This window comes from Ctenopharyngodon idella, chromosome 3 (assembly GCF_019924925.1).
Source record: "Ctenopharyngodon idella isolate HZGC_01 chromosome 3, HZGC01, whole genome shotgun sequence".
In the NCBI taxonomy this organism is placed as follows: domain Eukaryota; kingdom Metazoa; phylum Chordata; class Actinopteri; order Cypriniformes; family Xenocyprididae; genus Ctenopharyngodon; species Ctenopharyngodon idella.
In genome coordinates this window covers 32,374,615-32,429,703 of record NC_067222.1, presented here as the reverse complement: position 1 = coordinate 32,429,703, position 55,089 = coordinate 32,374,615, and the positions used below count along the sequence as shown (strand labels likewise).

Below are 55,089 nucleotides of genomic sequence, written 5' to 3'. Positions count from 1 at the left end.
GCAGCCTCAGTCCAAACAGATTGTTTCTTTTAATGTTTCTGGCTGGGATTCGGTTAACCTCATCGGACTCTACAGGGGGTCTTACCCCAGGTGCTTTGGAGAGTGAACTGTGCTTCAGTGAAGAGGCGAGAGATAAAGACTGATGACAAATCCACCCCTTGAGTATTGGCTCAGAGGAGTGTCTACCCTCACTATTGACGTACACAGAGCTACAACACTGCCATTGACGCATGTACACTATGACCACCACTGGCGTGCACTCGGTACAGCTCGGGAGTGATGCAAGAGGAGAAAGTATCATTCCCTTAGAGTTTATGCACACACACACACACACACACACAGCCACAGATGTACAAGTCAACGTCATCTGGCGATTCCCCCACTCTCACTCAGCTGGACTTGGTCTGGTGCCTTGTGAAGTTCTGAGGACCTAAATTACTTCCACATTTGATTCACATTAGTAAGGAGAGGCTTGTTTTCCACCCTTAATTGGTTTGCTCTGTTTATAAAGCAGATTAAGTTAGAGGGACAGAAAACACAGAGTTTATTTAGCAGTTCAGGACACTTACATTTCTTAAAATTGGAGCTCCAAAAGACAAAATCTCAGGACTTCCTGATACAGTAATGTATTTTACACACAAGAATAGTTGATAGGCTAGTGCTGACCTTGTTACACTGATATTGTAATTCACGCAAATAAAGTTTAATGAAGTCAAAGAATATTTTTTTTCCCCCATAGAAACACACATGAAAATGCTCTTCAAGTTTAAACAATGCTCTTTATTGTCCATGAATGCAATGTGTAAAAAGTTAGTTGTTTTCAAACTATGGATCATGACCCATGTAGTCTGATTCATGAAACAAATGACTCTTATGAATTATTTTAATGAATCGTTCAAAAAGACTCACAATCTCTGGAGTTTAGTTTGAATTCTTTACTGAATGAACTCTGAATCAACATATGACAGTTTCCATGTCAGTGACTATTTAAAGATTATTTTCCTCAATTAAGTTTTTTTTTTTCTCTGTTAAAAAATATATATATTTTTTTGTTCTTAAATTAATTTAATCTTTTAATTAATTAATTCAATTAATTTTTTTCTTTGTTAAAAGTTTAGGTGGGACCTGATTTGGGAAACTTTATCTTTATCCATCACTGAAAAGACAAAAAACATGGGGGATTTAGTGGTAATAATGGCACATTAATAAAATATAAAATATGTGAAAGTCATTCCTTTTGTATTTGTCATACAGAAAGCTTGTATACACTTTTGCATTTACATGCTTTAAAGGGATAGTTCACCCAAAAATGAATATTATGTGATCATTTACTCACCCTCAAGTTGTTCCAAACCTGAATGAATTTCTTTCTTCTGCTGAACACAAAAGAAGATATTTTGAAGAATATGGGTAACCAAACAGTTGATGGACCCCAGTGACTTCCATAGTATGGAAAAAAATTACTATGGAAGTCACTGGGTCCATTAACTGTTTGCTTACCAACATTTTTCCAAATATCTTATTTTGTGTTCAGCAGAAGAAAGAAATTCATTCAGGTTTGGAACAACTTGAGCCTCAAGTTGATCCAAACCTGAATGAATTTCTTTCTTCTGCTTTCTTCTGTTAAATGAAAATTCTGTCATCATTTACTCACCCTGAGGGTGAGTAAATGATGACAGAATTTTCATTTTTGGGTGAACTGTCCCTTTAAAGACTCAGTATCTGGAGCTGTTCAACACCCTTTCAAATGTCATAGTTCCTATTATATTTCAGTTCATCCTCTAAACTCCTTCCTCAGAGCAAAGAGCTCATCTCTCAGTACCCCACACACCGACTGATACTAATCTTCATTTAACGAGCCAAAACCAACATCCAGGGATTACACTGCACATAATTAAAAACTTTCCTATGTCTAAACTTTCTCTTATGTCTATCTTTCTGCCTGTGTTTGCTTCTGTTGTGAGGTCCAAGATAAACACCGGGCTGGCCTAAAAAAACCCTTTTAGGATGGGCCCATTACTGGGATAAGGGTGTGAGGAAAAATTGTGTTACCACTCTATCTATCACATTCTGAAGTGATGAGCAATTCCACCTCAACCCTACATTGACAGAAGAAGCTAAAACACCTGTACATTGCCAGTCTCACACACAATGTCAGTATTAGAAAAAAGTTTTAATTGTAAAAGAAAAAAAAAACTCTTATTGAAAGTTTGATACTGTAAACAGAATATCAACATCTGACAAACTAAATGTTCATTACAAATGTTTTCACATGTTAGAATTTATCCTTGTTACTCAAAGGGATATTTCACCCCAAAATGAAAATGTACTCACATTCATATAGTTCCAAACCTGTATGAATTTCTTCTGTGGAACACAAAATAAGCTATTCTGAAGGAACAGTTTTGGCATTGACTTCCATTTTAAGGACAAAAAACATTTCTCAAAATAAAATCTCAAAATCTCTTATGTTTCACAGAAGAAAGAAAGTTTGGAATGACTCAAGGGTGAGTAAATGATGACAGAATTTCTTTCTTTCTTTCTTTCTTTTAGTTTTTGGTGAATTAGTCTACATATGTTTTTTTTCCCCTACATGTAAGTGTTAAAGTATCACGTGCACTAAGCATGCAAAAAAAGTGCATGCTCCACTACTGTCAATTTAAAAAGTTTTTTTCCCTAAACTATTAGCCTAATCTGTGAAACCAAACCAAATATCATTTCCATGTTCCTGCAACACAACAAAATGTTTGTTCTTTCATTTGTAACTTAATGATATATAGGCAGGGAACTTATAGAGTCAATGGGACATTAAGACAAAAATACTGAAAATAAAAATCCCTATGTTGTTCCAAACTTGACTTTCTTCTGTGAAACACAAAAGAAGTCCCCGTTCACTTTCATTGCATATTTTTCCATACAATGAATGGTGAATGAAACCGTCGGTCTGATAATATGCGTTTTGTGCGTTTCACGAACGAAAGAAAGCCAAACAGGTTTGGAACAGCTTGATCTTGAGTAAGACTTTTTATTTTTGGGAAAACTACCTCTTTTAAAAATAGGACCGAGATTAACAATAAATTGCTATATGGCGACATCTAGCGGAATTATAAATATCACAACACAATGTCGAAAAGATTAATTCATAAATTATAAATTTATTAATTTATAAATTTTATATATATATATATATATATATATATATATATATATATATATATATATATATATATATATATATATATATATATAAAATCCATTATTATCATTTTTATTAGTTGCATGTGTATTAGCAATATCAAACTGTGATGCTATCTCTCGAGCGCGTCCATTCAGGCGCGTTCTCGTTGGGTCACGTGTGACGTGCAGAGAAGGGCAGAGCTTTCTGCGTCGCGCGGCGGGTGGACCTCACGCTGTATGGCAGGCGGAGTTGGCATATAAAACTATGGTTTAACAATCCATAAATATAGTTTAGATAGATACAATTGTATTTTGCCGAGTCAGACTAGTCAGAATGATAATTATAGATATCTGCAATTATAATTGCACTAGTCTAATTTGCTGTTGTTTGACATGAGACTGAATTTATTCAGAATTACTTCATGGATTATTAAATAATATCTGGATCAACTGGAATGTTCAATAAAGACAGAGAACAGCAAACTGCTAGTCTTATTTTATTTATAGGCTACACTTTGAAAAGACAAGAGTGAAGAACAATTTATAAACCAAAAACGTGAAATATAGTGCAAATAAATGTGTGATGGACAAGTAAAATACTTCAGAATCAAGGCAGACTTAATCAAAAAAGGTGAAGGCTGATTTTAAAAAGATTACAAGTTCATACAAGTTTAACTGGTATTAAAGGCTGATTTATACTTCTGCGTCGAGTGTACGCCGTAGCTGTGTGTAGCACGCGTAGCCTACGGCAAGCCTGATGTGCACCTCTTTAAAAATGTAACAACGTGTCAATTCTATGCGGACTGCAAGCGCTGTGATTGGTCCCCTCCCTCAGGTCAAAAAACTGGCATGGAGAAGAGCGAGCATTTTCAACTTCCATAGGAATGAAAAGTATAAGTATAAGTATAAATGAAAACAGACGCATAGCCTACGGCGCAAAGGCTCCAGCGTAGGTCCGACAAAGAAGTATAAATCAGCCTTTATATGTACTGATGACATTGATTAGTAGGCCTACATTAAATTGTGTATGGATTGTCTTCTGTGTCGACGCAGGTTTACTCATGTCATTAGGGTAATAGCAAGGTGGGAGTATTGTATTATAGCAAGAGATCCGTAATGGCGATATTCTGCTGTTTTCAATTATGAGTGCCAGTCCATTGAATAGTTCTTTTAAAATTATAGTAAATGTTGCACATGAGGTGTATACAAATGCTTACTGATTTTATATTTATTTGTTTGGTAATGAAGGCTAACAATTTAATCCACAGCATGCACATCTCAACATTATCCTACTTTACGATTTAGAATAATTTGGACCAGTAAGAATTTTAAAGGGTTAGTTCACCCAAAAATGAAAATTCTGTCATTTATTATTCACCCTCATGTTGTTTCACAGCCGTAAGACCTTCGTTCATCTTCGGAACACAAATTAAGATATTTTTGATTAAATCCGATGGCTCAGTGAGGCCTTCATTCCCAGCAAGTTAATTTAGACTTTCAAATGCCCAGAAAGCTACTAAAGACATATTTAAAACAATTCATGTGACTACAGTGGTTCAACCTTAATGTTATGAAGCGACGAGAATACTTTTTGTGCGCCAAAAAACAAAATAACGACTTTATTCAACAATATCTAGTGATGGCCGATTTCAAAACGCTGCTTCATGAAGCTTCGAATCTTTTGTTTCGAATCAGTGGTTCGGAGCGCTGCCAAAGTCACGTGAACCATTGAAATTTCGAAACACTTATGAGGTAACGAAGCCTCGTTTACTGAAATCACGTGAATTTGGCAGTTTGAGATTGTTTGATACACGCTCCGAACCACTGAGTCAGAATCATGTTGTAGATATCTTACAACAAGTCAAAATTGAATATGTCGTCTGGAATTGGAATTTTGAGTAAATTACTACTAAAAGAGCCAGGAATACTTAAAGAGATAGCTCATAAAAGGATATATTTTGAAGAATGTCGATCACCAAACAGTTGATGGACACCATTGACATCCATAGTATGGAGAAAAAAAAGTAAATGGGAGTGTTTAATTACCGACATTCTTCAAAATATCTTCTTTTGTGTTCAGCAGAAGAAAGAAATTCATACAGGTTCGGAACAACTTGAGGTTGAGTAAATAATGACAGAATTCATTTTTGGGTGAACTATCCCTTTAATGCAACACCAGCTTGCCATACTCGCTACCCTCGCTCGCTCTCTGGAGAAAAACAGCACATGCTATGCGCTGCGGATCTCAAGGGAGCCGTGCAAAAACAACAAGCATTGGATCCTCAAGCCAAGCCCCTTTGCGCGGAAACTTCTGTCTCTGCATATATTAACATCCACGTGTACATATCACGACTGTACATGATTAGGTATATTGCTATAAAGTACATAACTTAAATGGTTTATATGGCAGCCGGTTTTATGATATCAGCACTTTCAAATTTGAAATCATATACATATATATTTTTTAAATGTGTATTGTAATAATGCACACTATTAGACAATTTTAAAATTACTAATACTAATGCTACTATTACTACTACTACTACTACCTAATAGATATAATAGTTATTATCATTCGGTTAATTATAATTTTTAAATTCTGCCTATTAAATGTCAGAGCTCATGCATATGTTTGTATTTAGTCTTTTAATTATTCAGAAAATAAGTTGCATTATTATTTTCCTCCTCAGTGCACTCAGCCTGTGGTCCAGCCAAAGAGCGCTGGAGTATGTTCATAATAAAGACGTCACCCTGTGCTTTGACCGTGCCAACCAAGTGCGCAGCTCTTAACTGTACAACTACAATCTCGACATGCTTACGAACGACCGAGGAATCCTCACATCCCCTGCGCTCGTCAACACAAACATTCTGGCACCGACATCTGCAGTGGGTCGGTAGCCAGGACACCGTTTTTCACTACAGGACGTTTTTGGGCACGCGGACTTCTTTGCTGCGCACTTGAAGCTGAAGCTGATTCGCGAGGATTTAAAGGAAGGAGCAGGGACTCTTAAGGTATTTCAAACTGCGACAGCGCCTATGAGCATCGTTATCCAGCATGTGCGAGAGAGAAAGAGCATGTGTGCACGACATGTTTAAATCGTCTTAGCGTGTATCGTTTGCTTCACAGCTTCTCGTGCAAATATTTTCAACGTGTGGCGTTGTTGACGCTTAGCGTCCTTCATTATGAACGCTTTCGTTCGTGGCCCGTGTAGCCTTGCACTATCCCTTTCCAAACCTTTTATATTTGATTTTAGTTTCTCGAAAGTTCGAGAAAACATTATTGAGGGGTTAAGAAATGGTGAAAAGTGTACTACGCACTTATCCGCACCGTGGTGATATGAGCTCGCGAGAGAGACACGCCCACTTCCAGTGTGTACGCGTGAGGAGCGCGTGTTTTTCCGTGCACAGTGTCACTTTGATGCTATTTGCATAAGCAGTTTTCTTCCTGACAGCCAATACGTTTTTATCATTTTCCATCAAATTATTATCGAGTTTCGTTAATCTTAAGTACTAATCTGAATTGGAGACCTTTAAATGGTGTGTAATGCGGAATGTTGGTTGTGTTTTGTGAACTGCAGGGGGCAGTGAGTGAGTCCTATATGAAGTCAGTATTGAATGATAAAGTTTGAGTCATGCGATTTATAGGTCCCTTGAGTGTGTGTGTGTCTCCGTGAAAGAGAATGAGTCACATCTGACGGGAACCCTTCTGGAAGGTGCTGTTTATCACATCCCAAACAATATGTTTTGCATGAAGATGAGGCTATGGAATCATGCAAATAAATATTAATACATAGGATTTTATGTACCATATCTCCATTTTATTTTACACCCTAACTTGTGTTTGTTGTACATTTTATAAAATCCTTAAACATTCTGTTTATTTCCAGCTTTAGAAAAAAAGTCAATGCTTTCTGAATGTGTGCTCAACTATATGTATATTTATTCCATACACAAGTATTGCTCCTGTCATGGAGGAGGTGTCAGGTCCCCGGTCCTGCACTGCAAAGCCCCCTCGCAGTCTGCTGGAATGGAAGAAGAGAGTCAAGTCTGAGTACATGAGGTTGAGACAGTTGAAACGCTTCCGCAAAGCTGAGGAGGTCAAGGTAGAAAGTCTTTTGCAGTTGCACTTTTTTTTTTTTACTCTGTCAGACCTTTCACTATGTCTTATTCTGTATTTTTCATTTCTCTCTTCTTTAAAAGTTTTTATATACACTAATGTTCACTGTATTTTAAAAAAAATTAATACTTTTATTCATCAAGGATGCTTTAAATTGATTGAAAGTGACAGTTAAGACATTTATAATGTTACTAAAGATTTCTATTTCAATAAATGGCATTTAAAAAAAAAAAATTCTATTAATCAGAGAATCCTGAAAAAAATGCATCACAGTTTTCAAAAAACAACAACAAAAAAAACATACAACCGTTTTCAACATTGATAATAATAAGAAATGTTTCTTTAGCATCAAATCATCATATAAGAATGATTTCTGAAGGATCATGTGACACTGAAGACTAGAGTAATGATGCTGAAAATTCAGCTTTGCATCACAGGAATGAATTACATTTTAAAATAGTTCACAATATTACTGTTTTTACTGTATTTTTGATCAAATAAATGCAGCTTTGGTGAGCATAACTGAATTCTTTCAAAAACATAAAAACAATCTTACTGACCCCAAACTTTTAAATGGTAGTGCATTTATTTATTTATTTTGTTAATCATTCTACTTTCTTTTATTTTTCTTGATATTTTTCCATGCTGTTCTAATTTCTTAAATTTAGCTTTCAGTAGAGTTGGTACTGAAATTTAAGAAATGTGACGCTTTGAGTGCTGTTGAGTGGATTCATAAACACCTCTGATTGGCCATTGTGTTGACGTGCTCATCCGATATGTCTGTGATTGGCTTCAATGATCAACGCTTCAAAAACGTTGTAAATAGTTATCAATTACGCTCTTCAACGAGCGCTTACACAGATACACACGGGAGCATTTGAAAGCAGGCGTCTATCACGGACCAGACACATGCTTTCAAACACTTTCAAATTCAAACACTTCTGTGTGCTTTCAATCACTCCTGTGCGTTGATCGTTGTAGCCAATCACAGACATATCCGATACAGTCTTCGTGTGTGTGTGTGTATGTATGTGTTTTTCACAGGCTCTATTCCAGTCGAATCGCCGTAAGATTGAAGAAAGAACTGAGCTGCTGAATGAGGAATGGTCCAAGCTCCGAATCCAGTCCATTCCTCTGTCCACAACCGGTGGCTCTCTGCCCAACAAAAAGGCAAGAATGACACAGTTGGGGACCTTGACTACCACTAACCGCTGTCAGTCATCCTGCATCTGCTCTATGACACTAGATCGCTTTACTGTGAATTGAACCTGCTGCTAATTCAGCACAAGACTGTCCCCTCTAGCTGATTTATGAGCTGAATCAATACATAGTCAGCTTTGCCTTGGCATTTTCCAAACCTAATTTATTCTAACAAAATGCCAGTAATGACTCAAGATCAGGTGCCACAGTTCGCCTTCCATTTCCTGCAGTACCCACTTTATCATACAGTACCTGACAAGCGTTTAGATCATTCTAATGATGTTATTAATGGACTGACTGTGGCACAGTTAACCTCTAATTAATTAGTCCGGGCAAATATTACCAGTAGACTGGTAAAAATGCAGCAAGGTGTGATTTTTTTTTTTTTTTTTCACTTTATAAAATTGCTCTGTTGCCAAAAATGTATTTGTATGTTTGCCAAGTCAGCGCTCAATATCTAAAACTCCTGTGATATCCACAATAAAAGCAGCCGGCGGGCACAGCAGAGCTTAGTTCTCTGTGGAAGACAGAGAGACTGCTCCACATACCAGCACAGCTGGATCCTGCATGCAACAGCACTGCAAAACAATACCACACTTGAAGTTCTTCAGATACACCAAACCAAATATTTTTGATTAGTGGATTATGATTTTGTCACAAATGTAAATGTGTATTCACGAGCACACACTTGTACCCAGTTTGATTTTTCTGTCTAGTAGTTTCTATCACTGATTTGGTGTGATATTTTAAAGGGATAGTTCACCCCTAAAATTTAAATCCTTTCACTATTTACTCACCTTCATGTTGTTAAGCGGGACTGAAACTTTCATGCTTCAAAAAGGACACAAGAACATCAAGTATCATAAATGGTCTGTATGATTAGTGCACTATATTCCTTCTGAAGCTTTGAGTGATGAACAGACAAAAATATAAGTCTCTAACACTTTTGGCATCCACCCTTGATCTCAATACCATGCTTATGAGCAGAATTGAAGAGTTCATTTGCAAAAACAGATAACTCCATTTTTATTAATTCTCACAAATCATGTTTTTTTTATTGTGCATTCCAAGTATTATCAATCAAAGTGCAGTTGGGTTGTTTTAATTAAGTAATAGTAACTCCAAAAAATACAGGTAACTTACAAAATTAAAGTTCATTGAAAGTATGTGTTTTGTATATATTAAAAGTTTGTTTTTTAGCAAAAGCAGATAACTCCACATTTCATGTTTCAGAGTTAAACAAAACCATTGCTTTGAAATTGCATTTAAAACACACAAACACACACTAACAGATCGGCACACACATTTACGCACACAATACCGGCTTTTCTGATTAAACGTATTTAGGGTTCTGAACGTGCTGTATGTGGAGAATAACGCACAGCAGTCAGTTCATTTTTATTTTTATTTTTTTTAAATGTGCCACTTATTGGTTTTTGCAAATGAACTCTTCAACTGATGACTGATATGTGAAACTTTTCAATGAATCAGTTGATCTAGTACACACAACTGGTCTAAATACATAGTTCAGTCGTGAAACTCTAACTGAGCATCAGCCAACCAGATGTACTTCCTAATCCACATAAACACATACATTTGTACCCTAGCCTGGAATCTCCCTGCTGCGTGGGGATGCATTGTATGAACTACTTTTACAATGCTTGTGCATCCTTATTGAAAGCCTTCAACCATGTTTATTGTAAAATGCATGGAAATGAGTGACAAGTTTAATTCTTGAAAATGTCTTCTTTTATTCTGCCCTATAAGAAAAGTCATTTCGGTTTGCATTAGCATGATGATTACAGAATTTTCATTTTTGGGTAAACATTTTCTTTATTAATAGATAATTATTTATTTTTATTCAGTGATCTGTTTGTAAACTAGGAAAAATGTATTCAAATGCAACTAATATAAAATTAATATATATTTAAATTACATTGGCTAATTAATATATGTAAGGCTAAAGCAATTTAACAGTTGTCTAATAGTTCTGAGTGACACTTTGACTTATCCTTTGTTTTCCTGTGTTCCTTTTCTTGTCCAATCACAGTTGTGCATGGTAGAGTTTGGCTTTCCGTCCTTTCCGAACCAGGCCGTTGCCATGCGTCCCTTGACAACTGTTGCTGGGATACCATTCATGTACTCCTGGTCCCCTTTGCAGCAGAACTTCATGGTACTGGATGTGGACAATAAGCGCACGCACATTAACACATAAAAAGCACTCTATCATGATCACCATTAGCAGCCTGCGTCTGCAGAAAAAGAAGGAGAGAGAAAAGCATCATTTTATGACACTGGTCATTTTAAAAGTAGGTCACCCTGCAGCAGCGCATTCACATGTTGAGACAGCCCTAAGCATGTGTTTTTGAAATCATCTCTCAGGTAGAGGAGGATGTGCGTCTTTAAACACCTACACTCACTTACAGGCACAAATATAGGCATATACAAAAACACCCACCTGCAACGCACATTTACAGTATCGTTCTGCATTTCTCTCTCATTTAAAAAAGCCTCACTAATGCAGTGAAAAATCACAGCCCTCTTCCTACCATCTTTTTTCCCTCTCTTTGTCTCCGAGGTGGAAGATGAGACGTTTCTGCATAATATCCCTTACATGGGAGACGAGGTGTTGGAACAGGATGAGGCTTTCCTGGAAGAGCTTATTGATAATTATGATGGGGTGCATGGTGACAGAGGTGAGCATTACAATACATATTTTACACACATTACCACTACCACCAGGCATCACAAGACCTGGACTGAATCTCTTCTGGATGTTTTAAAGACACAGGAGTAAAGAAAGTAAATAAAATTTACTACAGTAAAAATTGGTTATTATTACCATGTTTTATTCAACCACTCAATCCTAACATACACTAACTACCGTTAAAAGTTTGGGCTGCATTTTTTGATGGAAAATATAAAAATAAAAAATAAAAATAAAACATAAAAAAGTAATATTGTGAAATATTATTATAATTTAAATTAGTTGTTTTAAGATAAAATTTAATTTATTCCTGTGATGCAAAGCTGAATTTTCAGCATCATTACTCCAGTCTTCAATGTCACATGATCCTTCAGAAATAATTCTAATATGATGATTTGATGCTCAAGAAACATTTCTGATTATTATCAATGTTGAAAACAGTTGTGTCGCTTAACATTTTTTTCAGGATTCTTTGATGAATAAAAGGTTCAAAAGAACAGCATTTTTTGAAATAGAAATCTTTTGTAAGATTATAAATGTCTTTTCTGTCACTTTTGATCAATTTAAAGCATCCTTGCTGAAAGAAAAAAAATCGTACTTACCCTAAACTTTTGAATGGTAATGTAGATGCTGTTCTTCATCTTGTTGTGGTATCAATTTATCGTATGTTTGTGAGTGTTAGCAGTGTGATGTACATAAGTATCTTGTACCTTGATAACAGAGGGAGGATTCATAAATGATGAGATCTTTAAGGAGCTGGTGGAGGCATTGAGCCAATACTCAGACCCAGAGGAAGAAGAGGAGGAAGAGCCTACAGAGAGGGCAGAGAATAAGGAGGAGGAGGAGGAGGAGGAGGAGGAGAAAGGGATTCAGAAAAGTGTAGCAGAAGGACCTGAGGAGTCAAAAGGGGGCTTCTTCAAGAGAAAGAGGAGGAGCACTGCTGAAGGTGAGCAGAAACAAAATAATGAATAATTCTGATAGTAAAAAATACACATAAATATATATTATATAATACATTTTAAAAAAGTATATTAATTATTTGTATAATTAAATAATTTAATTTAATTGGATTAATTTTTTAAATGAAAAATACAATTAAATGCTTTTGTATTATAAAAATAATAATATCTTTTTATTTTATTATCTTTTAAGTTTGACGGCCATATGTTGTGTCAAATTACCAAAGAATTAGGGCTTTTAATAGACAGTTTGCAGTATAGCACTGTACGACCAGAGACACTAGAGTTGAATTTCACTGGTTGAACATCAAATTGACTAGAACTCACATGTGTTGCCCATCAGATCAGCCTCTGTGTGTCTGTCTCTACGTGTAATTGTTTGCTCTGAGTGCCGCCTCTATTCCCAGGGAGAGCTGGGTAAACCTGTTTGTTCATTCAGTTTGTTTTAGGCCAGTATCCCGTTACAGTACACACTGACCCCTACGCCACAGCAAAGGAAACATGCACACACACACATAAGCACTAGTATACTTTTACTTTATAAGTCAAATTTTGGAAATGCTGATTTTGCTCTTGCTTTCCCATCACCAGGAAGAGAGCTCTCCACTAATAAGAAGATTCCTCATGACAAGATTTTCACAGCTATTGCGTCCATGTTTCCATACAAAGGCACCATGGAGGAGCTGAAGAACAAGTAGGGCACACTATTGAAAAACTTTTTTTTTTAGTTTTTAGACTTCCTTTTTTTAGAAAGAAATGGGATCAGGACATGAAGCAGGCTGGATTCAAACCTGCCTCTTTCAAATGTGTAACGTGTAGAGTGCGTGGGCTGATCCTGTCAACATCTGATCCTTTTAATAGTGAAACTTTGTATGCAAATGTGAATTGTGTATTTTAATAACTTTTCAATTTTTTTTCCTGAACACTCCCCCGTCTGCCATTGTTTGGACAACCAGATGTGCTTGTTTTAGATGGATTTTCAGTTCAGTCCTGTTAAATCCAATTAATTTCTATTTAACTTATTTTGATTTCATTTCAAAGTTGCACACCCTGTCGCATAATGCTGTCCCAAACAAAAAACTTTATTCAACAAGCTTATGCAACCATAATGGCAAACCTAACATGCATGCACATTCTTCACTTGAATAGGAAAGAATATGTCATGCCAATTTAAAGCCGTGGTAAATGAAGGTTCATGGGAAGCTCCTCGGGCTCTGCTGTCAGCTGGCTGTGCAGCCCCCGCAGCAGCAGTGGAAACAAAAACCCGTCACACTTTGCATTATCATCCAACTGTTTACTGTTTCATGTCATTATTGTTCATTCCACCAGCTGTGCTCATTTTATTTCTTTCCACTGGCTGGGGAAATCTGTGGGTGAGAGTTGTATTTAATGCCCTGTTATGTTTGTAAAACAAATTCAGCACGTTAAAGGGATAGTTAATCCAAAACAGAAGATTCTGTCAACATTGTATTCACCCCAAACTTGTATGACTTTATTTCCTTTTTTTTTGGAGCAAAAAATACATAAAATACACATACAGTATAAATTACACACAAAACTACAGTTGATACTAGTGACCACAGCTGATAATAATGGTTTTGGAACAGCATGAGCGTCAGTAAGTAGGCTTTAAGTAAAGTGTTACCTTTCATTTTTTAAGTGAACGAATGCTAAAAGCATCTACTGATCTTTGACACCATAAAAATACAACACTAAGACACAATGATTCCCAAACTCTAAATCCTCATATAATGCACTGTTCTCCCACATACACTACCATTCAAAGATTAGGGGTTGGGTTTTTTTTAATTAATCCTTTTATTCACAAATTAAAATGATCAAAAGTGACAGTAAAGACATTTATAATGATAAAAATTTATCAGCAAAACCATTTTCAACATTGATAATCATAATAAATGTTTCTTGATCATCAAATCAGCATATCAGAATGATTTCTGAAGGATCATGTGACACTGAAGACTGGAGTAATGATGCTGAAAATTCAGCTTTGATCACAGGAGTTAATTACATTTTAAAATATATTAAAACAGATATCTTAAAACAGTTATCTTAAATTGTAATAATATTTTACAATACTATTTACTGCATTTTTCAAATAAAATAAATGCAGCCTTGGTGAACATGAGACTTCTTCCAGCCCCCAAACTTTTGAATGGTCATTTCAGTTTTAGTTTTTTTTTTTTTTTTTTTTTTGCTTCAACAATAATGTTTTTACAGTGACATGCTTTAGTTTTTACCCCTTACCATAGCTTAAACATCCAGCCCTCCCCCACCAAATAAATAAATTACACAATATAAAATGAAATAGCTAAAACAGCACAGATAAAAAGAAAATTAACAATTAATAAATACACAAATCAATAAAGAGTTGGGTCAAAAAAAATAGTTTTGACTTTACAGAAAATGTAGGCAACAGCACACACATATAGGTGAAATTTGATGAGAAAAGTAGATTAATATTTCTCTTTTCATGATACATTGAAAACAGAAAATGATACAGAAAATGACCCCACGTTTTCATATACAGCTCATGACGTCCTGAGGCTTTGAATATCACACGTTCATACAGTTTTAGATTTTCAATTTTGTTTTGCTGCTGTTACAAGTAATAATGTAATACTGTATTTTTCTCTCTTTCTTGCAGATATAAGGATCTCCTGGAGCCGTCCAGCCCTGTGAAGTTGCCTCCTCTCTGCACGCCCAGCATGGATGGCCCCTTTGCCAAATCTGTTCAGAGAGAGCAAAGTCTGCACTCTTTTCATACGCTTTTCTGTCGCCGCTGCTTTAAATACGACTGCTTCTTGCACCGTAAGACATTATAATGTCCTTCTCTAGTCTGCAATGCAATTATATGTTTGGTATTAATTTTTATATCATGTACAGTTTTCATCAGTACATCAAACATACAAATAGCCTCTGTTTAAACCTGCCATTAAAGTTAGTCTCAAATGATCTGATCAAGCTGTCCGCCAAGATTAATGCTACAGATGTGATGTAATGTTTGTGCTCAGCTTTCCATGCGTCTCCTAATGTATATAAGAGGAAGAATAAAGAGATCCGTATGGAGACAGAGCCCTGTGGACTGGACTGCTTCCTGCTGCAGGTACTGTTTACTGTCAATTTATAATTGAATTAGATCCTGTTTATTTTTTAATAATCTTTATCTTTCTCCCTTCTTTGGTCACAGAAAGGAGCAAAAGAGTTTGCTGATCAAAACATGCTGAGGTCTCAAAGGCCCCGGCGTCGACGCCGACAGCCCCGCCCCTCAAGTTCATGTGGCCCCTCAGGCTCCGGTGAGGAGGGAAAAGAAGGAGACAGCGACCATGAGACCACCAGTTCCTCAGGTACACACACCAATGTGCATAAACATAAACATACAAAACAAAATATGCATATCCTCACCTTAATGTACAGTGGATAAATGGTTAATAAAGACCAAAATAACAGAAATGAAACACACAGGAAAACCTTCCATTGCTAAAAATAGCATTGCCATAATAAAAAAAAAAAACCTCTTGTCCTGTGGACATGAGTTGTTTGACTCTATTGCACCAGAGACTGAAAATAGTTTTAGGAACACAAGAACATTATTAGGAAGGCAATAATTATTATTTTCGCCTGTTGGATGCTAAAATTCTAGATGATAAAGATTAGTAAAGACAAAATACTATAATTCCACAGACCTACATTTAAGGGAGGGATCCAAGCTTTATTTAGAGAGTATGATAGAGATTTTGGGGGTGGGTTTGATTTTGACTTTCATCAGTAAGTAAACATCCAAAATCAACATATCCTAGCAATCACCAGTACACCCTAGTAACCACATAGAAATGCACTAACAACAACTTAAACCTCATTGCAAATTTTCTTTAGGGATGCACAATGTATCAGTACCATTTTTTAAAATGAAAATTCTGTCATTACCCTAATGTCCTTCCAAACCCGTAAGACTTTCGTTCATCTTCGGAAGACAAATTAAGATCTTTTTGATGACAGAATGCTGTCAGATTTCCTTCCATTGACTGCATTTGTAACTACCACTTTGATGCTTTAAAAAATTCATAAAGAGATCGGAAAACGAATCCATATTAGGGCTGCATGATTTATCTTGATTAAACCGCATGCAATTTGGCAAAGTCTGCGATTGTTTTATGCGCAGCTTGTCAGAGCTTTACGGCTCTGTGATCAGTAGTAAATGCTTTTCCATCTGAAAGCCAGAGGGCTCTCTTGCGCAGAAACTCCAAATATGCCCTGCCGCAGAAGTAGATAACACGCGTCATATCGCTGTAGCTAAATAAACTGAAGATTGAAACACTTTGATTGATTAAACATGACTAATAAACACATGACTGCCTTATTCTGTGTAAGAAGCCACATCATCTCACAGAAGGATGCTCAACTGTCTTTACGAAGTGAGTTTGGAGTAAAAACATGTTATTAAATGTTGTCTTTTGTTGGACAAGATGTTAATAAATGCTTCTCATGTCTGGAAAGATGTTTGACGCATGTTGCTTTTTCAAATGTACATTATAAGCGACTCAAACTCGCAGTGCTATCAGATGGATTAGCATTTGGAGCCATATTTCATTTACAAGCTGTGCATAAAAAAATAATTTTAGCATAAAAAAAGCCTTTGCGATTTTATAATCACACTAAAAATCGAGTTTTAAATGTTATTTTTCGTATCGTGCAATAAAACGTGCAGCCCTAATCCATAAGAATCGATCACTTGTTATGATGAAAAAATTTAATTTAACCTTTAATCACATGTAAACATTGATCAGCGAACATAAGCAGAAGCTCAACCTAACTTGAATAACGCACAAGAACAAACCTCTTCCGGAAGCTCAAATATGCTGCATAACACACGAGAATGAACCTCACTGGTTACGCAGCACGTTTGAGCTTCCGGAAGAGGTTTGCTCTTGTTATGTGCTACATAAACATTGAACAACTATTTAAATGTTGATCAGCAAGCTCATTGGCTACAGATGCAACAGGAACCAATTAGCTTGTGCCATGTAGTTAATGATGTGATTGTCAGCAGGTTGCATTAAGAAGATCAGTTTGCACCATCTAGTATTTCATGAGAGAACTTGGTATTTATTTGAAATAGAAATCTTTTGTAAAATGATAAATGTCTTTACTGTTACTTTTGATCAATTCAATGCATCCTTGCTAAATAAAAGTATTAATATCTTAAAAATAGACACCTAACTTTTCTATTCAGTTCTGATTTACTTCAGTAAAGAGTCAGACCGACACAATGTTTTGGATGAAAACCTGTCATTTACCTGTGTGAATGTTTGTGTGTCAGAGGGTAACTCTCGGTGTCCCAGTCCCACCAAACTGAGACCAGGGGAGGAAGGAGCAGAGGAGTCTGAGTTGCCTCCTCAGTGGAGTGGAGCAGAGGAGTCTCTGTTTAGAGTCCTGCACGGCACATATTACAACAACTTCTGCTCTATTGCACGACTCATTGGCACAAAGACGTGTAGAGAGGTGTGTACAAAAATGACATAGAACAGGAGGTCAAATATGTATCTTTTGCTTGTTTGATAATGTCCATTTGTAGATAATTACTGCAGATTTAAAGTAAATGCAATTATGTTGAATGTGCAAAAAAGTTCTACAATATTTACTCAAAAGTAAAGTCAACAAAAAATATGTCCGTTTAAAAGAACGACTGTGTGCATGTGTGCCTGTGTTTTTCCCAGAAAGACTGTGGTTTGGCTAACTGGAAATGTGATTACCTCAAATCATGTGTTTTTCTTTCATTTAGGGAATGGTCCAAATCTTTTTCTAGAAGAGTGTTGTTTTGATTGTGTGTTTATGTGTGTATGTGTGTGTTAGTGTGTGCGAGCTCATATGGCAAAGATCAACATGATAATGAGCGGTTACGTCTCAGTTGGGTTTCAAAGTACTGACTAACGCCCATTAAGTGTTGCGGTATGTGTGGGGGAATGTACATGTTGCAATGCTCTGTCTGTGTTTATGTCTGTGTGTGTCTGTGTCAGGTATACGAGTTTGCAGTGAAGGAGGTGCTGATTCACCGTGTTCCACTGGAGGATGGTGGGATCTCACCTCAGAAGAAAAAACGAAAGCACAGGCAAGATGTTCACACACCATCCACCTTCACCTGCTTCATATTCATGCTTTAATAAGCTAGATGTTACACAGGCAGCAAAATACGGACACTAGAGATCAACAGTGTTTCTGTTTGTTTAATAGGTTATGGGCTAAGATACAGCTGAAGAAAGGTAAGAATCTCAACTGAAATACCAGACTGAGACGTGGTTTCAGTGGCTTGGCAGGTTCAGGAATAGACAAACGGAAGGAAAAGTCATGGAGATTTCTATAGTTAGGGCGATTCGACATTCTGACTGGCGATTGGTAGTCAGATAGATAATGGCAATTATTAAATTAACTCTTTCCCTGCCAGCGTTCTTTAAAAAAAAGTTGCCAGCCACCGCCAGCATTTTTGATCATTTTCACATTTTTTTTCATGGCCCCCAGAATATTTTTATATGAATATCTGAACATGAAACATGAAATATAAAATAATTTTAGCTTCATGCATACTTTTTTATCAACACTTGAATGTGGGTATGTTTCAAAACAAAAAAGCTGAGAAAATCATGTTTTTGTCAAAGGCTATGTCTGGATCGGATGCAGAATGATGAACAAAAAACATAGATCGAGTCCATAAACACCCCCAAAGCATTCACCGGCCTATACCTCTTCCTGGGTCGATCTTTCATTCAGTACCGCTAGGCAGTTTTGATTTATATACTGTTTAATGATCGCTTTATTTTATTGCAGTGCTTTTTAAAGCAATGCTTTTATCACTTGTTTCTGCTTCTTTTTTGCCTGTGTTTTGATCCGGAGATTCTGTACTCTTTCAGAAGATGCATAATAGCGCCCTCAAGCCATATAACAGTGAAAACATGGATTGCTGGAAATTTACATTAATGGCGGGAAAGCGTTGTCATGACGGAAATTTCTGTCAATGACGGGGAAATATTGGTTAATGGTCTGTTTTGTTCATGTGCATTACATTGTAAGCTTATTAAATGTGGAAACAAAGTTTTTAAGACTTTGCAAATTAATATTGCACAGGGTAGAGTGACATTAACAAAATATTCTAAATGTTTCAGTTCTTTATATAACATTTATTACATTTTAAGTATTTAAAATGTACAATTCTTGGCATTTTGTTATAAAATGGCAGAAGGCCTATTGTCTATAGTCAATATAATTTAGTTCTAATCACTAAATACACAAAATTGCAATAACGCTTTACAATAAGGTTAATTTTTTAATGCATTAGGTATTATGAAATAACAATGAACAGCAATTTACAGTATTTATTAATCTCTGTTAATGTTAGATAATTATTTGTTTGATGTTTGTTTTTAATATTTAAACAATCTTTATGCAGTAATCACAAATGCCTGGATACATAATGGAATGTTTTTGTTCAAACTGCATTGGAACCTTTGTTATTACTCTTATTTACCTTCCTGTTTGTCATACAGACAACTCATCCAATCAAGTGTACAATTATCAGCCATGTGACCACCCTGAGCACCCATGTGATAGCTCCTGTCCATGTGTGATGACACAAAACTTTTGTGAGAAATTCTGCCAGTGTGATCGCGAGTGTGAGTTCAACACAAATGAACATGCACACACATGCAAACACATCAAATATAGACATACAAAAACATACAAGTTCAAGTATACAGTTCTGAAATAAAGGGATAAAAATATCCACTTTTTGTTTAGGAAAATTAAATAAACAAATAACATTTAATTTATAAAGAAATAAAATAAAGCTTTCAGTTTATGTGTGTGTGTGTATATATATATATATATATATATATATAATATATTTTATGATATAGAGAAAATGTTAAGGAAAGTTACTGTAGTTGTGTACTCTGAAGTTTCTTCCTCTTTCTCTCTTCCTTGACCTTATCTTACACTTTAAAAAAGATTATGTTGTGAATACATGCAATGTCTATAGAATTATGAATTTCTGGTGGTCAATTTACATTACAAGTTCTTCAATGCTGAAGGTGCAATGTCTGTACACCACTAGGGGGCGACAACAAAACAACATCAGACCCCTAGTGATGAAGTGAAGAAATTACACACTTTACCTTTAAAAAGTCACTGTACCATTTTGACCTTTGCTCAAATCATGTCATTTTGAACATCAGTTTATTTTAGGCATATGAACATCTCAAACATTCACAGGTCACCCTGACACAGTTTTCCCTCTGTGTTTGGTTCTAGGTCCGAATCGGTTTCCTGGCTGTCGCTGCAAGACTCAGTGTAACACCAAGCAGTGTCCGTGTTACCTGGCCGTGCGGGAGTGTGACCCTGACCTCTGCATGACCTGTGGGGCCGCAGACCACTGGGACAGCAAACAGGTCTCTTGCAAGAACTGCAGCATCCAGAGAGGACTCAAGAAGGTATGAACTACTTTTCAGTGACACTGTTAATGATTAACACATCTATCTGTCTGTCTGTCTATCAGTGGTGGACAATAACAAAGTATTTCTGCTTCATTACTGTACTTAAGTACATTTTTTCAAGGATCTATATAGTTTATAGCATTTTTATTTTGGGAAACTTTTACTTCTTCATTCCAAAGTATAATATTATATTTTTTTACTCCACTACATTCCATAAAAACATATTGTTCGTTATTTTGAACTGAAGAAATCGCCACAAAAGCGATTTTTTTCCAATGAGCCTGCTGAATTGGTTCACACATAACACTGAACAATTCATTTGTGAATTGGACTGATCCAATTGCAACTATTCTTGAGTCAACAACTCGCTGATTCAATGATCCTGTTTGAAATGAGCGAAGATCAGGGATATTGGAAGTTGAATGTGCGTGCAACTGATGGTGTGGAGATACTAATGAATTTTAGTATTGATTATTGTCAATGAAATCAAATTTAGGTCATGACTGTCAGTTATTTGTGAACTAAATCTGCTGTAAAAGGGCAGGTTTTAAGCCCATTGAAAGGCTTAAATGTGGACATGTTCGCATTTGTGTTGCATCTTCTGTATGAGGTAGAGGATTTTAAGTAAAATAACGTGAATTAATGCCCAAGCGTCTTCTTCTGCTGCAGTTACAGATGATATAAACTAGTATGTTTGCATAGAGTTCCTCTTAAAATGTTAACACATTTTGCACCATGTGACGTCTGTACATTGTATTTTTATACGAATTGTTAAAAAATTGTTTCAAATACTATATGATATATTAAGCAGACAAGTTTATAGTAATATTTTAATGGGGTATCTGTACTTTTAATCAAGTGCTTGATTTGTGTACACTGCTATCTATCTATGTAGTTTTCATCCAATATGGTACATGCTGATAATCAAAGGCAAATAAGAGATAAAGAAGATACTTTAGTCATATGAATGTTGTTTAACCTGTTTGCCAGCACCTGCTCCTGGCCCCATCTGATGTTGCAGGGTGGGGTACATTTATCAAAGAGCCAGTCCAGAAGAACGAGTTCATCTCTGAGTACTGTGGAGAGGTGTGTGGAAATCACACGCACCCCTAATGATGAGCAATAGATTCTGTGATTCTTCTGCTATATTCTTCAGTTATATTCTTAGAGGTCTGATTAATGCATTGTGTGTGTAGCTTATTTCCCAGGATGAAGCAGACAGGAGGGGCAGAATCTACGACAAGTACATGTCCAGCTTTCTGTTCAACTTGAACAATGGTAGAGGCTTCATTATATTATATTACATTATGTTACATTATATTAAATTATATTATATTATATTCATTTCACAAGTGTTTTTATTTAATTCCAGACTTTGTAGTGGATGCCACTCGAAAAGGGAATAAAATACGATTCGCCAACCATTCTGTCAACCCCAACTGTTACGCAAAAGGTACTTTATTTCATCATATAAATATCAAAGTGCAAAGGCAACACTGAGTTGAAGCTATTAAGCACGTCTGACACTGGTTATTATTGCAGTTGTCATGGTTAACGGCGATCACCGCATCGGAATCTTTGCCAAGCGCTCCATACAACGAGGAGAAGAGCTCTTTTTTGATTACAGGTAGGTTTTGTTAAACACTCATATATGTGTTCTAATGAGATTGATGATTTTGTGATGTTATTTTATTTTTTCTGCTTCTTAGGTACAGTCAAGCAGATGCATTGAAGTATGTTGGCATTGAGAGGGAAGTCGACATTGTGTAGATATGCATCTTGAGCGTGTCCACGTTTAGCTGGTAACATTTTTGCCTACCCACAATGCTTTGCACTTCACCGAGGGTGAGATTTAAGAATTCCTATGGGGCATATTTTTGTAATGACATCACAGATTGATCTGATGATGCAGTCAGAGTGTGATGTCACTACTTTAACCTGTGGTTTAACTGAATTGTCTAAACAAACGTTTTTGTTTACTTTTTTGTGATGATGTTTGTGATGACATTGAAGAAACCAAAAGGTGTCCTCAAAATGATAAATCCACTCCTCCACATTTGCACTATATGGCCAATACCACAGGATATCGATAGACGGCATCATTTTCTCTGTCATGGAAGGAAGAATGCCAGTTCAGACAATTGTCATGAAGTTTTTTTTCTTTCTTTTTTTTTTCTTTTTTTTAATCTTTCCATTCAAAAGGCTCTGTAAACAGCTTTTGAAATAGCTATAACCTCTATATGCTCAATATATACTGTAACTGCAAACTGAATGCATCACACCTAGCCGTTGTTGTTGTTTCTGGTCAAAATATTCTGTAGTGCAAAACATCAAGCAATATTTCATTGTTACATTTGCACTTATAGTCAGTCAGGTCAGTATCTTTTCTTTCTAGAACAAACTTCAGTAAACTTGTCTGCAACCTGGTGTCATTTGATGTTAGCCTGTTACTGTAATGTGCATTGCTCTTGCAGTCCATATCTATCTATCTATCTATCTATCTATCTCTCTCTCTCTCTCTCTCTCTCTCTCTCTTCATCAGCTGTAAGCTGCTTGCTGTATTGCACAATGCTGCCTCATTTTGTCAGATATTACTATTCTAACTAACATAGCACTAAGGCAGTTAATCTTCATTTCTGCTTAAACTGTATGAGGTTAAATATTGTTAATGTTGTGTAGAAATAAACAAAACAAGTAACCATATAAACCGACAGACTGAATGTGAACCGTGAGCTAAAGAGCGACTTAAAGGACATTGTTTAGCAGGCTTTTTTTTTTAAGAGTGAGTGTACAAAATAGGCCTTACAAGGGTTAGGATTTGGGTTTCACTGTACCATTTTATGTAAAATAAAGAGCTAAACCAAATGACCAAATTTGTTTAACATGCCCTAGATTGTAACTGCACTTCACATTTCCACTAAATGAACAATATGCTGAGAAAATAATTCCTAGTGTCTTGTAATTTTAGTTGCGTAACTATTTTGTGCTTTATATTTAACCCAATCACTGAAGCCCACAAAAAGAGCTTTCTGAAAAAATTCAAGTACAGTTGAGTTTACAGATGTGTTTAAAAGCAGGTATATGTGTAGAAAATGTAGTAATGTTGCGTTGGACACGTTTAACTCAGACATGAATTGTCTTTTGGCAAGTGACAAAAACAAGACATGCGCCTGTCTGAAATGATTCTTTTTAAAAAGAGTCCTCAGAGTTTTTGTTTCCTTCAGACTTTTTATTAAAGTGTCATTTGGGATTTGTGTTGATTCTACAGTCATGGTCATTTACAATGAGGATGACAATCAAAACCAGAACTAAAAAATTAAGAAAACTCAAAATGAACACCTTGTCACACCTGACCACAAAGCTGAAATTACCTTCTTGTAACAATTTGAGGGATAGCATTATAAGGTTTTTGTCTGATTCCATGAATCTAGTTAATCTTTTTGCCTTGGGTGTTCTCACAGGAATTATTTCTGAATCAACCTCATGGGCACAGTGGTAATAAAAGATAATTGTGATCACCTCAACATGAGACTGAATCTGCAACCTTTGTGTTAGTAACTCTAAGGTAGCATGAATCCTGGAAAGGAAAAAAAAAATGTCAGAAGCATTCATTTAAACTCAGTAGATGCTCTACCGATCAAAAGTTTGGGGTCTTTGAGATTCTTTGAGTCGCTTGCTTCCAAAGACTGCATTTATTTGATCCAAAATTCAATAAAACCATAATAATGTAAAAATATTACAATTTAAATGAACTTTTCCCATTGTAAAATATTTTAAAATGTACTTTATTAATGTAATGATTAAAAGCTGAAGTTTCACTCTGTCACATGATCCTTCAAAAATCATTCTAATGTGATGATTTGCTGCTCAAGAAACACTACTTAATATTATCAATGTTGAAAACAGTTGTGCTGCTTAATATTGTTGTACAAACCATGATACATTTTTTTATTTGATGAATAGAAAGTTCAGAAGAACATCATTTATTTGAAATATAAATCTTTTGTAACAATATAAATGTCTTTACTGTCACTTTTGATCAATTTAAACTTATGATCAATTGTTTTTGATCAATTTTACCCCAAACTTTTAAATGGCAATGTACTGAAGAATAAATAATGTTATATACTGTTTGCACCAAATACAAATACAGTAGCAACAAATATTTCCTATTTGGTCAAACAGGACTTATAAACAGGACTTAGTGCATTTGGAAAAGATGATAAAGAAAATATTTCACAGTGAATTATTGTGTTTCTATATACACATGAAAAAATGTTTTACATGTAAAATGGATCAAGGTCGCATATTAAGTGATACATTTCTCCAAATGAAACAAACGGACCTCCACATGATAAGTGATATGGTTTTCTTCAAACATTCAGTCAAATGTATGTCAGTGAGGTAACGTTCCTATTAGCTGCAGCTGGTAAAACCATTGACAGGGACGACGCACAATACCTCATTTACACAAACATACATCACACAGCTAGTGTTGAATATACCATCCGCTCTCTTCTCATTTCACATGAACATTCATTTGAAAACTACCACAATCTGGTGTAATCATTTATACTCACTATAAATTTTTTAAGTAAATGTCAAGTATGAGGAGACTTTGAAAGGTGTTTGTCCCTGTGCAATTTAATAGCATTTCATTCTTCTTTCAAGACTCTTTTCAAAGTAAAAATGAATTGAAAGTCTATATTCCACTGGTTTAGAGGATGATGGAAGGGAATAAGTAAAAGAATGAGGGATACATTAAAAAAAAAAAAAAAAAAAAAGAATAACAGAAGAGACAAAAGAGGAGGTTTAGAAACCTGGCAGAGGTCATGAGGTTAAGAGGTTAAAGCTGAACTTATCCATTCAACACTCATCTATTCAAAATACTCTCACTTGCCTACCTTTTTATACAAATTAGCATGATAAAAAGAGAAGTACACTTTTTTTATACATATACATAAACAGCATAATCTGTGGGTGAATATTATGCAATCTCTTTGATGAAAGCTCTTATGGCTCTTTTAAAGAAAGACTCAAGAACATGTGCCTGGCACTGGAAGCAGCAGATTCTTCTTTTTCTTATTGCATTTCGATGAAAAGTGCAGTAGTCATGCAAAATGCATAGCTTCTAAAGATAATATATGTGTTCTACCTTATTTGCTTTTTTGTTTTATTAGCTCGTTTTACATCTGGAAAGATGATGGAAGTGATCTAAGCTCTGAGTAAAACCACAGTCAAAACAGCTAAGTAGCAGCAGCAGCAATAATGGTGGCATACAGCAAATGCATGAATGAATTTATAAAAAAAACATGACTTTATACAAGGGCATCTTCCATCCACAGACGTCAGTCTGTGATGTGTGAAAGCCTCTCGAGCACAACAACCAGACTTGTGCTGAACTTCTCAGTGTTTCATGCTAAGAAAGCTTTCAAAGGTGACCTCGTGCAAAAATATCAGCTACTTTATGACTATTTCTGTCCAAACTCTAGATGGTCTCATTTTGAACTACCTTAAACAACCAGATTGCAATTTATGATATTAGAACATGTTAAGTTTGCTGTTCCCCTATATTCTAAAGATGGTATTTTAGTGTTTCTGTCATTGAGTTATTGATCCAAAGCTAAAACAAGTCTGTTCACCTTTTTCTGATTAATATATAGGTCCTATAGATTGTAGACTCCACGTGCCTCATTTATAAAGTATGCGTACGCACAGATTTGATCTTAGAGTGTGCGTATGCTTAAATCCACGGCAATGCTCATATTTATAAAAACGGTCTTTGACATGGAAAACAGACATAGCAGACGTACGCACTTTTCCTTGTCATATTACTACAGGTTTTTGAAAATCTAAGCTATTCTTGCTGCTCGCCAAGGATTTGGGCGATGACTGGTGATCTTTTATATGTAAATGACATTAATTAGGTGTCGTTTACAATGCGGAGAACTGAAACCATTCAGCTCGCGCAAGTTCAAGATCATTTGCAATTTATAGATTTCACATCTAAAAGAGAGGCGTACGCTTGTTTTCTGTGTGTACGTTCATTCTATGAATCACACATACGCACATCTGAGAAATGATCGTAAGATCAAATTTAGGACGGTTTCTGCGCAACATTTTATAAATGAGGCCCCACAACTACAAGTAAATACATTCAGGCAGCAGAAGATCCACACTATAAAAGTCTGTCTAGAACAGTTTTCCAAACTTTTTTTTTTGTCTTGTGTACCTGATAGGCCCATCAATAAGGCTGAAGTACCCCATTATTATTTTTACTGAAGAAAAAAACTAATTTTGAAGAAAAAATGTGCTATGAATGCAAAATCAACCACATAAATATAAATAAATAAATAAATAAATACATACATACATGTAAAACATGCACACATTACAAAATGTTTTCTTTCCTTTAAAAAAAACACTGGGAGGAAAAAAGATATTAATTCCAGTAAGTTTTTCTTTTTCTGTTTTTCCTGGTTGGGAATCACTGTTCTAAAACACTTTTTTTATCAATCCCGTGACATGAATATTGTGTAAACTGAACAGAAGTATGACTGTACACTATTATAAAAAAACTGTATCAGTTTGCTTTGGCCTATAGGAAGAATTCTCTTCAACAGACAGAAGACACGAGGAGGAAAACAGCTTAATCTCTGATCTGTGGGATGATTCTCATCTGACACAATACAAAATTATTCCTGCCTGCATTGGGTTTGTGAAATATAAAGAGATTTCTTCATTATAGGTCATTTAGAAGTTCAGTGTCAAAATGCCTAGAGAATGGCTTGAAAAGGCTGGTGTGTGTTGCTGTAGCAGCAGTGAGAAGAACACGTACTGTAACTCTCTATCCAATGCCATCACTGTTACCAACCCTGAGACATACAGTACAACACACCGTGTTCATGTCTGATGCTTGGGCAGATGGTTACACATCGACCATTGGCCTTTAGTCAAGAAACTTTTCTTTGTAGACCTTTCATGGATCCAATTTCACAAAAATGTCCTAATCTTCATAAATGTTACACCTCATTGTTGTTCACAAGCAATATGCAATATGGCTACTATCACAAAAACACCTTTCTGCAGTTTTTAAAATGCCACAGTAATAATATTTCCCCATATAGGTTATTGTTCAGCACATCATTGTGCTGTAAAGAAGCTGAAGCCATTCAATGCCATTTGACTCTCCATCTCTTATAAGCGCCGCGACCGAATTTAGGCAGTAGTATAAAACATATACTTAAATACCATTAGCTATGTCTGAGCAAATTCCTCCATACTATATGTTAATGAAGTTTTTCAGTGATGATAAAACAGATATGTGTAAACATATCTACATCTTCAAAACTTTGAAGGTTGTTGTGCATTTTGTGCAGATTCTCTCATTAACACAACAGCATGACTATGAAAAACGCTTACAGTAAATCTACACTACTTTTGCCAGTACACAATAATGAGCCAAAAAGATTTCACTTATTATATACAGGGTTCCCACAACATCAGACAAATGCATTTTCAATTTTTCCAGTCATTTTATAATACAGATTTTTTATTATATTATTTATTTTAGTTGTATTTTATTTATTTTTAAATCATTTTAAGTGAATTTTCAACCAATAAAATATTTTTGAGATGGACATAGCTAGAAAGATTTATGCTGACTACAGAAATTTCCAGATTTTTTTCAATATCCATGACATTTCTAGCCAGTCCTAGTCACAAAAAGTGAATTTCAGCACAACTAGAAAGATTTACATTAGCTATACGGAGAGATTTTTTTTGTTTTGTTTTTGTTTTTGTGACATTTCCAATCATTCTTGATTTTTAAAAATGAAATGGGTGTTGTAAAAAAAAAAAAAATATGAAAAATATTTCAAAACTGAAATATTGTTGAGATGGGTGGGCATAACTATAAAGAATATTCATTTTCAACACAAATTTCCATGACTTTTCCATGATTATATTCATTTCTAATACGTTTTTACAGGCCTGGAAATCACAATTCTAAAATTCCCTGATATTTCCAGGTCTCTATGACTGTGGGAACCCTGGATCAGTCTTTAAAAGTTTCCTGTAATGTTGCTGAGGCACTTCAGTCAGCCCGCACTGCCAGTGCTCATTGATCAGATGGTAAATTGTCAATAGCCTGCTTATTTTGAACCCTGCCAAAAGCACCAAATATCAGATTACACTGTAAAAATAATGGGACAGAAAAATAAATATACAGTTACATTACCATAAAGGCAAAAAAATACATTAAAAAAAATCACCTTTGCAATTCATTCCTCAGTCTTTTTACCTCCCTCATAATCACCATTACTCCTCTCTTTTCTTCCAGACATCCCTCAGTCTGTAGTTGTGTGTTATTCATTGGGACTTTCCTCCTGTATTTCCGGCAGGTTCTTTCTCTCCTTGCGCAGAGTATCAGTGAGGGGCCGAGAAGAGCTGGGGGACTCCAGCTGCTTCGGTTCATTAGTGTGGTAACTGCCTTTATACCTGTACAGGTAAATGTAGAGGCCGTACAGGATCAGGAAGAGCAACATCAGAGACACGGTCACGATTACTGTGGAGAAAAAGACACACAAACACACACACACATACACATAGAGAGAGCAGTCGTTAGCATTAAGCTTAATACTCTTATGGTGTTCTAGCTGAGCTGTCTGCAAATGATGGCTTAAACATAATTTGTATCATGTTGCAGAATTCACATGAGCGACTGCTGACTGTCGGCCCACATAAGCTTTACTCATAAGCTTTAAAGGGATAGTTCACCCAAAAAATGAAAATTCTGCCATCATTTACTTTCATGTCGTTCCAAATCTGTATGCTTTTCTGTGGAACACAAATGGAGAATTTTAATGCAACTCAATTCATATATATTACTTTTATGATAGTAACTTTTTTTTTTTTGATGTTCTAGTCATTTTGACATGGTCACTATATATGAATTGTTGTTATTATGGAAAAGAGCTGCATGAAGACTCTTCTATTGTTTCTTCTATTTATATTCTGCTGTGAGATCTGCACCCGCTGGCACAGGATTAAGAGTGTGGGTGTGTAGGAGAAACAAGTCTTGTTTATCCTGGAAAAGAGATGACAATCAGACAGAGAAGAAGAGGATTTGAGTTAAGCAACAAAGGATGATTGCAAAAAAATGAGCAAGGATACTGATAAATCTTTTAAAAGTGAAGTGTTCAATTTAAAAAATTGTCTTTGTTTTGATTGGTCTTTAGTCTCAAAATGATCTTGTTAGTATTATAAAAGAGGTTCTGTAACATTTACAGCAATGAAATGAATATAAAATACTAATGTAACAGTAACATATATAGCATTGTCATGGTCATTTGTAAAGATCTGATGCATATTACACCTTATTCTATATACAATATATTATCCTTATCCTTATGACACTTTATCACTGCGATACGTTTTTGTCATGTGCAGAAGCTCGGCTTTATGCAGAAGCTTATATTCCCATGAATGTTCCCTAATCCTATGTTCTGCAAATTAAGAGGATTTTAAAAATAGGTTTTAGCTTCACAAACAGAGAAGATCAGCATAATTTGCAAGACTGGCTGAAAGGAAATATAAGACAAAAAGAAAAAAAACATGGAGAACAGAATATAGAATTGTACTTTTAACAGAAATTGTTTTTTTGTCACTTTTATTGAGAGGATGGTGGAAATGTGACAGTAAGCAACAGGTATAAGAGGTGTTCGGAAAATAGTGCTAAATATTATTTAAAACAAGATAATAAACTGTGTGACTGTAAACTTACGTGTCATCCAAGGTGGGGTAACATCATCATGAATGTAATAAAAGACTAAAAAAAAAAAAAAATTAAAAACAACATTCAATCACAATGAAAAGTACAACCACTATAACATACTGTAAGAATAGAAATGTACCAAATTTCATCCTACTATTATTTACTTACACTACCATTCAAAAGATTGGGATCTGTAAGTTTTTTATATAAAACTCTTATGCTCACCAAGACTGCATTTATTTGATCAAAATACAGTAAAAACAGAAATATTGTGAAATATTATTACAATTTAAAGCTGAATTTTCAACATCATTACTCCAGTCTTCAGTGTCACATGATCCATTGGAAATCATTCTAATATGATGATTTGCTTCTCAATGTGATAATAAGAAACATTTCTTATTATCAGTGTTGAAAACCCTTTCTTTTAATCAGGATTATCTGATGACTAGAAAGTTAAAAAGAACAGCATTTCTTCGAAATGGGATTTTTTTTTTTTTTTTTTTTTAATTATAAGTGTCTTTATTGTTCCTTTTGATCAATTTAATGCATCCTTGATGAATAAAAGTATTAATTTCTTTAAAAAATATCTTTCTGATCACAAACGTGAACAGTAGTGTATGTTAAGCATTCATGTGATGTCAGGATATGTAGTCTTACACAGGCCAGTGAACCAGGGGTCATCCTCCCAAGGGACATATCCTAAGACGGGGGGAAACGCCCCACAGTTAGACTCCACCACATAGCCTTGAGTCGTCACGGGTGGATTGGTTACATTGGGTCGGAAGTAGGCCTTCAGTGGGGCAAAGATATTATAGCGGACCCCTGATATACAGCCCATAAAACCTGGACTGTTGTGCCTCTGAATTTCGTAGTCTACACCTCCCACCTCTACGAAAAGACCAGAAAACAAATCAATCTACTCTTTATCTAGTAAATGCAACTTTTCATTCACAGGCAACAAGTTAAAGGTGCACTATGTAACTTTTTTTGTTCAAAATTAACAAAAGTCAATATGTGATCCTTCTTCCGAAACGTGTTTTTGTCATACCCAGATTCACTATAGTAAAAGTGTTTATATTTTAGACCTGACAGTATGGTTTTCACAGGAAATTGCGTACATACATCACTTGCACATGCGTGTTTTGTCATATTCGTAAATAGAGAAAAGTTGCTCCGGCTACTTTGACACAGTGATGGGTGCTTGAATATTAAGTGTCTAATAAGTGTCTATTACTTGATCTCTGATGAGTTTTATACATTTGTAGACATTATAATGAGGTATTTGTATAATTAAAAGGAATAATAGTAGTTAATAAATCTCTGTTAGCTGACCCATCCATAGAACAAACAAAACAAGCCCTGAAAATTGATAAAAGAATACATATTATACAGACACTTAATATTTAATGGTATTAGATGGTTAGTTAATTGTATCTGATAGATTATAATTTCAATAAAACATTTGCAATTGATTTGAAAAAGCTGTTTTTATGTGTGTTTGGCATGAGTTTTTGTTGCATTTACATTGTTCTGACCAGCAGGCATGAATCATTTTGCGAAGCAATTGGTTCAGTTGATTCGAAGCTTTGAAAAGCTTCATTTCTCCCATCTCTACTTTGACACGTGTATGGTGTGGGAGTAGCATAGGTTAGTTGTCACAACGAGAGAGAAAGGTTGATATGAAGCAGCTAAATCTTGAACCTCTGGGCATCAGTCTGCTGGCAAAAAGAGAACCATCAGAGCTTGTAATAAAACAAGAATCAACATTGGCTTGGCTTTTCAGAGATAGTGAGGGATTTGAAATGTTGTAAAAGCAATGTGGAGATGGTGTTTTTATTACTCAACAGGTGAGTAATATATTTTATTGAACAGATAAATTGCCATATGTAGCTCTCTTACAGAGTTGATTGTAAAGAATTATCTATTGTGAAGGGCTGTTTCATTATGGTTGTTTTTGCGCTGTACTGGAATTTATTTTCAAGGAATTACCGTATCTATTCATGGCTATAGCTGCAGTAATGACTTCAGCTAGTCAGCTTGAGATCCTTTCCATCTAAACTGGTTATATCTCTTAAGCCTAGTAATGAATGTTTTATGAGCAGTAAAATAACCTTATTCATCCGCACAGTCACGCAGAACCGAAGCACAACCAAAACAATGTTCTTCCGCAAAATGCATGCAGTTTTTTTTTTAACCGCTTGAGTCCGAAAAAGTTACATAGTACCTTTAAGATAAAAATGCTTGTCTTACCCATGACTCTACCCAAGAATATAGACTTTGGTGAGTCAAATCTGGGAATCTCTCCTGGTATTAACTTCTCAATCCACGGATCCATGTAGTCCACCTAGATCCAGGTGCAAATACAAATACAAACAGTGTGCTTTTGGTATGCTAATAACAGTAAAAGACATGTCAGATCTAGTTTGAGATCCTACCTGTGTCCATACTGTGTAGTTGTGTCGAGTGATGTTGACAAAATGAGGAAAGCCATCGGCCATGTTTCTGTCAGTCAACTTAAATTTGTAGCTTATTATCCCAAGTCGGTATCTCAGCGACAGAGTGCCTGCAAAGGAAGTGACATCAGTGCTAAAGCTAATGGTTTGTATACTCTGGTGTGACTGTGTATGTGTGTTTACCATCTTTCTTGAGCAAGACAGCGATGTAATCATTGCCGAAGGAGCTGATATACAGGAGCACAGCTGGGGCCTGTAGAGTGCTGAAGCTGAACTCTATGTCATCCGTTGTCGTGTTGTAGCCGAGAGTGAAGTTGTGCCAGTGAGGCTCTATCCAGAAGTTCGCCCACCATGCGTCAAAGGAAATGGGCTCTTTGCGGATGTCATACCGCAGCCACGCTCCCACGTCAAAGAATGCCCCGATATCTAAAAGGATGTGACACAAGCAGAGATAATACTTTTGTTTATGGGTACCCCTCCCACATGCTGATTTAACTTTTTATAAAAAATCAAATAGACATAATAGAGAAATTTTCATAACACATCATAAGACTTGAATAGTCTCATCACTGGCAATCCATCATACCTAGGAATGTAGGATTAGATTAGAATATTGTAGTACAAGAGGTTTTTATTCTGACCTCTGTGGGATTTGGTCTTTAAATTGTAATATTAGGGCTGTCAAACAATTCAAATATTTGATAGCAATTAATATAATATTTTTTTGTGTATCAGTTACTTTTTAAGGAAACATAACACAAATGTAGAGAAAAACTAAATAATGTATGCAGTTGCATTAATATCCTTATCTATATATCTTAAATAAAAAAAAAATCCGGTCCTCAAATCCGATTGGTCAAGCGTGTTCCAGTTCAACAGCATTACCACTTTTTACATTTTTTTTTTGTTTTTTTGTGGGGATTTTAAAGTGATACTTTTCTGTCAATTTTTATGCCAGTAGGTGGCGACAAGTGAGCTTATGAGTAAGTCATTTAAATGATTCACTCAATCAGTTCAAACTCAATTGTTCTTCAGCAATGAGTCATTGAATCTTTAAATCAACTGGTTTCATTCATTCATTCATTCATTCATTCATTCATTCATTCATTCATTCATTCGTTTATTTATTCGCCAAATAAACGTGACTGGCTACATCCAAAATTGCATACTCTCTGCATCCATTAAAAAAAGAGGATGCTTAGTTATTTAGCTGCATACATTAATACAATAACTTTGACAGCCCTACTAAATATGTAATTTACTCTTGGATTCGACCTTCTGTTGAATGAACATTCAACCACTACGAATCCTGCTGGCGAGTAAATTATGGTTTATTGTAAAACACAATTCAGCTCTTAGCCAAAGTTTTAAATATTCCCACACAGATCATCCAAAAAAAGCATATTAATTCACAGAACAGACAAATCCCTGTTAGCCTAAATCAGCTCTGGATTTAGAGGCTTGAAATGGAGAGTGGAAACTAAAGCCAAAGTCTGTCACTCTCGATTCAGGCATTGACTCTCTCTTTAACATGTTCTCAGAGGCACCAGTTTGTTTGTTCCTCCATTTATTATCCTGCACTTGAATCTGTTTTAATCTTTTAAATCTCATAAAATTTAATGCGTTTGTAATAATTAGTCTTTCCCCAGCTGAAGATAAAAAGATATCACTTTAAATTTGCATATGCTTATTAGGAAACATCTGTAGTCTGTATTGCACCATGTCAATTTGAACCAGCGTGATTGTGCGAGAGCACATACATATGCAAATTTGCGTTAACTCACCTAAATGACAGTAATAGCCATCGAAGGCTGTGTTATTGCAGTCACAGGCGTATGAAGCGTACCCATCAATGCACTGGCCTCCGTTTCGACATGGTATGGAGGCATTCAGACACGCTCCAGTGCAGTTCCTGCGTATCCCAGCCATCTCGTCAACCTTCCCCTCTAAATCCACAGGGACCCCGTTCATCCTCAGCCCACGCAAACAACCCAGGAAAGGCCTTAAGGTGTGATTGGCTGCACCTGAATACAAATGGATGGTATGTTTTTGTATCAACTGCTTGAAGCAATGTTTTCACATAAACTCCAGCTGTGTGATTCTTACCTACGAGCAGGGGTTGTGTGAACTTCATTGTGATGTAGGTCTGCCCTGGGAACTTGTGTATGGCCGGAGGGAAGAAATCAACTTTTAGTCGAGCCAATTTAACATTAATTTCAGCTTCTACATAGTGCCACTCATTATCGTTGAGCGGTTTAGGAGAGCGCAGGGTCACGTTTCTAATTCCATCACCCACCATGAAAATGAATACCACCTCAGTTGTAGCTGTGAAAATTTAAGGAGAAACTGATGAAGGAGATATCAGAATCACTATATATGCCATATAGTTTTAAGATTCACCATGGTATTCACAATGCCACGGCCATGGAAACGACACTCACAATTGAGTTCAATTCGTAAGAAATTACGGAGGTGGTCGTCGGAGCTCTCCACAAACACTCCGTTAGTACGGTAGGTCCTGAAGTGGAATGTAATGTCAGCACTGGTGCCGGGCTTGAAGGTGGGGAACGTCAGATAGGTGGGTTTGGTGAAAGCTATGGTGTTCCAGATACTCCCTAAGAGAAAGATTTCTCATTAACATATAACAGTGCTTTATTTGGTAAAAGTAAATATACATGTATTTAGGAGGATAATGTAGAGTGAGCCATTAAAATAATCATAACCATCGAGACTGTCCTCCAAAAAAAAAACGACCCTATAGGTCGTTTTTCAACCACCTTAATACGACCTATATTTACGTTTTAAAGTCATGTGCCCTCTAGCTGGAAATAAAAATCATGACCGTGTCGTGTTACGTCTGTCGTCATGAAATGACGTATGACTGTCGTTACCAATCAAAATGCGCGTTCATTTAAATGCAATGTGTGGACACCATTTGTCCTATTTCCATTTAGCAAAACTCATTTTTTTTTATTAACGACTAAAAGGGTACAATGCATTAAAATGAAAGTGTCCTGTTGTCGATAGGGGAGCAACATTAGTAAACACTCCTATTGGTCGTATTTCAGGGAAGTGACAAATGACCTATATAGGCGTATTGGTTGGAGAACATGTTGTACACGTCAGGAAGGATATTCTTATTATATAAGAAAAAACTTTCATCAACTGTATCTTTGTAATGTTCATTACTCACTGTCTCCATGGCAGTACAGCGCCCCAACACTGTAGCGAGCTTCTGAACCGGTGCGGTTAGTGTCCCCTATGACAATCCTCCTGACAGGCAGATGGTCTCGGAACGACAGGTAGCCTTTATCTGAGTGCCTAGTAAGTGTAAGGAGTGAGGTGTGAAGAAAGAGTGAAACTAGCCTTTAAAATTATCAACGAATGTTTAGCTTGTAGTTATAGTGTAGAAGTCTTTTTTTAACATTATAAATGCCTTTTCTGTCTTGATCAATGCATTATTGCTGAATAAAAGTGTTAATTCTTTCTTTTAAACAAATCTGACCCCAAACTTTTGAACAGCAGTGTATATACACAGTTTTTGTCTGGAGTTAATATTTAAAGGGTTAGTTCACCCAAAAATGAAAATTCTGTCATTAATTACTCACCCTCGTGCCGTTTTACACCCGTAAGATCTTCGTTGATCTTCGGAACACAAATTCAAGATATTTTTGTTTAAATCCGATGGCTCAGGGAGGCCTACATAGGGAGCAATGACATTTCCTCTCTCAAGATCCATTAATGTACTAAAAACATATTTAAATCAGTTCATGTGAGTACAGTGGTTCAATATTAATATTATAAAGTGACGAGAATACTTTTGGTGTGCCAGAAAGAACAAAATAACGACTTATTTAGTGATGGCCGATTTCAAAACACTGCTTCAGGAAGGTTCGGAGCATAATGAATCAGCGTGTCGAATCATGATTCGGATCGCGTGTCAAACCGCCAAACTGCTGAAATCACGTGACTTTGGCGCTCCGAACTGCTGATTCGACACGCTGATTCATAACGCTCCGAAGCTTCATGAAGCAGTGTTTTGAAATCGGCCATCACTATATAAGTCGTTATTTTGTTTTTTTTGGCGCACCAAAAATATTCTTGTCGCTTTATAATATTAATATTTAACCACTGTACTCACATGAACTGATTTAAATATGTTTTTAGTACCTTTATGGATCTTGAGAGAGGAAATGTCATTGCTCCCTATGTAGGCCTCACGGAGCCATCGGATTTAAACAAAAATATCTCAATTTGCATTCCGAAGATTAACGAAGGTCTTACGGGTCTGGAACGGCATGAGCGTGAGTAATAAATGACAGAATTTTCATTTTTGGGTGAACTAACCCTTTAAGTGTCTGCCATTTGCTTTGTATTTACTTGTGTATTTTTCTTTCTTTAATAATATTAAACACAACCATATAGACAAATTTTAAAAGTTATTTTAAAAGGTATCTTTAAAGTCATTTTTTCTCATCTCAGTCTCACCATTGGCGGTAGTCGGCATCACAGTTGCACCAGTACTTGGAGTCAGTGCAAGTTTGATTGACAGCACATCCACATTTTCCACTTTCAGGGAAAGCTCCTCCCCAGTATTCATGACTCTCATTATGCCGACCAATCCAGTAAGTGTATGGTCTTCCATCTGTTAATAATAATAAATGTAATCAAAGAAAAACTAAATGGAGCAATGGCAAACCACTGGTAGTGTAGATGAGCCAGTCTTACTGGGGTCCACAGAGCAGGGGGACCATGATGACTGGGCCTGAATATAGTTTTGCAAACATAAAATACTCAATGGTAAAGAGCGACTAAGCAGATTCCTATAAGTGTTACTCAGCAGAGAAAAATGCTGAGAAGGTCAGTGACACTAATTATGCTCAAGCTCCAGACAGTTCAGCTGAGTCAGACTAGTCAGACTCTTTTAGTGTTTTTGCACTAAATCCCAACTCAGATCAATACTTGAACAGCCATCTAAAAACTCAGAGCTGTGGTTCCTTTACACAAGATTTTTTTCTTCTACTATGTTATACAGTTCAGCTACACAGTGATGGCTGCAGATATATACTACACAGTAACAGAACATTCAAATATGTTCAATTATTTAAAGGGCTAGTTCACCCCCAAATTAAAATCCCATACCTGTATGACTTTCTTTCTTCTGTGAATTTTTGAAGAACACCTTTCTAAGTTTTAATAAAATGAAAGTGAATGAGAATTGGGGATGTCAAGCACCAACAACAAGAAACAACAACAGCAAAAATACATCGTAAGGGATAACAAAAGTATTTTATTCCCAGTCTTCTTAAAGCATGTCATTACTAACGCAAATACTTTACTACAGTTTCTATTGTGATAGCTTTGACTAGATCTTTGAACCAGTGAGTTGACCTCCACAACCGGATCAGTTTGAATGGAGAACAAATCATTCAGACCAGTTTTGTGAACTTAAGCTGCAGTCTGTAAGTTTTACCTCTTTGTCGCCATCTCTGTTTGAAACCTGCAATTGCAGTTATTTGCAGAATTATCATCTTTGCTGTCAGTCACCACACCAGTGTGGATACTGTAATTCAGAATCACAGATTCTTTGTCCTGGAAGTATGACCAAAATAAGAATTTTCACAGGAAAATGTCATCTGAACAAGTAAGTTCCAGTTTTGTTCTGACCAACTGAGAAAAAAATCAACCTAAAAGCATTAGGCCTACAATAATTGCGCTGCCAACGCTGATTAAATCTAATGTTAGCTTAGCTCATATTACGTCAAACCGTGCAAATTATTATTACTGTTATACTTTGTTCTCAAAGTGTGTATTAGTGTGTATTGGTGTTACCTGTAGATTTTAATTTCTGTAGCCACTCCACAGTCCGAAGTCTTTTGCTTTTTGTCTACGGGTGAATCTCCAGTTGTCACTGATGATTGTCATTTGAACCTTTCTGGATTACAATCCGCCATCAAAATGATAAGTTTAATTATTCCAGCTGCTGTGAGAAAACGCTATAAATGATCCACTACCAGCAGCATCCTCACATATAGCCTACTAGCTGGGACTCCTTCTTTCTGTTTACAGACGTGATGTAATGACGCAAAGACGAACGGCTCCATGCTTGAATTTCCAGCGGAAACCCACCAGAACCCATTTTATCATAAAACATTATTACAAGCTTACCGTTGTGACTCGGGCTACGGTAAGGAGATAGTTTTGAACACTGGCTGGTAATGTACTTGCTCAAAAATTGATTTTGGATCATTTTTAACCAAAAAAGTTACGGACTGCAGATTTAATCAACAAATTGAAAAAAATTTAACTCAAAAGTGTGATTTGTTCATGAATCAGTCGGTCATTGTTAATTGCTTCATGTCTTCAAAAATTCACATTCTGAGTTGCACGGATGAAAATCATACAAACTTGGAATAACAGAGGACAAAATCATCATTTTTGGGTGAACTATCCCTTTAACTTCATTCATGCACTAAATGACCAAGGATATCCAACATACATCATTGTGAAAACTTACGTGGAGTATTGAGGAGGCGTGACTTGTAGCATGAGAACTCAATCCACTGTTCGCAGTATAAGGAGGTGTTTGCTAGGGCAGTGACTTCATCCCAGGATGCGTTTACATACTGGATGTCCCCAATATAAGGTCGATCCACAGTGGAGCCGCTCACCTTGGTGCTTTTCATGCGGTTGTGCTCGATGACAGTCCATGATTTTTGCACTAAAATGTGATGTGATCAATCTTAACTCAACAAAATCATGTAAAATCCTTCAAAATTGCTTTCAACATGTCAATCTCTTCTACTTCATACATACACATATTGCAGTAGACTGTGAAAGGCTTCAGTGGTCCGCTCAGATCTGGATCTATAGTGTAGTTTCCTGACCAGTACTTCCCATTCAGTCTGTAGGCCTCACATGACTCCCTGTAGACAGCTGGGACGGATGGAGAGAGAGACAAAGACAGAGAGAGACTTAAAAAAAGAGTGATTTTCATATTTCACCAACAAAAAGTCAATATAGAGGAATCTCCTCAGCTAAGGACACTCACAGTTATGACAAACCTCCCCCTTGTAGCCTGTGTTGTTACACACACACAAGAAGTCATTCCAGGACTGAATACACCTGCCTTCATGTTCACATGGGTTTGGAGTGCACCTGAAAAGAAAAAAAAGAAAAGGCTGACACTTATAGTGCACTAAAAATGGACGTCTCAAAATATTACATTGGGCATTTTGTTTCTCTCCTTTGCGAGGCTTTGTGTGTCCTTTATGACCATTTATGATTATATATTCATGTTATATTATTGATAATTAAATTTTTTACAGTAACAGACACACTGCAAAAGTTTTTTTCAGAAAACAAGACTTAACATCTAAAGTCATTTTGCTAAAAGAAGTTGAGATATTTTTACTGGAAAACAAGACAAAAATACTGCAGTGCATTTTTTAATTTTTTTTTGTTCATCCTAAATGCCATTACAGACTATGACATTAGACTTTGAGGTAAGAAATGAACACTAAAAGTGTATCAAACACACACATGTAAAGTTTTATATCTATTGTTTTTATAGAGCTGAGCTCATATGTTTTATCTCCTTCCACATTTTCATTTTCATTAAGACATAATTTTGAGTTTATTAAGCACTTTTCCTGATGAGGGCTGTTTGCTTGGGTACTATCATTGTGAGGACATTTGGTCCTTCAGTGTTGGCAAAACCCCCACACACAAACTCGAGTTGTACACATACACACACATACACACACACTCCCCCCCCCCACCCTCTCTCTCACACACACACCTATCAGTGATTCCGCAGGTGCCCAGCAGGATTTCGGCGTATCTGCCCCATTTTCTCTGCAGCATGACATCTATATCAACCGGCTCATCATCTATAAAGATCTGCTGCATGCAGCCATGGAAGCGAGACAGCTTGGTCACACAGCGAGCCGTGTTATTGGTCTTAGGACAACCTGCAAAATATGAAATATTCATCTAATTATCTTCTATGCAACTATAAGGCACTAAACACATTCTCATTTAGCATATATTTTAAACATTAAGGCAGCATTAGATGTGCATATTTATGTATATGTAATATGCATATTATTTTAAAGCATTCTTGTTTACGTTAACATTGATTTACAGACATTTTTGAGGCTGTTTTAGAGAAGAGTGGCACTCGGTTTTAGTCATGAGGCACTTAATTATAACAGTCTAATCCTCCTTATATTCTGTGATCTGTTACTTACCCCCAAAGAAGTAGCGGTCTCCTGTACGAACCATAAAGGGGTTGGTGATCTTTAGTGGTGAGCTCTCATCTTCATCTATAGTGATAGTTAGTAAGTTGTCTTTGGCGGTCAGGTCTACCGTGTGCCAGAAGCCGTCATTGAGACGGTACCCTTAAACATGGAAAAAAAAAGTAAAATATTTACTGTATGTAATCTTAGACCGGACCAGTTTTGGTCCTGCTAAATTCTTGGTCTATAGATGTTCCATTCAGTCTGCTCTTACAGAAACAGAGTTCAAAATGTCACACAATCCTCAATCATACTGTACCTGCAGCAAAGCGTAATCTCTTGTTTCCAGGCTGCATGAGAGTGATGTTCACCTGTCCTTCACTGAGGCCAAGCTCCAGAGAGCCCAAATCATCTGCAAACCTGGTGAACATCAGTAACCCTGTGTAGTCCCATGAGCGGAACTTAAATTTTACCGCTAGACGGTTCTTCCGGAAGAACCCAGGCAGCTGCAGGTAGTTGTTGGGCCCTGCAAAGGTCATGGGCTTCCAGAGGAGGTCACGGCAGGTATAATGCATCTTTTTCTGAAAAAGGACAGATGAGAATATGGAAATATGCAAATAATATCTCAAATATTTTGCAATACAATGGACATCCAAATGTGATATCATATGTGATTATAAGTTCATCCAACATTACACTCTTGCTTTAGGTTGTGTGAGTTTAGGAAAACTCTACATACCTTTTTAGGAGCTAGTCGAATTTCAGGCTCCTGGTACTGTGTCTTGTAGATGATATTGATTCCATTGATAAAGACATTCTCCATGCAGCCACGGAAGTTAACCTTACCAGGCAGGTGGGGCGTGTCTTTCTCAATCACACCGCCAACATAAATCTAAAGAGAAATGGATAATTGTTATGATCACGATGCAGGAAACATTCACCAATGCCATGGGTTTGGGGCGGGACTATCTGATTGTCTGACCAATGGCAGACAGGAGTAGTGTTTGTGATGCCTGCTTAATTACTTAACAGTGATTCACGAGTTCACACTTACAAATAATCAGATAGAGTAAAAGTATGCGTATTTGGCGTGCTGTCCGAAGAGAGGGCTCCGAGCTCTGTATTTGGCCCGAACCCAGAGTACTCCCCCCGGCTGTGATAGGAACCCGCCGAGAGTGAGGAGTCTGGGTGGAGGAGAGATGCTGAAAACTGTCGAGGAACATAGGTGAGTCGACTGCGTATATATATATATATATATATATATATATATATATATATAGGCCTCCTCTCATGCTGATTGGATAGATCCTTTGAACGTGTTCCTTCCCAACTTTGTTAATAAAACAACTTATTTTCCTCCATTTGGTGATACTAATGGCACAGAAATTACACTCTTCACTTTTAACAGAGTCACTGATTATTAATCAGTGAAGAGTGATACAGTGTGCATTTATAGTTCATGCGTTTGATCCAACATGTCACCTGTTTGTCCAGATCAAGGTACTTGAACTCTCCGTTAAGGACAGCAGTCTCAGTCTGTCCATCCAGGGTAAAGTTAACCTCTCGCCCGTAACGCTTGATGGTGACGTAGTGCCAATGCTGTGTGTCCAGCAGGTTTCCCAGCATCATTGTGGTCATCCCATTGGTGTTATGGACTGTGCTGCTCCCTTAAATAGATCATGAATACATGTCCTCATGATTATAAATAGAATGTTAGACAGATAGAATGATAGAAACAACAATAAATAGAATGTTAGAATGACAGAACGATAGAACGGTATAGATATAACAATATATAGAACGATAGAATGATAGATAGATGGAACAATATATGGAACGATGGAACAATAGATAGATAGATAGAATGTTAGATAGAATTTTAGAATGTTAGAACGATAGAACGATAGATAGATAGATAGATAGATAGATAGAACGATAGAACGATAGAATGTTAGATAGAATGTTAGATAGAACGATAGACAGACAGACAGACAGATAGATAGATCGATAGATAGAACAATAGAATGTTAGATAGAATGTTAGAAAGGTAGATAGATAGATAGATAGATAGATAGATAGATAGATAGATAGATCGATCGATCGATCGATCGATCTTATCATCATTACCCAGGCTGATGTGTAAGTAGAGGCGTCCAGTCTTTAGTTCCAGAGTGGCAGAGTCTCCCTGCAGACCCTCACTGTGCAGGAGAATACCATCCTTCTCCAAGGTCTTAAAATTCAAAGCGTAGTGGTCCTGAAGTGTCCTCATCCTGCCTTGTGGGAATGAGTATGCCACCATGTCATCCCCCTCAAACTGCATCACATATGAATCTGTTAATGTCAAAGGTCAAGAGTATGGAGAGGGTTGTTAAAAACTGTATTACAAAATTCTATTTATGCTAGAAACCAAACACAAAATATACAAGCCACTGTGTCTGGCTGTTTTCTTTGGAGCCACGCAAACAGAAGAAGTGGACCTTGGCCTACATTGATGCCCGGATCATCAGGAGGTACACATTGCTTCTTTTCTTGCACAAATCAGCACATTACAGTGTTCATAGTTATAGAATTTACACATACGTTTTACAGGCAGTATGTGTGTGTGCGCTTGATGTTATATCTGAAAAAAGTATTGGTATTTTTTGCAATGTGTTAACATTTAAATGATGGCAAACTGCAAAAATACATTTCATACACAGTATTTTTCTCTTGATTTTCAGTATTAATATTTAAAAATCCTTGAAACAAGATAAGTACTTGAGAAGAAAAATTATATATTAAGTCTTGCAGTATGAAAAAATAACTTCATTCAGAGGAAAAATGTTCCTTGTAAACATTAACCTCACATTTTTTTTTTTTATCTTTTTCTGAAAACAACTTATCGCATGCCATTTTCCTTCTCAAGTACATGTAGGGTGTTGAGATATATTTACTGGAAAACAAGACCAAAATACTGATTAAAAAATGAATTTCTGCTGTGCAACTCAAAGAACCGGTTCACATTACAAGGCACTGAGGAGATTTTCCGTATCATGATATGCTAAAGTTCTTGGCAGCTGATAAAACACAAACAAGTGCCTCAGTCCAGACATGTGCCGGTTACCGTAAGGACAGCCGTAGAGCTCTACGCGCAGGCCAATTTTGCCTCCGTTCTCAGTATTCCAGCCCATGGGATAGATGCGCAGATGTTTGGCAGTGAACGCATAATGAAAGACGTTCCTCTTCACCTGGTAGTAATTCCAGTTGCCAGGCAACGTCTGAGAGACACAAAAATCTGATATTAAAGGCTCTACGAATGTTACACACCATTTAACAAATCAACAACTTCTCTCCCCTACAACTAATCCCACATCAAAAATGTATTTATAAAAGGTTGAATTCTAAATTCTGATGTTCAAGGTCAAATAATACAATATAAGATAAAAACGCCTGTCCTGAACCACTGCTTTAAACCTAACATAAGGACTTGTTCAGCACATATTATACTTTTTGGTGGGCATTTCAAACACTAATAAACCATAGATAATTTTTACCATGTTTCCTCCTTTCATGACATATGGAGTCCACGTGTCGAATCGATCCCCGTACAGCAGCATGTATTTGGTGATCCAGTCATAAGAGTTGAAGGTACCCTGAGTAGCAATGGCCATGATACGATACTTCCTCCCCAAGTCAATCTGCATCCATGGCTGCCTGTCCCGAGGGGAAGGAGACCAGCCGCTGCTCCCTTCATCATCACACACACACACATTTGAAAATTCAGCTGATAAAATACATGCATGTAGACATTTGGTGCTTCAGATTTCTTGTCATGGGCTAGTCAGTAGTCCTACATATTTTGGTCATATGTAAAATGACAGATATTGTCATAAAAATCCAAGTAATCTACTTTTCTTTTTTTTTTAAGAGAGAGAGAAATTCTTGAAAGATTTGTAATATTTTTTGAAAGAATATGCCTTCTGTGTTTTTTCACTTCAAATAAAGTCTTACAATTATTATTATTATTATTACTATTATTAAAATTATTAATATTTTCTCTCCATCAAGGTAAACAAAACAAAATAAAATAATAACATTTTGATAATTTAACACTAGAGGACAATATACACAATACTGGATCTTTAAAAAGTGCAGCATTAAATTTCGTTTCAATGGAACAAAGTGATCTTGTGACATTTACATATTATTTCTCATATTATTATTGACTTTTTTTATTCGTGGCTCAATGATGTCACATAGTAGTTACATCCATTTTTGTTCACAAAAAACCAAAGCTTTTTGTTTCAAAAGGGGCATATGTATCGGCTAAATCAAAGATGGGAATAGGAGGATAATATTCTTTCTCATCACTATTCTCAGCCAGACCTATTCAAAATGCAAAGTGCAACACATACCTCTTGACTTTCACTTACCATACAGTTTGGCAAAGTGTGCGGAGTAAAAAAAGTTATATCTGGAAGAAGCATGGAAAGAGGACGCATAGAGAGGAGAAATCAGCGGATCTAAGCATGGCCCTGAACAGAGATAAAGAAAAAGAGAATTACAGAGAATATTTAATGACAAAAGCATTTCATAAAAGTATTATGAATGCATTATGAATGCATTATCATAAAAGCAAGATGACGTTTTTTTATTTATTTTTTTTTTTTACTTTTGACACAAGATTTATTTTGCAGTTTATTACAAACAGGATAACACAATGAAACTGTCGACTAATGGGAAAAGCTATGTACATAAATTACCTGAAATAAATACTTGTAATTACTGTTATTATGTATAATATTCCCAATTAAAATTGCAGCTTTTAAAATTAAATGATATAAATATAAAAATAAATTGTCCTTTAAAGGTACACTAGTGTAGCTACTTCTCTCTGTTTATGTATATGACTGGGCTACTCCGCAGCGTCTGCCGTCCCGCCCTGTCTATAATATTCCAAATATAAACACTTATTATAGGCGTACTGTAGTGATTCAGGATAAGACAAAAACATGGTTTGGAAGATGGATTCATAATGTTCTCGCTCATTGTATAAATTTTTTAAATTTTGAAAAGAAAAAAAAAAGTTTACCTTTAACTAGTATAAGATACATAAAGTATTCAGTCCATCCAGTTCAGTTAATCTAGAATCACCACAAATGCAATAAAACCCATTATGAGAACTAAGTATCTGTGGTTTTAAATATCCATTTTTCCAAAGTGAAAATATTATTTACTGGAACTTCCATTAGTCAACATAAAGGACTGCTGTGGCTGTTCTAGATTAGATTATTACTAGGCCGAATGAACAACAATAACATTTGACACTGTGCTAAAAAAGGAATCAACAAAAAAGGCAAACAACAAAACATATACATCTGTCAGAGAAAATTACAGTATGTTCAGATCTTATACTTTATCAAACAAAACCAGGCTCTACAGGCCCACTTTGTGTGTTAATGTTGTTAGAGTCTCATTTGCACAATGAGTATATGAACGGATCATGTGTGAAATGAGCGTTACAGTTGTATTATATACAATAATGTGTGTGTGTCATAGTGGATAGATGGGACACAATATAAATCAGGCCCATTTAGCAAGTCTTGCCATGGCATTTCATCAGTACCTCTGTTACGCAAATCCCTGCTTCAATTAGACCTGGCAACATTTCAGCCTAATCTAAATGGCAGAGTCAGATAAACCCACCTCAATCTCACCCTCTCAACAGAGCTCTAATAAAGCCATCTGCCCAAATGGCATCACATCCTCCTCACCTCTCTAACTACAGCCGACACACAAACCAACAAGAGTAAGAGGAGAGGAAATGAAAAGAAACTGGTGACAAGCTATAAAGATGAAAAATCTACCAAGAGAATTGGTCTTCAAACAACACAAGTGATATATCCTCCACTCAAAATTCCTCTAAATTTACAATTATTCATGTACCAGATGATTTTATCCAAAGGAAATATAGGAGTGTTGTAGTTTATAAGGAGAAAATTCAGTGCAAAGTATTGTGTTTGATCAGAAGCTTCTATAGAAATGCATGAGCAAATTGTAGACAGTACAATAAGGGGTTCATTTCAGAGATATTGAATGTGCCTTATTAAAGATGATTATGAAGATACTGTCTACAGCAGAGAGATAAATGCCTTCAGGAGTTTTTTTTTTTTTTTTTTTTGAAGATAGTGAAGGACTAAATTGATAGAATGGAGTTGGAACAGAGAGTGTGAAGGATCTGGAAAATGACTTTGTACATTGTTGTGATACCATAAAAAGCTCTCTAGCAGATGAAGAGTGAAGAGTTTTTTGAAGAGTGTTCGCAAAGAAGGATTATGGTCCTATGAGGCCTATATGTGTTTAAGAAAGCAGACATCTTAATTGTGATATAAAATCACTGAATTTTTACTTTATATCTCAAAATGATGCCTTGCTTCATAAGCAAGCAGATAAGTTTTTGTAGATATTGTTAGATGTAATATCCAATATTATAAATTGCATCACACATATATTTAAAAAAAATCACAATTACATTGCAACAATGACAACAACAACTGCCTTACAAATGTTCCAAGAACTTTCATAGATCTTATAAATCCAACATTACTTAAACGACTAATTGAACAAAGGCTTAATCCTAGCTTAGTCTAAGCCCTGTCTATGAAACCGGGCCAAAATCTTATAATGTAGAGTTTTCTTTTGGGGGTAAGGTTAATGATTGAGTAAGTTATTTTTTTTAGTATTTATAATTAGTATTTTTCTTTAAGAACAACAGATATCCACTGTGTTATGTTCTCAATTCAACATTAATTAATTTTCAATTCTCAACATTAATTGTATTTCTCAATTAAATTTTATCATATCCTGTAGCTACCACAAATAGACTGCAGGAGTCAGACTGCTTAACACTGCAGAGGTTATTAGTATTCTGACCACTGCACTGCCAGTGAGGGAACAGAGGGGAGAAAGAAACCGTCTGATGGAGAGAGAGAGAGAGAGAGAGAGAGATGGAGAGAAAAAGCAAGAAATGTAAAAGAACATTGCATGAGTCATCTAGTTCATTCTCAAGTGATTTCAATTCCCATCTGATTCACAGTCCTCTGCTCAGTCATCGTTCAGCCTTTGACTTGCCGGATTCACCAAGCCATGATCTTCATTATGAAAGTCTTCTGAAAGAAATGGCTTGTGGTGGAAACAGGTCATTGTGATTTTGCCAAGTAAGACATGTTCCTGGATCAACATCTTCTGATGATCCTGGAACAATATTCCTGTCCAAAAACACAGTCCCTACCCCTACCCCTACCCCTAAATGTATTTCTACCCATAAATTATTACTAAAATCAGAGGGAAATGATGGATAACTATTGTAGAAGCCCCTAACCCTGGTTGTAAGCCTAAACTTCACATAAACTGAAAAAATCCCTCAATTCTGATTGGTTGATTTGAATGTTGTTCCAGGATCAACAAGGATGTTGATTCAGGAACATGTTCTACTTGGTGAAAACACATTCACCGATGGCAATGTCCTGTGTGTGTATTTGTGTGTAAGATGTCTGGGTATCTTTGCGGCCTTGATTTGTGGCTGGTAAAGGGAAAACAATCATTCATGCTGTTGAATCAGTTTAAGATTACCACAGATTAAAATTTGTATGATATTTGGACATTGACAAAACAACACTATGATCACCAGCCACTTGTTTAGGTACACCTCGCTAGTACCGGGTTGGACCCCTTTTGCCTTCAGAACTTCCTTAATTCTTCATGACGTAGATTCAAAAAGGTGCTAGGAACATTCCTAAGAGATTTTGGTTCAAATTGACATGACAGCATCACACAGTTGCTGCAGATGTCGGCTGCACATCTATGATGTGAATCTCCCATTCCACCACATCCCAAAGGAGCTCTATTGGATTGAGATCTGGTGACTGTGGAGGCCAGTTGAGTATAGTGAACTCATTGTCATATTCAAGAAACCAGTTTGAGATGATTTGAGCTTTGTGACATGGAGTGTTATCATGCTGGAAGTAGCTATCAGAAGATGGTACACTGTGGTCATAAAGGGATGGATGTGGTCAGCAACAGTACTGGCTGTGGTGTTTAAATGATGCTCAATTGGTACTAAGAGGCCCAAAGAAAATATTCCCGACACCATTACACCACCAGCAGCAGCCTGAACCATTGATACAAGGCAGAATCCATGCTTTCATGCTGTTTACACCAAATTCTGACCCTACCATCTGAATACTTAGTTGTAACAAGTGGTTATTTTAGTTACTGTTGCCTTTCTATTAGCTCAAACCAGTCTGGCAATTCTCCTCTGACCTCTGGCATCAACAAGACATTTTCACCCACAGAACTGCCCCTCACTGGATATTTTCTTCTTTTTCGGACCATTCTCAGTAAACACTAGAGATGGTTGCATGAAAATCCCAGTAGATTAGCAGTTTCTGAAATACTCAGACCAGCCCATCTGGCACAAACAACCATGCCACGTTCAAAGTCACCTTTCTTCCCCATTCTGATGCTCAGTTTGAACTTCAGTAGATCATTTTGATCATGTCTACATGCCTAAATGGATTGAGTTGCTGCCATGTGATTGACTATTACATATTTACTTTAACGTGCAGTTGAACGGATGTACCTTATAAAGTGGCCAGTGAGTATTTATGTACAGATTCCTATATATATATACATCTATAGGAATCTGTACATCATTAATGAGTATTTAAATGAATTTGCTAATTAAGCATCTTATTAACATATGTAAATACATGAACATGGTACTATAAGCATAAGCTTAAAGATTCATGTAACACGAGGTCCATGCTCAGTCTCTTGATCAACTAAAGCCCAAAAAGGGTCCTTGGCCTGAAAAGGGTTGAAGACTCTTGTCTAAGATTAGCCTCACTTCCATTTTCTCCCATAAGCAACAGCTGCAGTGCAATATTCTGATTCACATTAGGCAGATAAATGAATCGATTGAATGTGACCCAGCCTCATCTATCTTTGTAAAATATAAGCTGCAGAGATTGTCTGTCCCTCTTCACCAGCTCTAAGATCAATGGTTTCCACCCTGTGCTATTCTGTTCCCCTAGCAGCTGTGCAGAGCAGAGAGGAGTGCCTGCCCTGCATGAGAAGCATTACAGTTATTAAAGCACTCAGTGCAGAAGAGCTGCAGGGGACAATGGGAATAAGCAATGAAAGGGTCATGAAGATGTATGCAGAGACTGGCAAACGCACCCGTGCAAAACCTAATATAAAAGCTCTCCTCCTAAACCTACCAATGAGCAGCCTTACTTCCCACAGCCCACATAGGCAGCTGTCTTCAGCATCCTGGTATGGGACTTAATAAGTGACAGATTCGGAATTCTCTACACTGGCAGCAACTGTGAAATAGCACAGGAGACTCGTCTCAATTGATTTAATAGTGTTAGATGTTAACATGTAGCTAAGCTAACAGCATAATCCTTTATTAAGCATAAAAACACAGCACAAATGAATATCGTGTGAACACTAAACTATTTTTAATTGATCATTTCCAGTATTTTATAAAATATACATTTACATCCCTTGCTTTGTGATACCATCTTGGATTTTTTTTTTTTTTTTTTTCACTGAAATTCTTCATGTGCATTCTGGGATTGTCTATGGAAGCTTGTTTACACCATGGAATAAAAAAATTAAAAAATAATTTTGACTTTTTATCTCTGTTCTGACTTTTTCTCACAATTGCAAGTTTACATCTCACATTCTCACATTGACTTTTCTCAGAATTGTAAGATATAAACTCGTAATTGAGAGTTATAAAGCCACTTTCTTTCTCAGAATTGTGAGTTTATATATTGCAATTCTAAGAAAAAAAATCATATTCCACTTCCATACTATTCTGCTTTATAATCTGGCTAAAACAAGAGGTGTGTCCCAATTTGTGTACTTGCACTATCCTATGCCATTTTATATATAAACTAAGTGAGCACTGTGTTCACACTGAAAAGAAGTGGCCAAAAAGTAAGGATGAAATTCTGGTAGCATCAATGAGATCTTTATAGCAGACTAACATAAAATGCATATAAACATCAGTTGTCACTGTATATCTCACAATAATATGAGTTTGTAAGATAATATTTAAGTGCTTAGTATTATGATCAAAGCTTTGTAGTTTTTTATTGTAGGGGCAAATAATGCAATCCAACAATGATGATTGAGAGATGTACAAATAAACGTTCCTTAAACGCCTGATATATCATATTCGATGCTCACAATTTAACATGAAAAAAAAGATGTATGGATAATTAAATAAACCTGCAGTCCAATAAGTGTTAATCTTGAAATATTACATGTACTTATAAAAATCATTAAAGATTTCACAGCAAAAAAGACGTGACCTGAAAGGGGACGTTTTTTAAAATTTTATACTAAAGGGCCTTTGCATGGTAAAAAAATTATAAACTATCAATCAGACAACCGAAGGCATGTAGTAGATTGTGTACAAGTTATGATGATGCTGATTAGGGGCCTTAGAAATTTGTACTTCAAATATGTAACAGTTGATTTTGGGTTAAGCAAAAAAACAAAAAAAAAACCTTGTGAAATGTTGGGCACTTAACTGTTGCAGCTTTCCTTTTGTACTGAAAGGTGAGGGGCTATCAGATTTAGATGCCGGATGACAAAATAACCTTTTAATAATTTAACCTTTAATAAACTGTGTACAAAAAGTGGTTGAGTACATAGTGCACACAATGAAGATATCTTATGAGGCATCAAAATTTAAGATGGCTACCTTTTGGAACATTCTCCATTTTGGATCTTACCAATAATGCCTTTAAAATGTTGCTTCTGTGGGCACCTACTAGGTTTTGGAACAGAACAAAGAGTGCAAAATTAAATTCTCAGTTTCCCACTTTAGCCTTTAGACATCACCCTTTTGCTCTCTCTCACTCAATCTGTGCTCACAAAGTGGTGTTTCCAATTTTGAAATGAAATGTTAAACTCTCTAATTTCACAACCATTTACTTTTCGTCCAGTGCTTCCAAAGCCCTTGGTTGCTTTCCACTCACAGATAAGGGAAAACATGAAGGAGCATCTTGAACACGCCCCCCCCCCACCTCTCTCTCTCTCTCTCTTGACACATGTGTTGAATTACAGGCACTCCCCCAGTCTCTGCAGGCTGACACAGCACTTCTGCTCTAGGAGAACTGAGAGCATATCATGTGAGCTATCTTTCATCACTGTAAGGAGGCCGCGGTACACATGGGTCTAGACTAAGACTGCTGGTTTGGATTAATCACTTTGGGCTGGTTAGGATTTGAATTATCATCCAGGTGGAGAGACTGTGTTTAGCATTTTTAGCATGGACGAATGCAGAATAGAGGGTCACATTGGTATAAATTATTCAGAATAGGACTGGCAGCACAGTAGGTGGCTGTCTTTGAATGAAACAAAAAGATAAGCTCAAAAAGGACTTCAAAATACTGAGCCAATCCAAGACGCCACAGCATGTCTGTCTACAGTCTAAAAATACACACAAGCATCTTCTCTGAATCTTTCACACCTCCCTCAACAGGATCTAATTTGTAACAGACAGACAAGGCATCTTAAATCTCAATAAAATGGCATTTTTCTGTATCGTCAGAGCACCCATTTTCAGTTCAGACAGTTTCCAATCCCTCCCAAAGATTTATGCCAAATGAATTCTTACAGCAAGAGTGCTGTGTTCATGCCGTCTCATTTCTCTGCTGAGAGCTTTCTGGATTATCCTCTGTACACAGCACATCATACATCAGCTTTCTTTGTTGTCAAAGAATTTGTAGTGAAGCGGAAGCCTAGAAAACCCCCTCTTTTGGGATTTCACAAAACCTCATTGTTTCAAGATACAATGTGCTATTATGGTTTCAACATAAGACTGTTTTGAAAAACCATCACTAATTAATATTAGCAGATTTAGTAATAGAGCTCACTCTTATTCATATAAATTGAAATATCCAGACATGGCCTAAATATATTTTAGTTAACAGAACTTTTGCAGATGTAAGAAAAAAATAAAACATTTTAAACTCAATTTAAAAAATACATATATATTTTTGGAAGTATTTACAATTTATAAATTTATAGTGTTGACTGTAACATTTTGTATTCATTATTTTCTTATTTATTATTTTCTCACTTCAAAACTGTGCAATTTCAAATGAACTAAAACATAATGTGCATACAATATTTGAGATATGAAGAAAACTGTTCAAAATTGTTGTACCTTGAATTACAGAATGACTTATACGCACATTGTCAGAACCAAATCATTTTAATACCATGGCACACAATCAGATTACTTTAAGAAGATTTAGAATCAAATATTACTAGCTTTCTTGCAGCACTCGCTTGGTGGATATTTATTAAATTGTATAGAATAAGAATATCGATTTCGTTACGATATAATTTGCATCATTTTGATGGTTTGCAGATTGCAATACTGTCTTAAAGGTAACCTTATGTGAGAATTCGCATGCAGTGTTCTACGTCATCTGAATTTGGGAGTTCGGTGAGTTAATGCGCCCGCCCTCTGTCTCCGCATAGGGCTGCTCCCACAAGCAACTTCACGGAATAGGAATTTTTCACCACGCCATTTCAAATACACCGACAATCTTAACTTTTCACCCGTAAGATACTAAAAACACGGCTAAATCCGCAAATAGATGCGTTCAGCAGTCTCTGTTTAACAGCAGGAGAGTGTGTCCTTCCCGCGTGTCCCCTGCGCAAGACGCACCTTTCCATGCAGAAACTTGCCCAAGTGAGCGCGCGGAAGCACTGCAATGCAGAAAGAGCCCATAGACACAGGCAGAGTCGCGAGCCCGGACTCAGGACTACATTAGCGCTTTACTTTCAGCCCAAACCCTCTAGACTGAATACTGTAAATATAAATTAACAAAAATATTTAAGAATTTCGCGCTTATTTAAAACAATACAAGCTTATAGATATCGCAATTTAGAGATCAAAATAATTATGTCATAGCTTTACTGATGCACTTGTTATGATACAGAATACCAGTCACCTATATGGCAGATAAGAAACATTGTATTTGCATTACATCTTGCATATGCAGTTTCACTTACGTGACGAGCAATGCTGAAAGGCGAGAAAGAGTAAAAGGCTTGGGGCAAGAATTTTGATATCCATCCTCTAAGGAAGACGGAGTCGATTTTAGATGAGTAAATCAAATGTTATCCTCTCCTCGTCACCGAACAGTACAGCATCGTTTAGCCGTCCTTTCGGCCAACTTTAACTCACTCAGCCGGGATGGCGATAGATTCGCTCGCTAGAGGCGCGCGCGCGCGAGATAGCGGTGCTGATGCTGCGTTTCGGCGGGAGCGCGCATACTTTCATTAAACGAAATTCTTTAAACTTGGAAAGTTGTGACAATCTGGTTGAAATGAATACATAAACTATCTTTTATTTCATATAGAGGGAGAGTGGAGTCGTATGGATTGGGTAGACAGTGGAAAGCCATGACTTTAGTGTCCGGGTTCGCAGTGAGGGAGGGGGCGCAAGATGAGAACAGAAAAAAAAGTTTTAGACTCATGCAGTTCGTCATAGTGATGGAAATCCGAATCATTTCTGCGAATCGGTTCTTTTGAACAGCCGGTTAAAATGATTCTTTTACGCAGTGACGAGCTCACGTTGTCCTTGACATCCTGTTGTTGAGCAGGCATATATTGAATTGCTGTTCACTTATTAATAAAACCTAATTTAGTTTTATTAATAAGCATGTTTTATTGTCATGTAGCCCAGTTCAGTTTGTTGCAGACTTGATGCATCATTTAAAGCTTAAATATAATTTTTATTTTTTATTAAAAATAACTTTTTACCCAATTAGCCAAATATTCGGTTCACTCCAAATGCTCAAATCAACTTATTCACTGGTTATCAGGTCAAGACGGTTGAATAAACTGGTTAAGTTGTTAAGTTGATGATCACTGTGAGATG

The 55,089-nt window shown here is 36.3% G+C and overlaps 2 protein-coding genes across 5 annotated transcripts; one reads left to right on the top strand and one right to left on the bottom strand.

Annotated features, from left to right (window-relative positions):
* The first annotated feature begins 5,395 nt into the window (after window positions 1-5,395).
* On the top strand, window positions 5,396-23,526 carry ezh1 (enhancer of zeste 1 polycomb repressive complex 2 subunit). 4 transcript variants are annotated; one of them, XR_007929104.1, is made up of 22 exons: window positions 5,397-5,543; window positions 5,868-6,189; window positions 7,133-7,280; window positions 8,339-8,464; window positions 10,545-10,667; window positions 11,073-11,190; window positions 11,923-12,147; window positions 12,752-12,854; window positions 14,826-14,989; window positions 15,193-15,284; window positions 15,369-15,525; window positions 17,499-17,680; window positions 18,196-18,287; window positions 18,410-18,438; window positions 19,717-19,842; window positions 20,480-20,658; window positions 21,652-21,747; window positions 21,858-21,939; window positions 22,034-22,114; window positions 22,204-22,288; window positions 22,371-22,506; window positions 22,675-23,526. XR_007929104.1 is itself a non-coding variant. In XM_051887458.1 (21 exons), the coding sequence occupies exons 3-21, from the start codon at window positions 7,146-7,148 to the stop codon at window positions 22,429-22,431; spliced, it is 2,256 nt and encodes a 751-aa protein (XP_051743418.1). In that variant the 5' UTR covers window positions 5,397-5,543; window positions 5,868-6,189; window positions 7,133-7,145; the 3' UTR covers window positions 22,432-23,526. The 4 variants fall into 4 exon arrangements, 3 of the variants coding, with proteins under 3 accessions (XP_051743420.1, XP_051743418.1, XP_051743419.1); XM_051887458.1 differs by having other exon boundaries at window positions 22,371-23,526; XM_051887460.1 differs by lacking the exon at window positions 21,652-21,747 and having other exon boundaries at window positions 5,396-5,543; window positions 22,371-23,526.
* Window positions 23,527-25,287: 1,761 nt separating this feature from the next.
* Window positions 25,288-54,584, bottom strand: cntnap1 (contactin associated protein 1). Its single transcript, XM_051887457.1, has 24 exons — window positions 54,219-54,584; window positions 45,545-45,646; window positions 44,666-44,859; window positions 44,236-44,389; window positions 43,260-43,463; window positions 42,615-42,799; window positions 41,872-42,024; window positions 41,452-41,713; window positions 41,145-41,294; window positions 40,694-40,865; window positions 39,944-40,050; window positions 39,709-39,828; window positions 39,410-39,613; window positions 37,381-37,537; window positions 36,086-36,213; window positions 35,334-35,507; window positions 34,999-35,217; window positions 34,677-34,916; window positions 33,076-33,318; window positions 32,875-33,002; window positions 32,690-32,783; window positions 31,097-31,327; window positions 30,446-30,490; window positions 25,288-29,227 (listed from the first exon to the last, which is right to left on the bottom strand). Exons 1-24 carry the CDS (start codon window positions 54,280-54,282, stop codon window positions 29,028-29,030), a joined length of 3,930 nt encoding a protein of 1,309 aa, XP_051743417.1. The 5' UTR covers window positions 54,283-54,584; the 3' UTR covers window positions 25,288-29,027.
* Between the last annotated feature and the right edge of the window lie 505 nt (window positions 54,585-55,089).

Bases quoted from the DNA above. Each gene is read 5' to 3' on its own strand.
- ezh1 (XM_051887458.1), top strand. From the start codon at position 7,146: ATGGAGGAGGTGTCAGGTCCCCGGTCCTGCACTGCAAAGCCCCCTCGC. The intron at 15,526-17,498 runs GTACACACACCA...TTTGTGTGTCAG, and splicing joins TGAGACCACCAGTTCCTCAG to AGGGTAACTCTCGGTGTCCC. The intron at 19,843-20,479 runs GTGAGTTCAACA...GTTTGGTTCTAG, and splicing joins CTGCCAGTGTGATCGCGAGT to GTCCGAATCGGTTTCCTGGC.
- cntnap1 (XM_051887457.1), bottom strand. From the start codon at position 54,282: ATGGATATCAAAATTCTTGCCCCAAGCCTTTTACTCTTTCTCGCCTTT. The intron at 45,647-54,218 runs GTAAGTGAAACT...ATCTCTGTTCAG, and splicing joins CTTTCAGCATTGCTCGTCAC to GGCCATGCTTAGATCCGCTG. The intron at 43,464-44,235 runs GTAACCGGCACA...TGACATTAACAG, and splicing joins GCTCTACGGCTGTCCTTACG to ATTCATATGTGATGCAGTTT.